Source organism: Amblyomma mixtum, chromosome 4, assembly GCF_055824585.1.
Source record: "Amblyomma mixtum isolate Tamu chromosome 4, ASM5582458v1, whole genome shotgun sequence".
Lineage (NCBI taxonomy): Eukaryota > Metazoa > Arthropoda > Arachnida > Ixodida > Ixodidae > Amblyomma > Amblyomma mixtum.
The window spans coordinates 70,762,144-70,833,559 of NC_143015.1; the positions used below are offsets into that span (position 1 = coordinate 70,762,144).

The following is a 71,416-nucleotide window of genomic DNA, read 5'->3' on the forward strand; positions in this document are numbered from 1 at the left end:
GGGTTCGATCCCGGCCGCGGCGGTCGACTTTTTTATGTGGCGGAAATTCTTGCGGCCCGTGTGCTGTGCGGTGTCCATGCGCGTTAAAGAACCCCAGGCCGTCGAATTTTCCGGGGACCTATACTACGGCATCCCTCATACCTTAGTCGCTTTGGAACGCTAAACCCTATACACCAAACCAAACCAACCATCACGTTGCCCCGTGTCCTATAGTCAGTTTCAATGGTACTTTTTTAATTGCCAAATGCCTAATAGCGGCAACAGCTCTTGATTGCGAAGACGCCTACAGGCCATGGTTAAGCAAGTTTTCTTCACTCGCTATGACCTCAGAAACAAGAAAGGAGCCCTTACTATTCAAACCACTAGACCAGCGCTCTTTTTTTTATGCATGGGGACCGTCAGCGTCAATGGGCGTTACGACGAGTTCGTGCTGCCAGCCTAGTGTGGGCTGTGGTTGCGTCGTAAGGGGTCGAAATAGCCAGGCTTAATAGCGAGAATAGCGGCTATGAAAGTGATCAGCACCTAATGAGCAGCATTCAGTATATCTGCTGAACAGACCCTTCAGCGCCTATTAACCGAGTTCCGAAACATCTTTGAAAAGAAACGACCTTATGGCATCTATATCTCTTGACTTCTCTCCCGAGATTTTTTTTCTTGCGAACGCAGCTCTTACGCGCCCCTTCGCGCGCTTAGCAGCTTCGCCGCTGTTGGTGTAACCGAGCAAAGAAATAAATAATTGAAAATAAACATTGCCGCAGCTGGGACTCCAGCCCGCGCTGCAGCGAACGAACCAACTTGGCTGGCCACGGCATGAGAGCAGCAGGCTTTCGCCACAGCCAATCACGCCTCGTGTTAAACTGTAGCACACACTCGCGCAGTGCATTTCACGTCCTAGTCTTCACCTAATACTGCTGTTGGACTAGAATACACAATCTCGCGCGCTGTGGATTGCATATCGTCGTGTTCATCAACTAATGCTGCTGTCAAACTAATATCGTTGCCGGCCGTGCCTACGAACCAGCAAAGTAAAACAATGAGCCTACGGTGAATGGCACCACTATGCTATCACCGGAGCCGATATAGCATCCTTTTAAACTGTAGCACATACTTGCGCAGTGCATTTCAAATCGTAGTCTTCTTCATGTAATACTGGTGTCGGACTATACACATTCTTGCACACTGTCCATTGCACTTCGTGGTATTCGTCAACTAATATTACTATAGAATATCGTCGCCACACGGGCCGACGACCCAGCAAAACATCACAATGAGCCAACAGAGCCTGAAACAGCAGCAGATCTGCTGCTGTTTCAGGCTCTGTTGGCTCATTGTGATGTTTTGCTGGGTCGTCGGCCCGTGTGGCGACGATATTCTATAGTAATATTAGTTGACGAATACCACGAAGTGCAATGGACAGTGTGCAAGAATGTGTATAGTCCGACACCAGTATTACATGAAGAAGACTACGATTTGAAATGCACCCTTAGCGAAAAAGAGGATGTGCTAAAAATGCATTTCAAACGTATTGTATTAATTTCATATTTATTTCGCATTTTTTTGTCCCTATGCTTAAACTGCAATACGAATGCTTTGTAAGTATACTAGGAATAATATTTTAAACGTTCTTAAAAATACGTGAAAAGTACATTTTTGCCCGCTTAGCATATTTATAATGCATTAAAAATATAATAAAAATATACATTAGAAATATACTAAAAATATACATTTAATACATTAAAAATATGTTTACTCGGGCTTAAAAGAAGTCTTCTGGGCGGCTCCATGGAATGACACAGGTTAATTATTCAACTGCAGAACAAATCGTACACGGGCATTAATCAACAAGAGTCTGATATTATAAGGTCACGTGATTGAATGGGAACGGCAGATACCTACACACAGCACACCAAGACGACAGCGACACGGCAAACAACAAATCCTACGACAAGCGCTATACTTGGCTTGCCGTATATATACCCAGAGAAAGCGACGCACCATTTTGCACGGTGATGACTTTTTTTGCGCAAATACTGTGGGCTGCCAAATTATCGCAGAAGTACCCTACTGGTCGCGTTCGAATCTGGGCTTAATGGAAAACGGAATTGCTAGTTGAGACTTGCGTCAGGCACAGGTCAGGAGTCGAACTGCCAACCAACAGATACATGGGTGTGTAAGGGAGCCGGTCTGCCCTGCCAGACGGGGTCCTTTCCGCTGGCTTATTCGGACCCAGAAGTACCCAAGGCGCTTTTGCTGGTATAATGCTATCACGTTCTCACACGGAAATGTTCGAATGACATTGAGTGGAATGACATTCGGACTCGACGGACTGCCGCGGTGCTGCACGACACTTTCAAAACGCATTCGAAAGCCTCAGCTCGTTTTCAGCGTACAGCGACGACGACGACGGCGGTCACACTAGTCCGACAACGACAGTATATATCACGCTCAACAACAGCATGTGATTATAGTGAAATATCTAGTTTACTATAATATGATTCTAGAGGGACACGTTTTTCAGGCCAACGACACCGACGAATCCGGTCGGCGGACGGTCAGCCTTGTCGGCGGCTGAGCGAGAGCACGGTGATGAGGCGGCGGTGTGTATATGCTCGCGCTTCTAAATGAGCGAAACGAACGGCTATATTTCACGTGTGCACACCTGAACACTCACCAGCGATAAGCGCTTGCCAAATCAAGTTCAGTCGACGACGGCTCTGTTCCCTTCCGCGACGACTAGGCCCAGCGAGTTCGCAGGGTTAGATCTGTGATTTCGGCGGTTGTGAAGAGCGAATCACAAGCTTTAGCGAATGCAAATGGTCACCAGTTGTAGTTTTGGCAACAGTGACCTGAAATCAACTATTGCTTACATCGCAGGGCACGCATACGATGAACGGGAATCGCCGGTGTGACCCAGACTGCCGAGCCGTGCTTTACGGCCAGCAGCAGTCGTCGCCGTCGCTAGCTTGTGGATAACAGTCGCCAGACATACTTCTGGATAAAGTAGTTTAAAAAAAAGTACTGGTAACGTCGGAGAAAGCCGGGACAAGAAGCGAGAAGCGCCAGTCCTGCGCGATGCCAACAACCCGGCTTTCTCAGGCGTGCGATCGCATCATCGCTTCCCACACATTGTCGCACTGCGTAAACAAGCACGAGTACAACCAGTAAAAAAGAAAACAGATTGTTTAATAGAACGAAAGCGCAGATTGCGTTTTATGTTATGTAAACAAGCGATGTAAACAACAGTATGAGTGCAGTCGTCCTCATCGGCGCACTCCCGGGACAATTTCATGCTGACGCGGTTAATATTCATTGGCGTAATATTATCTTCAAGCACTCCCTTAGACAGAACACGTGTAGCATCGTTAGATGACATTCGATTGGAAGGCATTCGAAGCGCCCGTGTAGCAGGGGTATAAGTGGCGATCACCTTCCTGCTAGAAGTTACCATAAACGAAAGGATGACAAGAAAGGGAAAGTTTTCACTCTTCGCTGAAACGTCATTTCGATCCCTAGATTGTTCCACGGTAGCTTGAAGTGTAATGCAAATATGTTTACGCGGACAACCCATTTGTTAGAATTTAAATATACTTCAGACGGATTAATTGCGTATTTACGAAAGTACACTTTAAATAGATGGCCAGCACCAAAATACGATCCCGAAACTCGATTTTGAGCATTAGATTGTTCAACGACAGCTGGTAGGGCGCGGCAAACATGCTAATGCGGACTGCCAATTTGCTAGAATTTCAGTGTTATTTGGACGAATTAATTGCGTATTTACGGAAGTACACTTCAAATACATTGACGACACGCAAATGCCATTTCCCGAAACGCGATTTCGAGCACTCGACTGTTCAACGGCAGCTAGAAGTGTGCAAAGAAAGGACTGCCCGTTTGTTAGAATTGAAGTATATTTCGGATGAATTAATTTCATATTTACGAAAGTTCACTTTTAATACATTGACAAGATGCTAAAACTGCATACATACACGTTTACAAGGGCTGCCCGTTTTCTAGAATTGAAGTATACTTTCGATGAATTAATTTCATATTTCCGAAAATACACTTTTAATACACTGACAAGATACTAAAACTGCATACATATTTTTTCACGTATATGAAAAGTGCTCGAAGTATGCTTTAAGTGAGGTATTTCTGGCACATTTTAAAAATATATTTCGAATACCAAGCATGAAATTTCAGGAACGTATTTCCTACATATTTTTAGTGTATTCAAGAATACAAAATATGTTTAAAATACAATTTAAATAGCCCACCGTATATTCCAAACGTATTAGTTTTTGCTAAGGGCGAGCTCCGCTCAGATTTCGCGTTAACGAGTATCGTAATGTTCCTTTGAATTTTTAGCGGCATATTTTGTTCCAGTTCAGTGCCGAATGCGCGCACATCACTGCATTCAAAATTACATCTTTGCTATCGCTATTCTCAGAACGATATAAACCCATACTATTCGCCGACACACGTGATCCTCTGTCTTGAACGCCCTTTACTTTGCTAGGCCCAGACTGCTAGATTTTTTATTGTTTTTACCTTCTAGCCTGGCAAGCGATTTCCCGCGCTGAGATCGCTTTTTTCGGTTTCCACTGGCGTCGATCTGTTCCCGATTTCTGTTCATTTTGTTTGCCTTTTTCATAAACTGCTAATCTTCTCGACGACTCTCCAGGTCTCCCTGTGGATCCTTCTGGTGGAGAACTTTTCCGGGATGAGTGAAAAAGGTCGTAGAATAATACCTCTCGGCCCATGCATAACTCGTGGGATTGATGTCGGGTATCTCGAGACTTCTTAAAAGAGAGAGACTGTTTTCTTAGGCAGGGTTATGCGCTTTTTGCTGTGCGCGCAGGTCTAGGAAGCCTCACAGATTCACGACGGGCGACAAGAATACTAGGAAACCTCATGTGCCATCCTAAAAGTGGTTTGGGTTTCACTGCATACAATGCCACAGTTTTGACATACCACGCAGGATAAGCTGTAATATTTTACTCCTGCCTCTTAATGCACTAAGCACGGTTTCCCCACGTTGCCATAGTAAGTAAAATATATTTTGTTTCGAGAACAAAAATAGAGAGTGCAAAAATAAAGATGATCTCTTTACTGCGAAAGGAAAACAGCTTGGCGTCGGTTTTCATATTGCTGCTGGGTAAGAGGTAGAGCCTCGAGCTACGAGTCGCCTACTTTGGCTGCGTTTCTAGTGTACTTGAACTTCACACTGTTGATGTTTTGTGTAATTCAGTCAACTTTCAATAAAAGGTTTCGCACAGCCGTCTTCAGGACTCAAAACACGATGTTGATGAGTATTAGGGCAAATCGACAATCAGGCGTCGTAGCTTCTTTTTCTTTAGTTCGATTAACTCCGCGAGTTCTGCACTGGGCTAACTGCACAGGGCTCGAGATCGTCTCTTCGAAATTCCGGTACAAATGACAGGCGACAGCTTGATTTAAAACCTTGGTGGAAACAGTGTGCCCTACTCTGGGCGCCCGGTAACTTGAAAGTGCTCACCGGCATTGATATCGGGATCCGGAATGCTCCCTTGAGAACACAAAGATCACAAGAGGCGTAGGGATCAATTGCAACTTCTCCATACATTGTCAGTCTGTTTACAGCGGAAGAGAACAGTATCTGTTAGTGACATCAAAAACACGCGATTATTCAGCCTCGGCTTTCTTTGGCTAAATACAAGTATACAGGAACATTCCTAATAATAAATAAAGTCAATAAATCTGTTGTACGCACATACATGTATATTTGCAGGCCCTTAAAAGGACACTGAAAACAACACTATCAAAATTTTTTTTGTTAGTATAATCCGATACTTCGGTATTTTGTGGCTTTGTTGGCGCTTGTCCAGAAGCATAAGGTGCATTTATTGCTAAGAGATTTTATTCGAATTTGAAAAACTTTTTCCCGCCGCTACGATTCAAACTCGGGGCTCTCTGATGACAAAGCAGAAGAAGACGGACATAAAGAGGCCGAGACAGAAACGAGTACTCCGAGACTGCTGGCCGCAAGCACTGCGCTTCTGCCTAGCAGCACCCGAAATAAAGCCCACCGCCGGCGGACGTAGAAGCCCTCTATGATCAGCTGTCGTCGCTGCGTTGAAGTTTGCGCCAGCGTTACGATGTACCCCGTTCCCGATTCCGACAACGATGCTCTCGCAAAAAATTGCGGCCTGCATTCAGCAACCCCAATCTCACAGAGCATGTGATGGTTTTGAGGGCTGAAGAGGAGGGTCTGACAAGAAAGTCCTAGCGCCGAGGAGTCGGCTGCATCGCTGTCTCCGCCGAACCACCGTCAGGACTTATATGTAGCAATTGGTAAGTGCGGACAAATCTAAAGTTTGTAATAATAGTGCCCATGGGGCCGGTTATGCAGCCCCACGCGTTGGTACATGGACGAAGCGCCGAGAGTTGCGTTTGATAACGTAGACACGCGTTGAATTTTGGCTATGCACAGCTGTTTTTTCTTGTCGTAGTTGCATGCCATTGCACGAACTTCGTCCGAGGAGCACTTAGAGAGGCACTTGGAGGCCATCTACTGCTCCGCCCTTGTAAATCAAGGCGCATAACGAAACCATGTGGGCACGCAAAACGCATAGCCGCGAAGCACACCAAAACATACCGAAACTCGGCCGCCAATTGCAGGTTTACTTTTACCTCCAACAGCCACGCTGTATTTTTCCCGTAATCATCGTGTGAGAAAACTGCACTAGTGGTTTCAAAACAAATACTTTTAAGTTCAATATCGATGAAACCAGTAACAACCTACACCTTTGCAAGCCTCAAAGATCTGGGGTGTCTTTCCTCCTATTTCATCATCACGCTTGTACTTGTGCGATTGGGCTGTGGCGGCCATACTTATATTTAAGTTCTTGCTCTTTTGTGCCTTACAAAAACATTGTTTTCGGAAGCAGTGGCGTTTTTCAGTTTAGGAACCGCTATTCTATCGGTACAAGTTAACTTAAATTTGTCCTCAGTCTCTCTTCAATAGCGGTCACAGCTGAGGTCGAGTCTTAATTACACAAGTAAGGCCGGGGATGTCATGCCGAATTTGAAGCTGCGTGTAACCTTAACTTCAAATAAACAGTGCCGTGCCTAATCATGGATTACATGCAGTTGCTAATGACGTTCTGTACCTTCCTTATTCAGTCAACCGCTATTCACTACAATGATGAAACGGCAATCAAGATTTCCTTATAGGTTCCTGTTTGTCGCACTGCCATCCAATGTTGCAGTTACGCTTCCCAATCTGTGGTCAATATCCGCTGACCGTGCCGGACACTGGCGGGGTCAAAATTCGAATGACGTGATTTATCCAACGCGACAGCACCATTTTCTTGCCCTTCAGACTTGTAACGCCTCTATAGGCGTGTCTTCACGTATGCCGGTGGCGTCACTAGTTGGTGCAACGAACGAAAAGAGTTGTCAAGGTTTCATGGCGACCAATAAGTGCCTGTATGAGTGAAAGAGAAAATGAAAAGCAGGTAAAACGAAAGGAAACTTCTTATTTTTAACTTCCATTTCGCGTCCTTTCGGAGCTATGCCCGCACTCCTTTCACGGCACGTCGGGCTTATTAGCACCGGCCCTAAGATACGCTGAAGTTGCTTTACTGGCAGCGCGAGCGAATCCTCCCAAGAGAGTAAGGTGCAGATTTTGGGGACTTGGGTGTGAGGTGAGGAAATACTTGATCTGACTTCACAGCCATGAGGTTTTTTGTTTTTTTTTTACGCGAGAAATGTACCGATTCTTCTTATCTGGGGGTAGTGTCTGTGCGTACTGCGTCCCTGAAAACGAATGTGTTCGCTGCGAAGTCCTCTAGCGCCATCATCTGCAAAACAGTTAAGGGTCTTTCGCGTCAGCGCATTTGATAGTTACGCATCTGTCCTAGTTACGCATAGTTACGCATCTGTAAGCAAAATGCGTCGCTAGTTTACGTTCCAGGATTTAGGCTGTAATTTATCGGGTAGCTTCTAGCAATAACAATTTGCTCGAAGAAAAAAATGCTACGCGTTCGTAAAAATTTTACCGTACACAAAAAATAAAGAAACACCGCCCGACCAAAAAGTTAATATAGTTGCTGGAAAGAAAGATTTTCTCCTTGCCACAACGGCACTCTCTAGGTGTCTACAGGAATTAGTTTTGAAACGGTGTTTAGTGAAAACATCTAAAGATCGGTAAACTTTTGGCAAAGTTCGCAGTACCAAGTGCATGAAGGTCAATGTGCTTACTAGCATTTGATCACAATTTTATTTTACTCGATGTATATTTAAAATCACTGTGGTTACAACACTGCCAGTGGAGGAGGCTTGTAGTGCTGCAGAGAATTGTCGTGTAGCAATAAACATGCCTTCAGCTCACACGCACAAAATAGCATCACCTTTTTTTCTGGAAATTTTGAACATTGGAATACTGTCATGTATGGTGATCAAAATATTCAAGGTAATGGTCCATTCTTCTTATATCTAGCGAAATCTTCATTTTAAAATGTTTCCAAAGATCTTAGCGTACAGTGAAGGCTGCCTTAGAAAAGCAATGAGGAAGCATTTTCACAATAGCAAATCCGTTAATAGAAAAAAATATACAGAACTCCCAACAGGTGATTTGCTGGTATATTGATTGTCATGGGGATATCTTATATTATGCGAAAAAACTGCGTTCATAAACAGTTTACCTTTAGAAATTGTTTTTGCCCATAATTCCTTGGTATAATGAGCAGTTAAAACTAAACGACACACAGAGTGTCAATCCTCGATTATATTTCTCGGCGAACGGCCGCTGACTGCACCCGGTGACCACTTGTAAGAATACCGGGCGTACATTGTCGGGTTGTTCCGTCCAATTCTATGTAATTGTTCGACCAAAATGAACTGCACCTAAAATTTCTGTGAAGACGTCCTTCAGGACATATTCCTCGAGATCATCATGCGTCTCATTTTCCTTTTCCTTTACACCGAACACCAGAAGATTATGACGCCTGCTGCGGTCCTCCAAATCGGTAAGCTTAAGTTCTAATCCCTGAACCTTCTTCTCTATGCTACGAGCTAATGAACACACTTCGGAAATAGCTGAAGCCGAGTGTTCATACGTTTTAAGCCGCGATTCAATGTCGTCTATCCTATTTTTTTATTTTTTTCTGTCCCTGTAGAAGTTCGCCCAATGGTTGCTCAGTTGATGGGCCCGGGTTAGGCTCGACATCCCCACAAAGCATAAGCAATGAGAAAACGAAATTGGAGGCAACGGTACAGATTGTGCAGCTCTTCAGAGCTTCATTTATCTCTCAATGCAAATGACATTTTCGCAGAGACGAAAACGTGGCGCGGGATTGAGTGCCTTTCTATTGAGGTCCTTACCGACACGAACCACTGCTCCGCAAAGTCCTCGTGGAATTCGCCGAAAAAGAGCCTACCGATTTGCATAAACACTAGCTAAACTTCAGTGCCGCCACTGAGCCAGAGTATAAGCCACTCGAAGGCTGGGCTAATCTAAATAAATATTTCGCATTTGTGGTATCACGGCATTTATCGTGCATTTGGTTCATGTTCTCGTGGTGTCACAGAGACCAACTATACCTTGATCGCCGTTCTGTCACTAGAGGCTAGCTTGCACACGGTACCCCAGCTTACGCAGAAGAAAAAAATGCCTAAAATTTATTCACTTTTCTGGGGACTACCTGGGTTACATTATTGGGGTTACCCGGGTTGCTTGATTTCAGTGATTGACAGATAATGGATGGGATGCACTTTAACAGCGACATTTTGTTTCAAGAACAAAAATAGAAAGTGCAAAAATAACGATCATCGCTTTACTGCGAAGGGAAAAAAGCTTGGCGTCGGTTTCTGATATTTCTGCTTTGTAGGAGGTAGAGCCTGGGGTTACGCGTTGCCTATTTTGGCTGTGTTTCAAATTGTTTGAGTTATTTGAGCTTTAGGCTGTTTATGTTTTGTGTTATTCAGTCAACTTTCATTACAAGATTTCGCACAGGCGGCTTTAGGACTGAAAACATGATGTTCGTGAGTGCCAGGGCAAATCGGGAACCAGGCGTAGTAGTCTTTTGTCTTTAGTTACACTAACTACGTGAGTTCGGCATGCATTATTGACAGCTGCATAGGTTCAAGATCGTCTCATCGAAATTCCTGTGCAAATTACAGGCGGCAGCATGATTTAAAACCTCGGTGGAGATATTGTGGCCTACTATGGGCGCCCGGTAACTTGATCGGGCGTACGGGCATTGATATCGGGATCCGGAATGCTCCCTTGAGAACACAGAGATCACAAGAAGTGTAAAGATTAACGGTAACTGCTCCTTACATTGTCAGTCAGTTTACAACGGAGGAGAACAGTATCTGTTAGTGACATCAAAAATTCGCGATTATGCACCCTTGGCTTTCTTGCACTAACTACAAGTTTAGAGGTACGTTCGTAATAAGTAATCAAGTCGATAAATGTTTTTTACACAGATGTCTTGGCAGGCCCTTAAAAGGACACTGAGGACAACGCTATCAAATATTCTTATTACTCAAATCCTATAGGTCGGCATTTCGTGGCTTTGTTGCCACTTGTCCGGCAGCGAAAGGTTCATTTATTGCTAAAAGATTTGATCAGAAGTTGAAAAACTTTTTTCCGCCGCTACTATTAAGACTCGGGACTCTGATGACGAAATGGGTTAAGAGTGACATAAAGAGGCGGAAACGGAAACGAGGACTCCGTGACTGCTGGCGGCGAGCACTGCGCTCCAGTCTAGCAACATCCGAAATAAAAACCACTGGCGGCGGTCGTAGAATTCCGATTCCGACAACTTAGTTTTCTCAAAGAAATGCAGCCTGCACTCAGCAACCTCAACCCCACACAGCGTGCGATGCTTTTGTGGGCTCAGGCGGCAGGTCATACAGCGACCAAGAGTTGGCAGTCCCACCGTCACGATTGATGTGCATGTGCGGGCTAATATAAATTCGGAAATAATCGTCCTCCTGGGGCTCGTTACGCGGCCCTGCGCGTTGGTACGCTGGTGAAGCGAAACACGCCGATTGGTGCGTTTGTTAACGTAAAGGCGCGCTGAACATTGGCTATACGCAGCTTTTTTTTTTTTTGTTTAAGTTGCATTTCGTTGCACGAACTTCGTCCGCGGAGCACTTAGAGAGGCGCTTGGAGGTCTTCTGCTGCACTGCCATTGTAAACCGAGGCGCATAACGAAACCATGTGGGCACGCAGAGCGCATAGTCGCAAAGCACCCCAAAACACACCGATACTCAGCTGGCCGCCCCTTGCAGGTATACTTTGACTTCCAACATGCATGCTGTCTTTTTTCCTTTCAAAACAAAACTTATTTGCTTCAGTATCGATCAAACACGTAAACTTCATGCACGTTTGGCAGCCTCAGAAATCTGTGGTTTCTTTTCTCCTATTTCAACATCACTCTTGTACTTGCGAGATTGGCCTCTGGTGGCGATACCTGTATTTTAGTTCTTGCTGTTTTCTACGTTACAATAGCTTTGTTTTCAGATAGAGTGGTGTTCCTATTTTCAGAAACCGGTATTCTACCAGTCAACTTCAATTTTTCTCTTCAGAGGGCCTTTAATAGAAATCACGGCTGAGCTCGCGACTCAATTACTAAAGTAAGGCTGTGTCACCGGACCGCCCAAACACACTTGGCGGAAGTTTTTGACTTGTTAGTTGGTTAGGGGTGTTATGATAAGTCCTCAGAAAGCACATACGGAGAAGGAAAAAATGCTGTGGCTAACAACCTTCACTTTTTCACTGTAGAATAGGAGGGATAGCCGGCTCAGCACCTGACGAATGCCAGCTCCTGTGGCGTTAAAGAAAGCAGTGCTCAGCTCTGGGCTTAGTCTTCTCCTGATGTCACGTGCAATAATATGGAGCGTTCGTAGCGAGCCTGAGTTTAGTGCCAAACACTACTTCGCGAGGTCCAACTGGCTCCCCGAGTTTTGTGAACCTTGACCTTGATGGTGGCCTCAGCCAAACCTAGCATAGCAGCCGCTGATGCAGAAATTAAATAAGTATAACCGCGTCTGGGTTTCGAACCCATGGCGGCGCAGACAGATCAGCTTCGCTGGCTACTGCACGAAACCACTATGGAATCGCCGCAGCCGATAACGCCTCGTGTTAAACGGCGACACACTCCAGAGCTGTGCATTGCACATCGTTGTCCTCATCAACTAACACTACTGTCGAACTAATATCTTCGCCAGATGTCTCGACAACCCAGCAAAAGCAAAACCATGAGCCAACCAGGCTAAAGAGATACTTTCGCACGTCTGACCGGTTTAACTACGTTAAAACCCTACAACTTTTTTTTGTCAGCCAACGTGCTCCTCCGCTGTTTTTTTGTCTGGGTGGCCGGGGATGTCATTGCAAACTTAGGGCTTCATGCAACCTTAGTTTGCAATAAACAGCGACTTGCCTACTCATTCATTACCTGCTGTTGCTAATGATGTTCTGCAGCTCCCTTATTCAGTGAAAAGCTGTTCACTAAAACGATGAAACAGCACTCAAAACTTCCTCACAGGTTCTTTCTTGTTTATCGCGCTGCCATCCAATCGGCGGTCAATATCCGCTGACCGTGCCCGACATTGGCGGGTTCAGCATGCGGATGACGTGATTTCTCCAGCGCGGCAGCGCCATTTCGTTTCGGTTCAGACTTGTAATGCCTCTATAGGCGTGTCTTCACGAAGGCAGGATGCCTCAGTAGTTGGTGCAACGAACGCAAACAGTTGTCAAGGTTTCATGGCCACCAGTATCTGCGAGAGAAAAAGACAGAGAATGAGAGAGAGAGAGAAAGAGAAATTGGTACAATGAGAGGAAAGTTTCTGTTTTTAATGTCTATTTTACGTCCTGGCGGAGATACGCATGCACTACTGACGCAGCACGTCGGGATTATTAGCAGCGGTCCTAAGATATGCGGAAGTTGCTCTGCTGGCAGCAAAGCAAAATATATAAGAAAATTTGTGCAAGCAAAATTCACCGCTTGGTTCTAGGATTTAGGCTTTGATGTATAGGATGTGTCGCTCGCCAGAACGACATTTTCCAAGTGTCTATAGCCATTAGTTGTAAAACGGTGTTTAGTTTATAAAAACGTTATCCCGCCATCTGAACAAAGGTTGACTTGTGGCTAAGTTCGCAGTACCAAGTGCATGTAGGTGATTGTGCTTATTCTCGTTTGAGGAGGAGTTTACTTTACTCGACGTTTATTTCAAATATCACTGTGGTTAAAACACTACCAACGGACAAGGCTTGTACTGCTTAGAATGGTTGTTTTGTAGGCCAGTTGGTGATCCATACTTCAGGAAATGCTTCGGCGCGGCAGAAAGGGACAAGACGTAGAAAACATCACACACCACACAGCGCTCAGTGGTGTGTTTTCTCCGTCTTGTCCTTGTCTGCCGAGCCAAAGCATTTCTTGAAGCTAGTACTGCTGTAGCGAGCTGTCGTGACAATAAATATGCCTTAGGCTAACATGCATAAAATAGCATCATGTCTTTTTTTCTGGATAGACAGCTGAAACTAAGTGAGAGACAAAGAGTCAATCGTCTTGAACTTTTTGCATCGAACGACCGCTGACTACATTCGGCGACTACAAGAACACTTGTAGGACTAACTTCATAGTACTGTATGACGCGTTCTTTTGCAGTGCAGCTTTTCAGAGCTTCATTTACCTCTCACTGCAAATACCTTTTTCACACAGACGAAAAAGTGGCATGGGATTGAGTGCCTTTCCATTCATGTCGATACCAAAACATGCCACTGCTCCGCAAAACTCTCGTGAAATTTTGCGGGAAGGGTGCGTGCGGATTTCTTAAACATGAGCTAAACTTCAGTGGCTCCTTTGCTAAAGAAGCCAGAGTATCAGTCGTTCGTGACGTGGAGGCAATGGATGGCTAGGTCAATCGGTAAATGTTATAGTGTTGGTATCACGACGTTTATCAAGTAGTTGGTTGATGTTCTCGTGATGCCACAAAGACCAGCAATACCTTGACGCCGTTCTATGGCATCACGCTAGCGTGGCCACGATGCCCGCAGCCTACGAATATCAAAAGAAATGCAGATAGTTTATTCCCTTTTTGGGGGACTTCCACCAGCGAGCAGTTGCTTCGATTGATCGGTTTGATCTGAAACAAAGAACTTCCCGGGTTCAGTGGTTAGGGCGCACGCCTACTAAGCCGGAATACCCTGGTTCGAACCCAGCCGCGGCGGTCGCGATTCGATGGAAGCGAAATGCAAGAGTCGGCCATGTGCTGTTGCATGTCAGTGCACGTTAAAGATCCCCAGGTGGTCGAAATTATTCCGGAGACCTCCACTGCGGCACCTCTTTCTCTCTTTCTTCTTTTACTCCCACCTTCCTCCCTTCCCTTACGGCGCGGTTCAGGTGTCCGCCGAGATGTGTGAGACAGATACTGCGCCATTTCTTTCCCTCAAAAATCAATTTACCAATTTTATCCCGAGTTAACTGACTTCTTTGGTTCCCATACGGCTGTCGCAAATATTCTTAAACGGAATGCAGCTTAAAGGTGTTATCTTCACATGTCATATTTGTAATTTTCGGCTTTTTTAATGATAATGTTCGTGTTGACTATTGAATGGGATGCACTTCAATAGCATCGTGGAACCCTCGCACGGACTTCCCGTGGGACCGCGTCCGAAAAAACGCGAACACCGGTGCCCGTTCGCACACCGCTTGCGAAAACAAACGGTCGTATGCGCGACGCAATACGTAGACTGGGCGCACTCGTGAAGAATTGAACCGCCAGACGGGTGCGGGGTCTAAACTTGGGACCGAACTGCAGCGCGGCACGACCTCAAAATCCCCCCCCCCCCTTTTACTGTAGAGACCGGGGCACGGCGTGCGTTCGCTCGTCTCCAGAAACAAATGGTTTCGTCGTTGAGAAAGGAGTTCACGGATGGTGCGACGGCGGCGTGTACGGGTCAGGCGAGAGTATTCATGCTTGCACAAAGTCAAGCTGACCTTAACCGTCGCCGAGAGCGCGAAGGGAGGTGATGTCGTCAGAAGGAAAATCAGCCTTCCTGCTTCGAGTGGTCGAGCACAGCATACACGGGCGGACAGGACCGGTATTCCGGTCCTCGAGGGCAGTGTCTGTTACAGCCGGGGTAAAAAACTGCAAAGGATGTTTACTACATTCGAATCCGTGCGAAAGCACGGATTTCTGCTGCGTACAAGACGGCGATGAGCGGGCAGCTGTGAGGCGGGACGGAGCGCTTGCACTAGGCCAGCTACGAACAAACAACGGAACAGACAACCGGCGATTTTGCTCGGAGCTGGTACCAATCGGGTTGCTCCTTACGCTCTAATAACGCAACAGTTATTTTGGCCCATGGCGCAGCGCACGGTGTGAGAAAAGACGTCACGTCCGGCGATTTTCCTGCGGTAGAGTTTGAGCACTTCTTTCAGTAGTAATACGACCGGTCGCAGGTAGAAACTGCGCGCTCGTGTTGTCCGTGAGCAATTTTCTCTGTTCCTTCTTTCTTTTGGTGCGCACATACTGATTAATTCCCCTCTATTTGGCATTCGGCATTCCGTTTTCAACTTCAGTGCGCCCGAATATTTTGTGTTGGCAGATCTCCCAATACTAGCACTGAGCCTGCTTGCCCGGCAGTGCACTAAAAGCCCAGGTCAAACATTAAGTGCATTCGACACAAAAGAACATGCGCTGAGTGTGTTTTGATATCTTTTGTGAGCCTAGCCCAACGTTACTCTTGGTGTTATAAAACACTAAAGATTCGCGACCTTTCCGTGCGCCCGAAAAAAGCGGGAAGCTTTCGGCAAGAGTTCATTAGAACTCGCCGTTTGTGCGATTACATCTGTAAGTGGTGCGTTTTTGTCTCCACTGCTGCGACAGTGTGTAGAATGCTGAATTAATGCTTCATTTTACAATTGTGCTGCTGTCAATCCGTACGGATCCGCTTTCTGTAACAGATGCACTAATTTCAGTGAGATAAGCGGTTACTCTTCGGTGAATGCAGTGCGTAGACATGTTTTTCTTTTATTTATTCATTTATTTCACAAAAAAAAAGCACTTATAAAAACCGACAGGGCATTCTGTCATACGCAGGAGCCTCCGCGATTCTTGCCACGAGTCCGGCATTAACTTGCTGGCGCAGTGGCTGAGCCAATGGGACAATAAAATTAGGCAGCAAACGCTTTAATGCGCCACAAGGTGAGCCCTCCATTTTCTTTCAATTTTACAACCAGTGCTGTGCCACCTCCACTGAGCATCAGGTTTACATATGGAAGGTGCTTGGTCATAGGTAGTCAACTTGCACGCAGCGCACGAAGCAGCTGAAGCATGAAGCTAATGCTGTACATGGGCCTTAAGGAGGTGAACATTGTGGCCAAGGCTCTTGATATCCTCTGACTGTTTGGAAGTTTGTCAGGTGCATAAAACTCCCGAGCCACCGTCTCAGGATGCGACAGCTCATTTTTATTCATTATTAATGCAGCTTTCGCTTTCAGACCACAATTAAACAAAGCCTGGCGGCACAGTGAATAAAGGGCTGAGCTGTCACAGATGCAGCAAATTATAATTTGGAAAGTAGGCCTGCTGGTCTGAAACTGGGAACCTTTCGCAACTACGTCCGGATCCAGTGCTATTTTCTTCTTCTGCAAGAACATGGCGTTGCCTTTTGTCCGGGACATTCGCATATGGCTGCCTATTTTATGTAGGTGGCGAGGAATAAGGCCGCGTTTTAGAGCACCCTGCACTGTATTATGCCTCCTTTTCACTCCCTTTTTCGACTGTAGTTGATTTCTGAACAAGTTGAAGAAGTTAGAGTTAGAGAACAGGTTTCTAGGGAAGTTTAAATGAACGGAATTTGAGGGATGTTACGCGGCAGCATTAACTTTCCTGGACCACTCAAAGGCGATATAGGAGAAAGATTGACTCTTGTCAACTTGCGAGGTGGATGTCGATGTTACGTTTGTACTGACCCATTGTATGATCTTTCTTGTTGCTGTGTGTTCTCAAACTGGGCGAAGAATTTCCGCCGTCGCAAGTGGTGTGAGACTTTAGAAGGAGTTATAACAAAAGTATTATGTTGCAACGGTATTACGCGCAAAGCGTCATTAATGAATGAATTAATGAAAGTTATCACAAATAATGGGTGCAGTTGAAACAGTTTAATTGAAATTTAATTTATTTATTTATTAAAAATTTTATTTGATTTTATTTTTCTACCTTAATGTTTTTCACAGAAGTTTGGCGAATATTTGTTACAGAAGTGAAACTAGAATCATCAGCCTGCAGTAAAAGCACATTTCCAGAAATTTTTTCGTGGTTTTCAAGTAGTCAATTGTTTTAGTGACAGCGAAGAAAACGAAAAAGGCAATATATCCCCGCTGCATGACAGTAAAGTAGCGATGTGCAAATAGTGCACCAGAGCGCATAGATCAAGACCAGAAGAAGGAGCTAGAGCTGTGATGTGGCACCAGTGTCCTCAGAAGGGCCCAGCTGACATCCGTTCGAAGCTGCCGCGGTCGAAAGCCTGCAAGCTTGCGGGAAGGAAGTTAGAACATCGTTCCCGACTGTACGGAATAGACTGCGGGAATGCCTTTTGTGAAGAAAGGAAAAATCTTCAGATTACTCAATGCGGCATGAGAAATAACCTACTGCATGAAATAGGGCGTTCCGTTACTTCATGCCGTAAGCACTGCACTTAATGGAGAGACCACAACGGGGGCCTAATAGCCCGAGCAGCACAGGTAATCGGCCCGATATTGAAAACGCATTGGAAAATGCCGGTCCTACAAAGGACCAGAGTGAGACCATTCATTTGTAATATTGGGCCGATTAGCTGTGCTGCTTGGTGGTTTCTGCATCTACTTCAAACGCTGCAAGTGCGAGGTTCGATGCGTGCTACCGCTACGTACCCACCGGTTTCTCACTGAGTTCAAGCTTTTGCACTACATAGTTCTCGGCTTGTTCCGAATATGTGCTTTGAAAATAAATCTTTCACCCCACCTAGTGCATACATACCACGTTATCTGTGGCGCTTTTTAACCAAAGGCGCCTTCACGCTATTGCTGTGAAATTATCATCGTGATCATTTGTGCCGCAAATAACTTCTAGCCGTTATCTTAATTAACGGAGCTCTCAGATAGGACAAAGTAGCTTTTACATAGGTGTTCCTTTGCTAACCAGGTGAGCTTAGACATGCTTGGTTAGGTGGATTTCCATGAAAGGTCATGCACCATATCGCTGCCTATACAAGAACTATTTCGTTCAAAAGGGTCCGGCGTCCACAAATGTGCACCAGGGGCCGTATTCTATAAGCTGTTCATTTTCCGTTGTTCATTTCACGTTGATTCGACCCTCTCTCAGTAGTCAGATATAGAAGCAGCGTTTAAGCGCCTGTGTCACGCGACCCGGCCATTGGGTTGTTGGCGACCGGACCTTACCATAGGCTGAAACTGATTCAGTATGCAGCCAATGGTGAGGTGCATAGCAGCGCTCTGTCAACAGCAGGCGGCCAGAGCTGACCACTGGCCGCAATTGCCTGCAATATGCAGCCAATGGTGAGGTCCGGACGCCAACCATCCAATGACCGGGTCGCTTCCCACCGACGCCTGAAAGCCGCCGTTATATCTGAGGGACCAATGACAGAGGACCGAATGAACGCAAAATGGACGACAAAAAACTGACAGCTTATAGAATGCGGCACCAGTATGCAAGATACACCTACATACAAAGCATAGGTTCCCTCACTTTCCCACCGACGCTTGAAAGCCGCCGTTATATCTGAAGGACCAATGACAGAGGACCGAATGAATGCAAAATGGACGACAAAAAACTGACAGCTTATAGAATGCGGCACCAGTATGCAAGATACACCTACATACAAAGCATCGGTTGGCGCTGCCTGTGGCGGCTATGTTGCTGGCACTGCGTGTTGCTTCTTTCCTCTTGTGCCTATTTAGCGTCATATAAGTGTTGGACGTCTTTTTTTGGTACTTGTTTAGTCGTTGTGTGGTTTTTTTTTTCTTTTTAAGGTCGAAGTTTTGCACTTTTGTGTTTTGTACTGTGCCTCTCCTGCTTGGACCATACTTTGTCCGCAGTATGTGATAAATAAAAATAAAATAAAAATAAATAGGTTCCCTCACTTTTGACAGGTTTGCCTGGGCAAGGGGTCGGACGGACAGAAGTATAGACATCAAAGAGATTACTCGGGTAACCGGACACCACACATGTGAGACCACACATGAAGGAAAACTACTAACGCGACCACGTACTGCATTTATTGCATTAAAACTTAGAGGGACACTGAGGATTTGCCTTAAGGGTGTAACGCGACAGTGTTGACGGCTATTTTCTGCTTTATTTCATGATTAATACCCCTAATTACGCACATTCATCAGCATATATCACTAGATATACTAGACACCGAAAGGCACTCAAGGCCTCCTAGGGACAAGCCGAACGAACGTGCCTCGTTTGGGCTTCCTCCATGGAACCCATGCGACGTGATTTTCTTTTCCGGTCTGTCGGCGCGGGTGGTCTACGTTCAGTCCATCTTTATATGCGTCAAATTCTTGCCAGTTTTATGTTTTTTCGTTACACTTCACAGCCGATGCTTCGCCCATTTTTGCAGAAAGATTTAGTTGACGCTTTGCCCATACTGATTGTGTACTCAAAGTTCTCTGACCGTCCTTGTTTATGGGAGTTTATGTAAGAGGCATATTTTACTGTGCGTTTTCTCGAAGTGCATTTTTAAACAGAGTTCCTATTTTAAATGTAACGAAAACTTTTCCACAACGACTTCATTTATTTTCCGCTACTATTTCCCGCATAATTTACTGTGGATTGCCTAGGAACGATGTCCTCACGCGGTTGTAAAAAAAAAATGTTACTTTCGCTGTGCACTGACACTTTCTTCTACAAGTTATAGCCGGAAACATTGCCCCTGAAGACTTGGCTTCAGAAAAAGGCAAATTTTTGTCACCTGTGGATTTCCCAATCAGTGATATTACTTAAACAACTGAACATTGCTTCATCTATTTTAAGGACGCCATTTTTTTCTGGGATCTCTTGCAACGAACCTAGAAAAAGCGAATTCATTTGACTTCTCATATCATACGATACCTCAGTGGAGCGCAATATGTTGATTTCCTTACGGAAAACTACAATCATAGACCGGCTCTCTAAATCAGTTGTTTCGACCAAATCTCACTCCTTCCAAATGACTGTTCATCTGAGGGAAGTGTACCAACAGGCCAACCTTAAACCGGAGTGGCACTCCCCCTGGGTTATAAGCTCATCCTTTCCACCTGTCTGGTGCTGTGTTGCTCTGTCTTTTTGGAGTTTTCCCAAAGCTCTGTAAACAGTTCATGTAAACAGAACATAATTCAAGTGTTGGAAATACGATTCTGAGAAAAACACCTAAGTGGCATAGGGATTGCATGTCAGACACCCATCCCAAGGTTCATAGGTTCGGCTCTTAATCAATTACCGGAATTTTCTTTTGACCGTAAATAATTTACACTGCATTATCTTTTTGAAATACATTTCAGTCATGTTAAAATCTTCATAATCACAATTCAACGTAAGTTGTAATCATTTTCATTCCACAGCTCAAATTGCGACGTCAAATCCATCTCTACCAGTCTTCAAATACTCTCACAACGCGCACAGCTTTTCCCGTGAACGCCGGCTCCAAAGCTGCCACGTTGAAAACCCCACCAGCGTACTTTCAACACTGCCCACTCCAATCTTCCTGACTTTTCGTCGTTGCCGGTTACTGATTTCTTCCGCCGACTCGCCGGCGTAATTGGTTTCTGTCCTAGCTCTGCACCAACTTTTGGTTACTTCTCCTTCTCGAGACAAGACAAAGATTGTGCGGCAGCAACCGGGGGCGTAAAACCCTTATATGCCGGATATGCCGATGCCATGACTGCGAGTTTGCAACATTCAAAAAGCTTTTAAAAATATTTAGGGACACTTCGGCTCTCTAAAGAGCTGCAAGGCGAAAGCCTTTCCTGGTGCACTGTTTGGCATTGACTGCGAGACTGTTTGTGCTGTACTAGTGATTTATTTGACTGCGCACTTTGACTACACATTACAACTGCACACTTTGACTGCCGACTTTGACTGCTTCTTTAGCACGACTCTCTCTCTCTGCTTCGATGAGTTCGGTTGTACCCACGGCTCTGCTCGACGTAATGAGGTATGTAAAGTGGTCACCCACGGACGCTATATGCCCCCTGTCGGAGCGGACGACAATTATTTTATTAGTTGTCGTCTGCTCCAAAAGGTGGCGCCAGGCATCCGGGGGTGACCTCATTACTTCGAATCCGCGCACTCTGACGTCATAACCATTTCGACCAACCGAAAAGCGTGACACCTCTGCTGACAACCTTCTGTCGACAACGATGTGGCATTAAACGCTTTCGACTTAAAATATACGACGAGTAATGACGTCGCACCAGTATCCTCAGAAGGACACGGCCGACATCCGTTCGAAAGTATACCGTGGTCGAAATATGGCAGTTCTGTGGAATTTAACTTACAACGGTGTTTTGTTGCGTAAGTTGTGTGGCGTTCAGATGCACGAGCGTGTTTTTAAAGAAGGAAACCAAACACCAAAAATGCTCTTTGAAGGTTCTGCCTACTGTTCGCTTGTAGTTTGTCAACGTTATCGATTACTAACTGCCAAGCTTGATTGCGTAATCATCGACGTTTCATTGGTTCCTCACAAAGCGCGGCAAATGGAGACAGTTTGACATATCAGACGGGATGTAGAAACAGTACACGTAGATTACTCTTTATTTACGGCGAATTAACAAGATCTAAACTGCCGGAAGAAACACGTGGGTGAACGTCAGGATATGCAAGTGCTTCGAAGTCGCGTCAGTGTAATCGGAGAGATACGGCCAACATCCGCTCAGAGCTGCCGCGGCCGAAGGGTGGAAACGCTGTGCAGAAGAAAGGCGGCTTGTTTTCTTTTACCACAAGAGAGGACTGCATCCTGGGCGAAGCTCGAGATAGAAGGGGCCGCATACCGCATAAGTAACGTCACTTTGGTTCTGGCGTTGCAGCGCTTTGAAGATAAAGGGTTCTTTGGTCCTGGTGACGGCTGTGATCCTGATCTGCGCCGTCGGCATGGGTGAGAAACTGCCACTGCGTAAAAGCTAACCACTCGTAAACTGTGCATAGGTTACAGGTGGTTAAAAGGTGGTAATGCGACTGTAGTCCTACACTGACAACGAGTCGATTTTAAGTAAAGCTTGCCTAGACTAGTTGATTCATGATTGAAGTTGTAATGAGCACGGCACGACAAACGAGGACAAACTTAGAACGCTGCTCCAGTCGTTTGTGTTCTACTATTGCTCTCGTTCGCCGCGCCCTGTTGATTACATCTTCGAGTCATTCTTCGGTTCGGGCGTGAGGTCAGTGAAAGATGGTCAGTGACCGCTTAAAGGGGATCAGAAAGGAGCTCTGATAAAGTTGCGGTATGCCTGGGGTGTTAAAGGACGTCGCTTCTCAAATAATGTCCAGTATGAATTTTTTTTATTATGCTTTGTAGAAGCTGAGTTATTTGTAGTCAAAATTTGAATTTCATCGTCTTCGCTCAACTCCCCGTTCCTCTAGTCACATTTTGCACGCTGGAAGGTTGGCGCTCCTCCGGCGGCCCCACCCCCGTTTGCGGAGCTTCCTTACCCTCCGTGGCTACGCCGCTTATTAGCCGCGGCCACAGTAGCTGCCTGACATGTGAAAGAATGCAACCAATAACCATCTCTGAACTGGTACGCGCGGATGAGAGCGACGGAGGAGGGTACGAGCATAAAAAAGTGGATAGAAAGAGCTCGCCAACTTTCTCGCGTGATTTTGAGTTCTCTGCTCAGTGCATATATGTATTATTTGGCTGAGGTGTTCATGACGACAAAATGCATAATTGAACGAGTTTTTGTACTTTCCTCGTAGGGTGTTTCAGAGCCCCTTTAATCGGCAAGGCTCGATATCAGCCCACTCAACACCAGTATCGTTTCTTTACCCAATCCATGTCTTAGTGCAATACGCATTGTCTTGTCTTCAAAACATCAAAGAGATCAGCAGGCTTCAGGTAATCCTGTACCCCGCTTCCTCCGCTATAGTGCAAAGACATCTCCCTTCTTTCAGTGTCAGATCTAATCTTCGTAGGCTTTTTATAGCAATGGACTGGTTTTGGCGTCAAGCTAGACCCGCGTAATGTTCTTAATGCGGTGCAATTCTCTCCGAGTGGTCCTCACAGAGGCCCAAGCGCTGTTCAGGTTCTCCGACATTCCCCACCCGTGCGGCTCCAACGAGGAATGGAAGCAGTGTGCCAGCGTCAACTGTGCTGACGTCACGTGCTGGCAGCGCACCATAGACCCCGCCTGCACCACCGACTGCAACTACAGCTGCCTTTGCTCCGAAGGATTCTATAGGAATGGTGAACATAACTGCGTCACGCTGGATCAGTGCCCACATGCACCAGGCCGTGCAGGTATATTGCACCACAAGATATGAACGTATATGAAGAAAGCTTTTTAACCTTTCGCACTCCATCCTGTAATATGTGAGCAATATGGCTGCAATATGTCTGCACATACATGCAGCCGATACGAACGAATCAGCTGGTGATCAATAAGTTCGACTGTTCATGATTGGTCCACTGTTCTGTTAAGCCATCTCGCCAAATCATGATAGCTAAAGTGGCATGCGCGTAGCAGTAGCGAACACTTCTTACGTCCGAGCTGTTTTCACCGTACGGCTCTTTATTCACTGCCGCTCTATTAACAGTTTAAATCAGAAGGCCTGAGTGGGCTGCATGTGTTAGCTTTTTGAGGCCTACGGACCTTGCCATGATCATGAGTTCCTCGAAGAGCAACCGTTGCACTCTTCAAGGGACTCTCAGGACAAAATGAAGCTGGTGTGTATCGGTGAATTATCGCGCACAGTCATGCTGTACGAAAAATCCAACCTGCGTTTGGTGAATTCATGGGTTTCATAAACTAAATTAAAGAAATGAAAAATAAAATTAAGGAAAGGAACAGAAATAAAAATGAAATAAAAATGAAAATAAGAAAAGAATCAAAAGTAAGAGAATATAGAATAAAAAATACGAAAAAAAACACACAGTGCGCCAGGAAAGGCTTTCGCCTTGCAGCACTTTAGAGAGCCAAAGTGTCCACGAATTTTTTTTTTTTTGCAGAGTTCCTTTATCCCTGTCTACAAGCAACAAAGTCGTTCCAGTACTACACAGGTAACCAACGTTGGCTCTCAGTACATGAAGCCTATACGCGCAACTCCTGCTTCAATTGCAACCCCAATTGGTAATCTCAAGTTATCAACTTGCTCTGGCATATAAGACATCGATACTAAAAACCTTAATGCCGTGAACATTTCTAGTGTCACCTTATCTCACATATTCGAGTAATTACTGTCTGCTGGCGAAACCAAGTAAGACTGAAAACTGGTACAACGAATTTAAATTTTTGGAACTGGCGATATAAACAAAATTAATGACAATACCTCACCTTTTGAACATGCCTCTCGTGCAAACGTCTTCAGCACACTGTCCCATCGCGTTTTCCCTGAAGCACCATAATTTCTTTTTCACAAACCAAAATGGTTTCAAGAATGGACGCCAATAAGTACGCAGACTAAAAAACTGTGTTTGTTTTTGTTTAACTTACACGAGAATTATCGTGGTATCTGGGTGTTTTTAGACTACTATAAAGATCTCGATCGCGTTTCACACTAGTGCTTTATTGCTAAACTGTAGTCTTCTCACTCGCATTCTTTACAATTTTTAAGGTTAAGTAACTGTCTCTGATTTCCAAAAGAGCGCACCGTCGTCGACCAGTACTAATAGCTCCAACTTACGAACCGTCCTGGGGCACGGCGGTGTCTTGGGTCCATTGCTGTTTGTAATCTAGATCCATTGTCTGCAATCTTACATTACTTCAGCCATACGACTTTTCGCAGACGACTTCATAACATACTAGAAAATTCGCTTACCCTCAGACCACTATGAACTTCAGAAATGCTTAGATTGTGACAAACGATTCATAATGCCGATTAATTTTATTCAGGGCAAAAGCATTTCTCAACGAGAAAGAGTTTACAAACGCAATATTTTTCAAATATTGTACGATTTCCCTATAACAATCAGTATATCATCAGATGTGCCCTCGGCAAGCTTTCATTGTTTTGCAATTACCGCGTTTGCGACCGTCAGAAGCGTTCCCCATTGGTTTTATATGCCAGACATTGGAAAAATTTTATGACTTTGCTATACATCGGAAGAATTAACCTTCAATATTTTCATAACAGTGCGTTACAATATTTCACTATTCTGAATTTTTTCCCAAGAAAGCTGGACTTGCGTAAACTATCAATTCCGACTTCTAAATGGCAACGTAAGGTTTCCCCTCATGCGAGTATCATGGCGTATATGTTACCTCATCCTTTCCTGGACGACTCACACGCCACCGCCAAAGCATTACGAACTCTGTGCTATCTAAAACGCAATTTTCTAGACCCCGCCCTAGTCACTCGAAAACTGGCATATCAGAAATTTGTTTGCCCTTAACTTGAGTTCGATGCACCCATCTAGTCATCCCACCGGGCTTATTTAATACACTCACTCGAGTCCATTCAGGACCGCTTGGCACGTTTTATGCTGACAAAATATGGCCAACAATCTGGTGTCACTAACTTCGAGCTCTCGTTATCACTCCGACCGTGTATCACCTTCTAAAGTCCCACTGCTCTATGTAGTCTAAAACAAATGCACAGACAGCGTCCTACTATTCTTTGTACCATGCTAAATCCTACATCCCATCCATTCATCACAGCTTCAAGCATTTATTCGTCCGAACTATGCTTTTATTTTCAAGCCTTACGCGAGCCATAAGCTACTGGAATGGTCTTCTTTATCTCATTCCTACCATTCATGACCCAGCAGACATCAAGACCAAGCAATCTCTTGATTTCGTGATTTTTTTGCAGTGTGCTAGACACTTATGAAATACTCCTTTTAAACAACTCGAATAATGAATCCTTGTGTATTATTCTTCTCAACTCCATAGTTTCTATCCTTGAACTTGATATAATTTTAAATCACTTGTGCAATTTTGTAACCACTCTTTTCGTGAACTGCATATTTATTGCTAGCATAATGTTGCATGAGCCGCTATTTTCTGTCCTTCCCTTTCAGTGCACGCGCACCTTGCACAATGCTCCGTTTTGAAGCGTGTAAGTACATAAATAAAATAACTGGATAAATCAATTTCAGAGGTCATCTTCAGTGAAAAAGAAGCTTTGGTTGGTTTCGTGGGGTTTAACGTCCCAAAGCGACTGAGGCTATGAGAGACGCCGTAGTGAAGGGCTCCGGAAATTTCGACCACCTGGGGTTCTTTAACGTGCACTGACATCGAACAGTACACGGGCCTCCAGAATTTCTCCTCCAAAGAAATTCTAGCCGCCGCTGCCGGGATCGAACCCGCGTCTTTTGGGTCAGCAGCCGAGCACCATAGCCACTGAGCCACCGCGGCGGCTAAAAAGAAGCTTTGACAAGCTAGAGAACGTCCAAATAAAGCACACGCAGCACCGGGTGGTTCCGCAAGAAAACTGTAGTGACGTCAAGACAGTCTTCTGCAACATGGATACTTGAGGCTAGGCTGCACTATATATTCACTTCAATACTTTTGATGAGGGAGCAATTTTTCTCTTTACTTCCCTTCCTTGTATCTTATGCCGGGAATAGAAATTTCATTTTCTAATCCAACTTCCCAGCAGTCGAAATATTAAAATACCTACAAATAGCCATGCACTGAATTTTACGTGGGCCCAAAAAAAGATTGATTGGTGGTGGCCGTGAAAAACTTTATTATTGGCCGACTCCTTATAGTTCACAATGTCATAGGTGGGCTCGCTCCTTGTCGTGGTTGGTGGGTGGCCAGTAGCCCGTGTCTGGCGGCCACCTTCTCCGCCCACTGCACCAGCCTCATTTGCGAGGCCGGGTCGGAACTAGAGGCCACTACCCCCAACCCCTACGAGTCCGCGAGGGCCCATTGGGCCGGTGGCTTCAGTTGTCGGCAGGTGAACATAACCGGGTCGAATGTGGCTCTCGGGGCACCACACAGGGAACATTGGGGGTGTGAGAATAAGGAAAGAAAAGCGCAAGTAGCGCAGGGGAGGAAACGATGCGAGCCTGGAGTTATCACCAGGTCGTCTGTTGTTGTTTTGTCAGCGTTGTGTGGCCGGGAGGTAAAGTAGACGTTCTGCGCGGTAGTGTAGCGTTATGTCATGATATGTGATCAGCCGGTCTCTCGCGCTGCCTGGGTATTCGGTACACGCCGCTCGGTTTACGTACGCTCGGGCCGCGGAATGGACCACTTCGTTACCGGGATTGCCCGAATGGGTCGATACCCAGACTATTTGGATGAGGCAATGTAGTTTGGGGGTGGAGATTAGTATTTTATAGGCGGCAGAATGTATCTGCACACAGATAAAGTTTTGAATTGAGATTTTGGAATCGCTCGGGATAAGAGTGGCAGTGGAAGACGATATTCCTAGCGCGATGGCTGCTTCTTCGGCTTCTATCGAGAGGTGTTTGCCCTTACTAAGCCTGATGTCATGTGTTTCACGTTGTTGAAGAGTACGCAGCCTGTCTATCGAAATCTGATTTCTTCTTGTTAACGAGACGCGGCGAACGCAGCTAGACATTTTGACATCGGCCGGAAGGCGGAAATCAAATATATCATGGTTCCGTGACTGCGAATAAGATCTATCCAAACCGCGGGCGGGAAAGCATGAGTGAAGGCCAAGAAAAACAAACGCAGTGACGTGGCACAAGTGTTCATAGAAAAATACGGCCAACATCCGGTTGTTTTCTTTTACCCCGACCGAGGGCTGCGTCCCGAGTAAGATTCGAGATCGAAAAGCCGACCGCGGTAAGAGTAGCGTCGCTTGTGGACCTGCGTTTAAGCGAAAACCGTTAAGCTCTAACGATGGAGTGCTCCTTGGTCCTGCTGACGGCTGTGATCGTGGTCTGCACCGGCGAATGGGGTGAGGAAATGCAACTGTGCAAAAGCTTGGTAGCCGTCATATGTGCAGTGTTGTCCATCTTTAATGCGAAGACTTTCTAGACTTTTCCCCACCAACCACTGGATTCTTTTACGGTGAAACTGCACACAAAGCTTGACTATAGTGGTAACTTTTGTCTCGCAGAAAGTTTGACAGCGGTATTAACGGTATTAACTTGTTTCAGTCTCCCATGATGCAAGCCCAGAATCGTCTGCGCCGAGTTCGAGGAACCGAAAGCCGCCAACGCAGGGTTTCCGCCGAAGGGCAGCGGTGGCACCATCTCTTATCTGCAGAAGAAACGGCTACAATGCTAAAGGAGCCAAGGTGGTGGGTGGTGAAAACTTTTAATTACTGAAATAGAGTTTGGGAGCCAAAGAGTTGCCCCGCTACATGGTCGGCGCGCAGGTCCTTTGATGGCACCACCACCGCCTTTCGAGGAAACCCTGCATTGGCGGCTTATCTTTCCTCGAACTTAGCTCAGACGAATAAAGGTTTTCACCATGCGCTGCCTAATCGGGTAAGTACCGTTGTCAAGCTTACTACGTGGCAAAGGTTACCGTAATGCGCATGCTTCGTGCGCAGTTTCACCGCTAAAAATTTTTACAAGTCTTTGTGATAAACGTGCACTGTGTGCGCGGATTTTCTGTGTTTAAGCCGGAAAGTGAGCGGCACTGGGGTAGTATGCTGACGAGTTGGGTTGCTCCTTCGACTCAAGATGGCTGATTTGATTTGGTTTATTAGTGTTTAACGTCCCAAAGCGACTCAGGCTATGAGAGAAGCCTTAGTGAAGAGCTCCGGAAATTTCGACCACATGGGGTTCTTTAAAGGGCACTGATATGGCACAGTACACGGGCCTGTGGAATTTTGCCTCCACCAAAATTCAACCGCCGCGGTCGGGATCTAACCCGCGTCTTCCGGGTCAGCAGCCGAGTGCCGTGACCACTGACCCACCGCGGCAGGGTCGAGATGGCTTAATAATGCTCAAGATGGGTTTCATGGCCGAGGCTTAATAATCTTGCTTTATTTCGTACTCCTGATCAGCTCATTAAATTCCCGTCTTGATTGGCAAATGAAATATGCAGCATTAGTTCTGCATGAGGGTGTGTTTCCGTGCACGCTGTTAATATTGTTAACCCACTGTATATAACTCAACAATTTCAGCATACTGATTATGAGGCCTGCAAATGAATAGGTAGCATATTATTTCTGACTGCCGACAATTCTTTAACGCGAATGGATATTTCAGCGCTAAGGCGTTGTATGTTACTAGCCATATATTTATCATTAGCGCGATAGCGTTCAAGGCCCCGTTACCCCGAAAATCCGGTTTTGGCATAATTGACGTTGTAAGAGAAAAATCACGAGCATGACTCTAGCAGGTGCTGCCCAGAGATCAACCTAAAAGGCAGGTGCGCCACCTAGGTCGCGTAATCTTGCAGTGCCATCACAACTTTCCCACTGGATAGTGAGAAAACTGCCAATCGCGGCAGGTGGCAGTTAATCACAACTTTTTGGTCCATTCTGACATAAGTGAAACAGCGCGAAAGAAGCAGCCCGAAGGCGAAACGAAGAAGGGACAGGAAAGAGCGCAGAACTTCTTCTCAGCGACCCAATCAAGATGTTGGCTGCAACATGCTACACTCAACCCGTCGTAAAAGAGTCGCCCTTGCCTCCACAGCTCTGAACGTAGAATTCTACTTATCCTCTTTGCGTGGCGAAAAGAAGGCCGGACTGCGCCGAAGAGGACGTCGAGGTCACAGGGAACCAATCCCTTCTTCGACATTTGCCGAGCAGCGGTGTTGCATCGGTCTACCCAGTTCGAGTCGGCGAGTTGGGCCGCATACTCTGCCGCTTGTTGGGTGAGTTCCGCGATGCGGATTTTGAGTTGCCGATTATGTTTCTGCCGGCGCCATCGGCGGACGAGGCTGTGCCGGGCCTCCCAGTGGTGAAGGAGGTGGTTTTCCACCGCCGGGTTCGCCTCTGAGAGCTGAACGTGGTGTTCGGTATCTTTGAGTTGGCAGATGAGGTGTTGTGACCAGGTAGTGTAACCTTGATCCGCTATACACGTACTCAACGTTTACAGCTCTCCCAAACTTCCAAACGTCGCATTTGCAGACTTATTCAGTCAGGCGTTAAAGATGGCGAACAGGGACTCCCTCATAATCGTTGGGGACTTTAATGCTCCCAGCCCCTTATGGAGATATATACGTGAAAAAAAAACGAGGACGCAAGCTGGCGGAACTTGCATCAATGTTGGGCCTTACTCCTCACACGGACCCTGCACAACCCACTCGCATTGGGAACTCCGTGGCATGCGACACGTGCCCAGATCTCACCTTTACCAAAAATATTAAATATGCAGAATGGCACAACACCGAGGAAACCCTGGGGAGCGACCAGTGCATTCCTGCGACTACAATCAGCACCAAAACCGTTACAAGACCTCACACTAAAGCAACCCTTCCTGACTGGACCGAATTCAGATCCAAATACACTAACCTGCCAGGGCGGCAGGGTGGCTGCGCTGCCTATCCAGTGTCCGGAAAGCACTCGACGTTACAGTAGCCAAGCCACGTCTATAATTGCCAAAATACACGACACCTTTCGCTGAGTAACCAGTTTCAACAGTAGTTCAACCGCAGCTAACTTTAAAGCGAAGTCAAAACCGCGCTTCGCGTGAGCCGGAGACCAGATTTGCTACTTCTGCGCATGCGCGAAACCGAGCAACATCACGCGCAGCGCACGTGGCCGGCGACTCTGTAATAAAAAAAAAGAATAAAAAGTAAGCACAGAAACGAGAATAAAAAGAAATGAAAGAAACAAAAAAATCACAGTTAAAAATATATAAAAGACAAACAGTGCGCCAGGAAAAATTCATATCTCGGAGGTTAGACCTGGCGTAGTATTGCTTACGCAATAAAGCCATGACATCGAAAAAGAAAATCAAAATGTCTCTTTGGGGAGAGGAAATGCCGTAACTGCCTGGAATATCTCGGTGAGCACCCGAAAGGCGCCATAAGGGAAGGGATAAAGAAGGAAGAGAAAGAAGGAAGGAAGAAAGAGGTGCCGTAGAGGAGGTCGGAATAATTTTGACCAACTAAGGATCCTTAACGTGCACTAATATCGCACAATACACGGGCGCCTTTTGCGTTTCGCCTTCATCAAAAACGCGACCGCCGCGCTCGGGTTTGAACCCGGGTGGTGGTGGCGGTGAAAAACTCAAAGGGAAATACTCAAAGGGAGTTTGGGGGTGAGAAAACCCCGCAGCATAGTTGGTATCCTTAGTCCGGGACACCAAACGACGAGGCTCCGTCTCACGCCCGCTTTACTAGAGCCCTTTGGGACTCCAGCGTAGAGCAGTTGAGGAGGGCAGTCTCCCATGCCTCTCGGGTGGGAATGGAGGAAGGAGGGGATTCTGAGTATATGCCCACAGCATGTGAAAGATATCGCAGATCTTTCCACAGTGCGGGCAGCGCCCACCTGTGTTTTGCTATGGCAGGACAGAGAAGAGTTCCTGTCTGCAGGCGCCGCAGAGTTAGCTCCTCCGCCTTACTCAGCCCCTTGGCAGGTGCCGGGTAGAGGCGGTGGCAGTCGCAATAATGAATTAAGATTTCGCTGAACCGTAGAAGCGGTTTATGAACTTCTGAACAAGGAGAGCCAGCATGAGGAGCCCTGTGTGTGAGCGCTCGGGCGGCCGCATCAGCGGCCTCATTGCCTCGCAGACCCTGGTGGCCAGAAACCCAGATTACGTTTGTGCGAGTTGGATCGGCGGGAGCCCGTCTTAGAATTTGGGAGGCAAGAGGTGATATTTCTCCCCCAAGATAATGTTCACAGGCCCGGCGATAGTCTGTGAAAACCGTTCTCGATTTTGGAAAGACGGCAGCGAGAGCTACTGCAACTTCATCCGCTCGTGTTGAATTTGGGGCCCGAAAAGACAACCCATCGACATTCATTCCCCGGTGGACTACGGTAGCCATGCATAATCCCGCGGGCGACGGCCCTGTGATATACACGTAGTAGACTACCTCTTTAGGTCCATATTTCCTCTCAAGCATGCGAACCCGCGCTTGTCGTCGGCCTTCATGTGAAGCCATGTCCATGTTACTCGGGAGAGGAGCGACCCAGAGCATGTGACACCACAGCACCGGGATGTTCTCCGTCCCCTCTGGTATGAATGTATGTTCGATGTGTAAGCGGTTTAGCAGGCGGCATCCAGGAAGCGTCTATGCTAGCCGCGTATATTGGTTCACGAGGTGGGCCTCCCGCAACTCCTGATAGGAATTTACCACCCCCAACGCCTTCAGTCTGGAGTTGAAGGTAGTCACCGGGAGGTCCAGTGCTCGCTTTGTTGCCTTCCTGATGATGGCGTCAATGCGTTCGTCTTCTTGTTTGGTGGTGCGTAGGTACGGCGCGGCGTAGAGGATCCGGCTGGTCACGAAGGAATGGGCGAGCCGTACTGCGTCCCTGCCCCGCAGAACACCCCGCTTGTTGGAAACGCCGTGGATCATGCGCCCTACCTGTTCACCTATGCGCTTGAGTTTCGCTATAGTAGTTTCGCTATAGTGTGTCTTTTCTATCTGTGTCCCTGTCTTTTGCGCTGTTTTAAAGAATCATGGTTCACCAACTAACCTGCACGTCTACCCTTGTAAGCTATAGTAGAGTCCGGCCTAAGCTTGTTAGTGATGAACAGACCCAAGAACAGGAGCTCTCCCACTTCTCTGATGGGACCGCCCGACAGAGATATGTGTAGAGACGTGTTGTCCTTAAGATTTGTCCTGACGTGTAGAAGCTCTGATTTGGAGGGAGCACATTGAAGACCACAATCTGCAGCACATGCATCGACTATGGAGGCGGCCTGCTGAAGGTGGTCCGCCATCCCTCCAAGGCTCCACTCGGTTGTCCACATTGTAATATCGTCTGCGTAGAGCACGTGTTTTATGCCCTCCACCTGAGCCAGTTGGCCTGGCAGGGGCATCATGGCGATGTTGAAAAGGAGCGGTGATAACACCGCCCTCTGTGGTGTACCTCGTGTACCCAGACAGTACGGGCCGTATTCCTCGTCCTCGATCCGCAGGAGTGCCAGGCGCGCAGAGAGGAAGTCTCTGACATAGCCGAAGACCTTCGCTCCGCAGTTAGTGGTGTTCGAGTTAGACAGTATGGTATCATGTTTAACATTGTCAAACGCCCCCTTAGGATCGAGAGCGAGAACGGCGTTGTCATTTTGTTGCATGGCTGTGGGTCGTATTATAGTTGTCCGTGTGTAGTTGGAGTAGGACATCCTGCGCAGACACGTGCGGGCGGAACCCGAAGAAAGTGCCTGCAAAGAGGACCTTACCCTCAATGCATGGAGAGAGGCGATCCCCTACCATCGTCTCCATGAGCTTTCCCAGACATGAGGTCAATGAGATGGGTCTCAAGTTGTCCGCAGTCACGGTGTTACCTGCTTTGGGGATGAACGGTACAAGAGATGTTTTCCATTCAAAAGGGTGTGGACACCGATCTCAGATCTGATTTTTGTATTGTAGCAAATGGAGGTATGTAGAGTCCGAGAGGTTCGCCAACAGTTTCACTGTTATGCGACTTCGATCCTGTGCCCCACCTCGGCGCATTTTAGCCAGCGTCACCTTAAGGTCATGCAACGCAAAAGGTGCGTCTAACTCCCGATTTGGCTTACCGGAGTACGTGTTCTCGGGCCCAACCGGGTCATTTGTGCAGCAGAGATACCTGTCACACAAAGTGTCCGCAAGTTGCGCCGTCGTATCTTGGTACACGTGCAGAGCGCGCCGGAGCTGTTTTTGCGTCTCCCCTTTCGTTTGAGAACGGTCGATGAGGCTGCTTAAGAGACGCCAAGTCCCCTTAGAGCTCATGTGACGTGCTACCGAGTTGCAGCGTTCTATCCAATTGGTGTCTGTGAGCTGTGCGGCATATGCCGCAGCCTGCTCGTAAAGACACGTCCCCAGAGGCTGCAGAGGAAGCCGCCATTGCACTTGCTATCACCCGCACGGAAGCCCGGTACATTTTAAGTGAATCTAAAACTGCGATACTAAATTTTGCTCGAGGCCGAGTTCATGTCCCTGCTTTTGGCATACTGGACTCGCCCGATGCACCCCCGCCCCGACATGTGGAACTGATATGGGTGCCTGCGCACTCCGGGAATCCCAGAAACAAGGCTGCCAACCTTTTAGCCCGAGGTTCTTTAAACCGGGCTCAGGTGGCCTCGGATAGGCGATTCACGAAGGAGCGCATGCACACATTCAGTGAGCTGACCCAGGCATACAGAGCCTCACGCCAGCTCTACACCCCGCCCCACGCCTCCCTAGATAACAAACACGCAACACTCTGGCGCAGACTACAGACACACACTCTCCCCTCACCCCTTAACCTAGCCCACTATCATCCATCCTTTCCCACTCCCGCATGTGCCCTATGCTCAGAATCCTTCGCTTCTTCCCTCCACGTCATTTCCCTCTGCCCGGCGGACCCTCCCCCGCGGGACCTAGAGAACCTCAAGACCTAGGAGGACTGGGAGACCCTGCGGCGCTCGGAGGACCCGGCCATGCAGACCATCGCCACCGGCCGTGCTGCCAGTGTTATGGACCTCAGGAACATAAGCACTTTAAAGCACGAGCTGATGGGCGAGTTGGTCATGCATTGTTTAATTGAAGCAGCGCAAGGCCGACGGCCAAAGAAGAGAGCTGAGAAAGAAAGAAAGAAAGAAAGAAAGAAGGAGAGGAAGAAAGGAAGAAAGAAAGAAAGAAAGAAAGGAAAAAAGAAAGAGAGAAAGAAAGAAAGAAGGAAAGAAAGAAAGGAAGAAAGGAAGAAAGAAAGAAAGGAAGAAAGAAGGAAAGAAAGAAAGGAAGGAAGAAAGAAAGAAATAAAGAAAGAAAGAAAGGAAGAAAGAAGGAAAGGAAGAAAGAAAGAAAGAAAGAAGGAAAGAAAGGAAGAAAGAAAGAAAGGAAGAAAGAAAGAACGAAAGAAAGAAAGGAACAGACAGACATCACAGCGCTGTGTTGTCCGTTTCTTTCTTTCTCTGCTCTCTTCTTTGCCCTTCGGCCTTGCGCTGCTTCAATCAAACAAACACTTGAGTGCAGTGGGGTCGTGCGGAAATCCTGGGGCGTGCCCCGAATTCCTGTTGAAATAAAGTTTTCTCTCTCTCCGTAAGTTGTGCAACGCGAGGTCTAAACTTGCGATTCGTCTTCTGCTTCTTCCACAGTTTTGTTAAGCTCCAGAGCGCCTCCCACAGATACAGGAGGTGATTGTCCACTGCGGGGACCTCGTCAGTGGTTTTAAGTGTTTGCGTGTGTTGTTTCTGTATGTTGGTGACCTGTGTTGCCCATTCCGCACAGCCGTCGGAAAGATGTCATGAGTTCTAAATAGCTGCCAATTGGTTATTTTGGCCTAGCTGTCCCCATTTACTGAAGACTGCCTTCGCCAAAAGCGTGATGCGGAGAAGGCAGTGGTGGTGGTGGTGGTGGTGAAAACATTTATTAAGAAAGGACAGGACGTATGCTTGGATCAGCCCGTAAAGGACCGATCGCTACAAACACTAGGTGGAGGACCCTAGTATGGGACCCCAGTGGCGGTGGCCGCCGCCCGGGCGCGCCGGACTAAGGCTTGTTGGGCCTGTAAGTCGTGGCAGTCGAGCAATATCGCCTCCCAGTCCTCCCGGGTTGGGTTGCGGATGGGGGGAATAGCCGGGTTGGAGGGGCAGGCCCACACCATGTGATAGGTGTCAGAAGACACCGCACTGCAGTGCGGGCAGCTGCCGTTACAGGAGGGGTCAAAATGCTTTAGTCTGCCGGGCACAGTAATGTATTGATGAGAAGGCGGAGAAGGAGCCGCTCATCCGCCTTCTTCAGGCCTTTACATGGGCTTGGGTAAAGGCGATGACTGTTTTGATAGTAGGCTGTAATTTCTTTAAATGTATACACCGGATTAAAATCGGGCTCCTGATCGGGTGGGGAGGAGAAAACCGCCCGGTGAGAGAGCGCGCGGGTGGCTGCGTCTGCTGCCTCGTTTCCTGCCAACCCCTGATGAGCAGGGGCCCATATAAGGTACCGGTGTGCGGGGTCCGTATCCCGTATGCAATTTTGGTATATTCGATAGGCTAGGAAGGGAGTGCAGCCTTGTTCGACGTTCCGACAGGCCCATCGCGAGTCGGTGATTATGTATTTTGAATCGGAATGTGAGGCCGCGAGAGCAATCGCGATCTCTTCTGCTTGTGTTGCACTTCTGGCTCTTAAGGTGAGGCCGTTAACTCTGTTGCTGTTGTGAACTACCGCGAACGTGTACCATCCCCCGTGGTGAGGACCGGAGGCATTCACGTAGTATACACCTGTTTTGTTGCCATAATGTCGGGCTAGCGCTTCCGCTCGTGCCAGGCGCCGACCATTATGGTCTTCGTATGACATGTTTGCTGGAAGAGGCCGCACATGGAGGGCACGTCTCCACAGTTCTGGGATGCGAAACCTGTCTTCCATTGGAGGGGTGTGTTGGATATGGAGTCGAGCAAGAAGGCGGCGACCCTACTCCGTTAGCGACAAGCGCGTGTACTGGTTTGTAAGGTGCGCCTCCCAAAGCTACCGGAAAGTATTCACCACCCTAAGAGCCATAAACCGGCTGTTTGAAGTAGTGACGGGGAGGTCAAGGGCACGCTTAATAATTTTGCGAAGGATGACCTCAAGCGCATCCTCCTCTTGCTTCCGTAGGTGGAGATAAGGAGTCGAATAGAGAATTCGACTGGTTACAGAGGCGTTTGCCAGCCGCAAGGCATCCTCACTTCGTAACCCCCCGCGTTTGTTAGTAACCCGGCGGACCATACGGCCAACCTGGTCCCCCACCTTTCGGGGTTTGGCCAATGTAGTGTCTGGCCGTCTGTGATTTTGGATGTATAGTCCTAGTACCCGTATCTCGTCACTTTCGCTTATGGGACCACTCTCAACAGAAATAGAGATTTTAGTTGCGCACTTCTGTGAAGGCCGGAGGTGCACAAATTCCGATTTTTGAGGGGAACATTGAAGACCGCAGCGGCGGGCGTAGCGGTCTACTATCGTCGCCGCTGTTTGCAGGCTGGTTTCAATGTATCCTGTGCTGCTCTGCGTGGCCCATATGGTTATGTCATCGGCGTACAGGGCGTACTGCACGCCGGCGACACCATCCAGCTGTGCCGGCAGGTGCATCATAGTGGGGAAAGTACCGCCCCTTGGGGGGGTTCCCCGCGTGCCGAGTAGGTGAGGACCATGCTCTCTGTCTTGGATGCGGATGTAGGATTGACGATCCCTTAAAAATTGGCATATGTATCTGAATGTGTTGAAGCCACAGTGGGTATGACTTAGGTAAGTGAGTATGATCCCGTGTGTTACATTGTCAAATGCCCCTTTGAGATCCAAGGCGAGTACTACCCGGTCATTATGGGGGCATTCGAGGGGGTCAAGGACTTCCCGATTAAGTTGCAGGAGGACATCCTGTGCGGATCTGTGTGGGCGGAATCCGAACATGGTGCTCGGAAAGACATGTTTGTGTTCAAGATATGCAGATAACCGATCCCGCACCATCGTCTCCATGAGTTTGCCCACACAAGAGGTGAGAGAGATGGGGCGGAGGTTATCTGTGTCAACTGGTTTGCCTGTTTTAGGGATGAAAGTGACCAGAGCCGTTTTCCAGTCTATTGGCAGGGGGGTGTCCCCGCGCCAAATTGCATTGATGTAGGCGAGGAGGGACTGGTATGCCAAGTCGGGCAGGTTCGTCAAAAGCTTGACGGTGACCTTATTTCTTCCCGGCGAAGTTCCCCGTTTGATTTTGGCGAGGGCCGCCCGCGGATCATGGAGCTGCAGGGAAAGGTTGATCCAGCTCCGTGTTCTCCTTGCCTGCATAAGTGTACGCAGATCCACGGGGGTCTTGGGCTGTACACAGATACTGGTCCCGAAGTTTCTGTGCCAGTTTAGTTCTGTTGCCAGGGAAAGCATGCATGGCTCGCTGCAAATGTTTTTGTGTTTCTGTTCGTGTTTGGGTTGGGTCGATTAGGGCTCGAAAGAAACGCCACGTGTTGCCGCTGGACATTTGTCGCGCTGCCGTGTCATCTATCCACTCAGTTGGAGTCGGCGAGATGGGCCGCGTATTCTGCCGCTTTCTGGGTAAGCTCGGCAATTCGAGCTTTAAGCTTTCTGTTATGTTTCTGGCGCCGCCAAAGGTGGACGAGGCTGCGACGGGCTTCCCAGAGGTGTAGAAGGTGGTTATCCACGTCCGTGACCGCCTCTGAGAGCTGGATCTGAGTATCATGCGAGCAAAGGTGTGTCAGCAGCTGTTGGGACCATGCCGGGTATCCTTGCTCCGAAATGGGTGTATTATCAAGTGTGTGAAAATTTTGCCTGAATTTCGTCCAATCTGGGATACGGGCTTGTGTTCTGAGACGCTTGAGGGGTCGTGTGCGTAGTGTAGTGTTAAGGATGCAGTGGTCGCTACCGAGGGTCTCCTCGGTGTTGAGCCAGTCTGCGTGTCATATGTTGCGAGTGAAGGTTAAGTCCGGACACGTATCCCGTGTCACAGAATTCCCTAGCCGTGTTGGGTGGACGGGGTCCGTGTGGAGGGTGAGGCCCAACGTGGACTCAAGTTCCGCCAGTTTACGTCCACGCGACTCCTCCTTGCGATACCCCCACAGCTGACTGGGGGCGTTAAAGTCGCCCACAATCAGCAGGGGATCGCGACCCGCTACTCAGCGCGCGGCTAAAGAGGTCCGAAAAAGTCACTCGCTTAAGTTTGGAAGAGCAGTACACGTTGAGTATATGCAACGGCGACGGCACACAGTGCATCGTCTCCGCCAACTTTTGGCTGGAGCCACGAAATTTCGCCCGGAACCCCTTCAATACAGCTGCGTCTGTCTTTGTGAACCTGACAGCCACCTGGGGATATCACTCGCACCCAGGTGAGCCTACATTTAGACCTTTTAGGGCCGATCCTCACGCGTATCGTGGCAACGGTGCTAGGTCTGACGCCTACGCCGGAGCCCGGCCGTGAGTGAGTCGCCCACCCGCAGCAAGATGGCTTCAGAAAATGCTGTACAACTTGGCTACGACCCGGACACCATGGCCTGGTCCGAGGTTCCGGCAACTCCAACGCCTGACAACACGGATTCTGCGCCGATCGAAAATATGAAGCTTTTCAAGCTCGTCGAATGCCGCTCCCGCAAGCGGAACGCTAAAACGGATGCCGATGTGCCAGGACGGTCAAAACGGCAGAACGCTGCTACGCGCGCTGCAGCGCTTCATGGCGGGCCCCAATCTAAGACCGGTCCCTCATGGAAACCAAAGCCGCTTCCGCGGCTTCATCCCGAAGACACAGTCATCATCCTGAAGCCCCGGGTGGCCGTCGCTCTCAGGGATGTGTATCAACATGGCGAGCTGGGAGCAGCGTTCGCGGCCTACCTGGGCGCCCTGGCCGCAACATCCATCAGCCTGCTCCCCACATGGGAGCAAAACCTGATCGTCGCATGCACCCGAGAGCCAGACGTCGCGGACAAGCTTCTGCGGGAATTCGAACTGACAACATCGAAGGGCTCGCTCTCCATGTACGGGCAGCTGAAACTCACTGGCGACGTGTGCCGCGGCGTCATCACCATGGCCAAGCACGAGACCAGTGAGTCGCTCCAAAACAAGATCCAGTGGCGTGCTGGAGAGCTTGCCGATATCCGCAAGCTTGGAAAATCAGACGTCGCGGCGCTCACCTTTGTGGGCAAAGTGGTGCCGCGCTATGTTCACTATAATTCAGAGGTGACCCTTGTGCGGCCACACAAAAACCATCCCGGCCTGCGTGCTTTGCGGCACTGCGGGCCACTGTGCGGACACATGCCCCTGCCCGGACGAAAAGTGCGGCCTCTGTGGCCAAATGGAGACACCGTCGACGGGGTCAAGAAACCTCATCAATGCACTCCATCCTGTGCAGTCTGTGGGCAAGCCCACGCTACCAACTCCCCAGACTGCACGGAAAAATTCCGGAAGCCCAAGGTGCCCGGCCCCAAAGCCAAACGCACAGAGCTCCGAGGAAACCAGCGACCTGGCAAGCCGCTAAGTCACCCAAATTCAGGTGCCAGTGCCGGAATGCCGCGTGGTGCTCTCGGCACCGACCACAAAGTGCCGTCGGCTTTGCAATCGTCGGTCAAGTCAGCGCCCGGAAAGAAGACGCCGCCTCCACCGCCCAGTGGCAGGGGCATTGGCCACTTCCCGGCCCTCAAGACAAATGGCACTACCGGCGCCTGGGCATCAGCGCCTCAACACGGCAAACAACAGGTGAGCAGCTGGGCTGAGATCGCCTCCTCCTCCTCCCATCCCCCCTCCCCCCCCCCTAGTTAACGCCTCCGCACTAGATGCGGAATACAACAAACAGATAGACGTGCTCCGGGCACAGAATGAGCTTTTGCACACCAAAATTCAAAATTTAGAATCAAAATCGCCGTCCGCCGTTCCGAGCCCACCGAACTCGGACGCAATGGAAAGCGACGCGGAGATCTCGCCTGTCCTCGTGACAGCTATCTCCGCGATGGAGGAACGCTTAACCTCTACGATCTATTACGATCGAGAGCGATCTATTACGATCTATGATCGAGACCGCCATGGACCAGATCTTGACCAAGGTCAAATCTGCCATCCCCGCAGTGGTCTCAAAACACATCTTGGACAACCCCCGCTTCCTCCGTCGGACAGGGCCCATTAGGGACGTATCCCGTCCTTCAAAATTCAACCGTCTCATTATTGATTCGGACAATGAGGACAGTTGCCCCGCTCCTTCCGTCATCACCCCCTTGATGGCACAAGTAGCTGGCTCTGGAGCAGCCAGTACGTCCTCCTCCCCCCTAAAAATTTTAAATCATGGCGAGACACCTTAATCAAAGGAGTTCCGCCATCTCTAATTCGGCCGTGTCCACTTCAATAACACAATGGAACTGTAGAGGCTTTAAAGACCGCACTAAGCGGTCCAATTTCCGCTTCTACCTTGAAACCTTCGAGTCCCTACCAGCCGTGGTTGCCCTCAAGGAGCCAGGCCTGGGCGCCACACTCTAAAATTACACGACGTTCCAACAGGATCCCGCGTCTTGTCTTCTCGTTCACAAAGCCTACACAGCCAACTCAGTAGATCTCGATCTCCAGCTCGAGTATTCTTATGTAAAAGGCAGTGGTCGCTGCCCAGGGCATCCCCCAGGTTCTCCCAGGTGGCGTTTCTAGTGTTCCTAACCAGAGATAAGTCAGGACACGTGTCACGAGTGACCGAGTTGCGCACACGTGTGGGGCAAGCCGGATACGTGAGCAACGTAAGACGAAGAGTGGAGATGAGCTCCGCCAGCTTGCGTCCCCTGGCTTTCTCAAGTGATAGCACCAGTGAAGACTGCGTACGTTGAAATCCCCGATTACCACCAGGGGTTCCTTCTCAGCCAATTTGATTGCACGATAGAAAATTTAGCTCAAAGTAACACGCGGCTTTCCCACTGCCCGGCGGACCCTCCCCCGCGGGACCTAGAGTACCTCAAGAGCTGGGAGGACTGGGAGACCCTGCTGCGCTCGGAGGACCCGGCCGTGCAGACCATCGCCACCGGCCGGGGTGCCAGTGTTATGGACCTTAGGAACATAAACACTTGAGTGCAGTGGGGTCGTGCGGGGACCTTGGGGCGTGCCCCGAATTCCTCTTGCAATAAAGTTTTTTCCGCTCTCTCTCTCTCTTACTCTGGCTCAGTAGACGAGCGCTGTAACCACTCAGCCACCGGGAGAGAGAGAGAGAGAGAAAACTTTATTTACAAAGGAATTCGGGGCACGCCCCAGAGTACCCGCACGACCCCACTGCACTCAAGTGTTTATGTTCCTGAGGTCCATAACACTGGCAGCACGGCCGGTGGCGATGGTCTGCACGGCCGGGTCCTCCGAGTGCAGCAGGGTCTCCCAGTCCTCCCAGGTCTTGAGGTTCTCTAGGTCCCGCGGGGGAGGGTCCGCCGGATAGAGGGAAAGGATGTGGAGGGAAGAAGCGAAGGGTTCTGGGCATAGGGCGCAAGCAGGAGTGGGGAAGGAGGGATGATAGTGGGTTGGGGTAAGGGGCGAGGGGAGAGTATGTGTTTGTAATCTGCGCCAGAGTGTTGCGTGTCTGTTATCTAGGGAGGGGTGGGGCGGGGGGTAGAGCTGGCGAGAGGCTCTGTATGCCTGGGTCAGCTCACTGAATGAGTGCATGCGATCCTTCGAGAATCCCCGATCCGAGGCCACCTGAGCCCGGTTTAAAGAACCTCGGGCTAAAAGGTTGGCGGCCTCGATTCCGGGATTCCCGGAGTGCGCAGGCATCCATATCAGCTCCACTTGGCGGGGCGGGGGTGCATCGGGCGAGTCCAGTATGCCAAAAGCAGGGACATGAACTCGGCCTCGAGCAAAATTTAGAATCGCAGTTTTAGAGTCAGTTAAAATATACCGGGCTTCCGTGCGGGTTATAGCAAGTGCAATGGCGGCTTCCTCTACAGCCTCTGGGGACGTATCTGGAGGGAGAGGTAGTGTGAGGAGGGTGGATGAAGAGGAGTCCACCGCAGCTGCTGTCGCTTCATCACCCGTGCAGGCAGCGTCCACCCATACGGCGTCCGGCTGGGGGCCGTACGCTCGATGGAGTGCCTTCGCACGGGCTCTGCGGCGCTGCTCATGGTGGGACGGGTGCATATTCCTCGGGAGCGGCCTGATGAGAAGCTCTCGGTGAAGGGATCGTGGGATGGCGAGAAGGGTTGGGTCGTTCGCCGGTATTTTGATTCCCAGGGAGTCCAGTATATACCGACCTGTGGAAGTTTTTGTGAGCCTGATGTATTGGGCCTGTCGGTGGGCCTCCACCAGTTCCCCGATCGTGTTGTGGAGGCCCAGGCCTAGTAATCTGTCTGTGGGTGTGTTGAGGGGAAGATGAAGTGCTACCTTGAATGCCTTGCGAATCAAAGCATCCAAAGCGTTTATGTCATGTTTGGATAGTTGTAAGTATGGGGTAGTGTACAGTACACGGCTGAGGACAAAGGCATGAATGAGGCGACATAGGTCGCGCTCCTTCATGCCTCTATGATGTCCCGAAACCCTGCGAATGAGGTGCGATATCGCGCCTGCAACCTGCTTGAGTTTCTTGAGGGTAGTGGTGTTTTTGCCATCGTTCTGGATGTGCAAGCCCAATACACGGAGGGTGCCAACCTCAGGTACCGGGTAACCATTCAATTCAATGGCAATGGGGGAGCGGGGACAGCGGTGGTTCTTAGGCCGGATGAGGAGCAGTTCGGACTTCTCTGGGGAGCAAGACAGTCCGATGGTGCGTGCGTAATTTTGGGTGAGGGTGGCTGCTTCCTCTAAGTTGTTCTCTATGTCGCCGTCACTGCCGTGGGTGGTCCACAGGGTGATATCGTCGGCATAAAGAGTGTGCTTGAGGTGGGGAATAGTTGCCAATTTCCGGGCGAGGGGTATGAGGGTTATGTTAAAGAGAAAGGGGGAAAGGACGGACCCTTGAGGGGTGCCGATACTCTGAAGTGTGTAGGAGGTGGAAGACAGAGGCCCGAAGTGTATCTCAGCCGTGCGGTGAGTCAGGAATGCTTGAATGTAGGCATACGTGCGCACACCCACATTCAATGGGGATAGAGCAGTCATGATCGCCTGATGTTCAATGCGATCAAAAGCTTTGGAGAGATCCAAAGCTAAGACTGCCTTGGTGTGACCTGGAAGAAGCGGGTCAAAAAGGTCGTGTGTGAGTTGCAGCATGGCATCCTGTGCGGATAGATCAGGGCGGAATCCCACCATGCTATGCGGGTAGAGATTGTTGTCCGCCATGTGACTTGTGAGTCTCGCTAACACAACATGCTCGAGGAGCTTCCCGAGGCATGAGGTTAGCGAAATCGGGCGAAGGTTTTGAATGGTGAGTGGTTTGTTGGGTTTTGGTATAAATATTACCTTCGCGTGGCGCCAGGACTGCGGGAGGTTACCCTCCCTCCAGCACTGGTTGAAGTATTTCGTAATGTGGGTGATCGATTGGTCATCCAGAATACGGAGCATGGAGTTTGTGATTTGGTCTGCACCAGGTGCGGAGTTGGCGCGGAAAGTCAGGAGGGCCGCTCTGACTTCCGTCTCCGTGATGTCGGTGTCGAGTGTTGGATTTTCTTGTCCTGTGTAGTGCGGTAGAGGTATGGGGCCGCCTGGAGATGTGTACATGGTTTGAAGTGTGTCTAGAAGGGTGTCGGGATCGTCAATGTGTTCATGTGTGAGGCGTGTCACGTGGTGCTGTGCTGCTGATTTGGTGCGCGTGGGGTCAATGAGGTGTCGGAGGAGTTGCCATGCACGTTTGCTGGACAGGTTTCCGGCGATGCCGTCACATATCTGTCCCCAGTTGGATCGACAGAGCTCCTCAGAGTGCTGTTGGATTTGTGTCTGCAGCGCGGCCAGCCGCTTTTTAAGCGTTCTGTTGTGTTTGTTGCCTTTCCAGCGTTCCAGGATGCTGTGATAAGCCTCCCAGAGGTGGGCTAGGCGTGTGTCAAGGGTCGGTGTTTCGGTTGTAGTTTCAATGTGTCGCGTGTTGTGGTGAACGTCATGCTTGAGTGATTGCACCCATGCACCGATGTCTGCGATGGGAGTGTCTGGGAGGGCGGTGCTTGCAGCGCGAAAGGCATCCCAGTTAATGAGTTCGTGTGTCATATTTGCGTGACGGGGTGGTTTGTATGGGACAGTGATTTGTATAATGTAATGATCACTGCCCAGTGTATGTTGTGTTCTGTTCCAGGTAACGCCGCGGATACAGCGGCTCAGCGTCAGGTCCGGACTGGTGTCCATGCTTACGCTGTTGCCGATCCGCGTAGGCGTCTGAAACGTGTTGTGCACAGTGAGTTGGAGGGTCTGCAGGAGCAGCCAGAGCCTGCGACCTCGATGTGTCGTGGTTGTGTATCCCCAGTCAGTATGCTGACTGTTGAAGTCCCCACCGATGAGTAGGGGATGTTTCCCTGCTAGATGGTGTAGCTTTCGCAGAAGTGATTCTAGCGGGGCCATCGGCAGGGACGGGGGGTGGTATATGTTTGCTATAAATATAGAAGGAAGTGAATGTGTGTGATGTATAATTTCCGTGATCACGCAGGGCGTCTCAGACGTAATGTGATGAGATTTGTAGGTGAGGCTGCGGTGGATGAGTGTGGACGCCCTGGGTGTGTTAGTGGTATCCGAGTGTGTAGATGTGTAGCTGGGGAGGGTTGCTCGGTGTGCAGTCTCCTGGAGAATAAGTATGTGGGGCGTGGGTGTGATGGTGGGAAGGAGAAGTTGCAGAGGTGCGCGCTTTGCCCGGAAGCCGCGGCAGTTCCAAGTTATAATGGGGAGATAATTAGTGTTCCCCCCCGCCATATTGGATGGTGGGGGGATTGAGGAGGGTATTAAGACGGGTGTCAATTGGTATGTGTGGCTCAGGGAAGGTGTTTTGTGCTTGTGGAGGTAGGATGGAGGGAGTGGAGGGGGTTTGAAGTTGGGTGAAGCGATGGGTAAGATTATGCTCCAAGAGCTCCATCATCTTGGTAAGCATAGCGTCCATGCGCTGCTCAAGTTTTTCGGTGAGGGCGGCGGCAAGGTGATTGAATCTGGCCTCGAGGCGGGCGTCTAGCTCCTTTAGTTTATGGTCAAATTTTGCTTCGAGTGCTGCTAATTTAGCGTCTATTTCTGTGGGCACGGGAGGGGGTGTGGCGTCTGTGGTGCGCTGTTTCTTTGCAGGAGGGGTGCTCGAAGTGTCTGTGGATGATGAGCTTGAATAATGACAGGGGGTGCGGGTTGAGGGAGCATGGAGGGGGCGGGGGTGCTTAGGAGAGAGGAAAGGCGGCTTACCTCGTCACGCAAGGCCTTGAGTTCCTGGTCTCTCGGGTCTGCCTGGGAGGACTGGGGTGGTGGGGGTTGACGGGTGGTTTTGCCGGAAACTCGCTCTACCCAGGTGAGACGCGTGGCGTTCTTGCTGCCATTCTGCCGGCTTGTAGAAGGCGACCGGGAAGCCGTCGAGCTGCGTCTGCTGGCTGTGCCCGGTTGATCGCAGCGGGAAAGCCGCGATGTACCCGGAGGAGAGTGAGCGTTCTTCGGGGACGCTAGTTTGCGGCCCCGTCCCTTGCAGTTCCCGGTGCCGGTCATATGAGGGCCTCCGCAGAGAATGCAGCTGGGGGTGCATGAGGGCACATCTTCCTTTGGGTGGGACAGCCCACAGCGGGGGCACTTATGGGATCTTGGGTGGACACACACGTCTGCCCGGTGACCAGGGACGCGGCAGTTAGTGCAGGCGTCTATATGCCCTCGATAGGGTGTGCACCTGTGGAGGGCTCCTCCATAAAGGACGGCGCGTGGGACAGGTCCAGCTCGGAAAGTGATTAGAATGGAACGCGTGGAGCCCATTCGGCGGGCGTCCACGATGAGGGCGTCTGGGTTGCCGGTGATCAGGTCTTGCAGGAGCTCTGTCGGGGACTCATTCCAGTAAGCATTGGAGATGACTCCGCGTACCGCTCCATCCGGCGGGGCTATGTAAGCTGCGACGGCGAAGTCCTTGCCTTGGTTTTTGATGCTGGTTACGCTAACCAGGGCAAGCGCGTCAGCTTTTATGGGCGTGCTTACGGTGCACGTATTGTTTACGGGGTGTACCCTGATTTGGGTACGCGTTGGTTCGTGTAGCTGGGACGCCGCTTGAAGGATGGCTTCCCGTAGTTGTCGGGGTGGAAGCAGGTCCAGCTGCAGCCCGCCTCGTGATCTGAACACGACCTTGTAGTCTGCAGCAGGAAGCGGCGGCTGCTGCCGCGAGCGCTGCGCAGCTGTGCGCGTTGCTTGTAGGTGCGCTGACTTGTCAAGGCGCGCAGACTTGGGGGCACCGGTAGCAGAGGCTGCGGCCTCCTGGCTTCGGGATGGTGAAAGGACGTCCTTGGAGCGGGCAGGCACACTAAGAATGTGCGTCCAGTCCCTTGGGTAGTAGTCGTGGGGGTTAAGAACCTCTCCCTGCACCTGCACCTCCATGATGGTGTTGGCGGCGGAAGCGTCCGACGCAGTAGGCCTAGCTCCCAGCGGAGCGAGGCCTAGCTCAGGCGAAGAGGTCACAAAGAAAGGGCCGTGGGTGCCCGAAAAATGGCTTAGGCGGGCCAAAAATTGATGGCGTGCGGCACTCACATTCGTAGATCAGTGGATGGTGAAATTTGGGCCGATGATGATGGCGATTGGCGAATTCCGCTGTCTTTGTGCGGAGCCGATGTGGGGTGCGTCTGTACTACTCGGCCCCCTAGCGGCATCTCGCCACCGGGACCCAATTCCCGTTTAGCACTTGGTAACAGTAAACCGCCGTTTCTTACCTCTCTCACTCTCAAGATCTCAAGGGATGTGCTGTCTCTTGAAGCTCGAATCCAGTCGGAAATAAAAGTAATATCTGATGTTTCCCGAACAGAGACTGCATATATGTTAACAATTTGATGCAACAACTCGGCAAGAAGACTAATCATAGCAGTGAGGGCCATTATTTTTTAAAGATGTTTAGCTTAAGTTACAAAACATTAAATGTGGTTTGCATGATCTGAGCGCCGACAACGATGGTGTGCAGGCGCGGATTTTTGTGGAACCGGCTCTTCTTATAATATGCTTCTACGGCTGTAGAATTCTTTTTTGTGTGAGAGTGGCATTTGTTAAAAATTGGCTGTGTTTTGACCAATGGCCATCCCGAGTAGAGTTGCGGAAGCACCGGCGCGGCAATCGCAGCGGCGGAGGCATCTCAGGGGCCACATTGACTGCCTAAAGTCCGTAGAGGCGGAGTGTTTTCCGAATCACTTTGACTGCCTCTGTGGCACTGGTGACGTCAGCACAGAAGGACTTCACACATAATTAATGATTAATTACTAAATAATCGCAAATTACTAATCAATGGCTAATTATTGATTAATGGCTAAATATATTTGCTAATTAATGACCCTCAAGCTTCGCCTTTAGGAGTGGAACGCGACAGCGTGTTGTAGTGCTGCCAGGGAGTACACGGAACGCCCCCACCCGTTCGGCGCGATGCCTTGCCCTTTGAACTCAACGCTTTTTAAGGCGGAAGCCTTTAATGTCTTATCGTTGTAAGCAGCAGTTGTCGACAGAAAATGTCACGCTTTTCAATTGGTGGAAACGGTCGTAACGTCACAGTGCGCGAATTTCAAACGGGGCGAATTGTACTTTGGCTAGTAACCATGCAACCAATTGAAGTGATCGTATAGTGATGCTCCAAGTAAGTGGGACTGAGCTTAGTTAATTGCTTAATTACCCAATTAGCCTAATTAACTTTACAAGTCAGGCCATATAAATAAATAAAACCGATTAAGAAATTGGTCGAGCTCAGGAATCGAACCCCGGTCTTCGGCGTGAGAGACGAGTATGCTATCCACTCCGCCATGCCAGCTCGGTGGTTTGGAATGAACAAAGGCGCGTATTCACGGTGTCTTCACTCACTCTCATCCTCCCCCATTCCCTTCCGGCGAGGTTTAGGTATCCACCGATAAATGAGAGACAAATACATTTCCTTTCCTCAAAAACCAATTTACCGACGAGCGAGGCGTAGAACCTAATGGGCGATGGCGTTCTATGGACTCCTTGGCAGCGTTGCAAGACGCTGTGGCGTTCCATTCTTAGGGGCGAAGCTTAACATCTTAATCACACATCAGTGACCACACTTTAGGTCAAAAAAAGTGCCCCCCTGAACTTTGTGACACAGTTACTGCGTAATTTCCTTTCCTGAAATACAATTTTAATTTTCTTCATTACGGCTCCTCTTTATCTATCTTCTTTCACTCCCACTTCCTCCCTTCCTCTACGGTGCGGTTCAGGTGTCCACCGAGATGACAGAGAATTACTGCGCCATTTCCTTTCCTCAAAAAGCGTTGCGTTCAAAGGGCAAGGCATCGCGCCGAACGGGTGGTGGCGTTCCGTGGACACTCCCTGGCAGCGCTACAACGCGCTGTCGCGTTCCACTCCTAAAGGCGAAGCTTAAGCGTCATTAATTAGCAGTTAATTAGTATTCAGGCATAAATCAGTAATTAACCATTAATTAGTGATTTTTCATCACTTAGTAATTAGTGCTCAATTACATGTGACGCCACCAGTGCCACAGAGACAGCGAAGGTGGTGCGGAAAACGCTTCCGCCTCTACCCACTTTAGACAGTCAAAGTGCCCCCTGAATTTTTGAGGAAAGGAAAAGGCGCCGTAATTCTTTGTCATCTCGGTGAACGCCTCAACCACACCGTACAGGAAGGGAGGAAGTGGGAGTGAAAGAAGAAAGAGAAAGAGGGGCCGTAATGAAGAAAATGAAAATTTTTTCAGGCAAGGAAATTATGCAGTAACTGTCTCACATGTCTCGGTGAAGAAGTGTGAGTGAAAGAAAAGGGTGGTGGTGAAAATATTTTAATCAAATGGTTTAGGAGGTTGTAGCCGTGGTTGGAGCTCTCAGTCCGGAACCCCATTGGCGTAGGCTGCTGTCCGGGCTCTTTCGATGAGTTGCTTTTGACTCTTTCCGTCCGAGCTGGACAGAGCTGCCTCCCACCCCTCCTGCGTTGGCTGGTTATTAACAGTGATCGCCTGATTTCGTTGGCAGGCCCATACCATATGGTACAGGTCCGCCTTCTCCCCGCAGAATTTGCATTGTGAGTCAAATGACTCCGGGTCTATGGCATGTAGTCTTCGTGGGTTGTTGTAAGTGTTGGTCTGTAGCTTTCGGAGGTGTTGTTCCTCCCCTTTATCTAGTGTCTTAGCCGGCGGAGGGTAGACCCGACGGGATAATCTTAAGTGCTGAAGTATGTCATTGTAAGTTAGTAGTGGGGTAGGAGGTTCCACGGCATCCGCACTGGGTGCCCGGGGGAGAAATGCTCGGGCTGAGGCATGTGCGCTCTCGTTCCCTGGGATGCCCTGGTGACCTGGTACCCATATTAAGTGTTTGTGTGTGGGTTGGTAGCCACGGATGTAGCTATCTTGCAGGATTTTAGCTGCTAGCGGTGCGACCCTGCCCCTGAGGTAATTGCGATACGCTGTCTGTGAATCTGTGAGAATGTATATTGAGCTAGTGTGTGTTGCAGCTAGAGCAATCGCCACTTCTTCCGCAGCCAGTATGTCCTGGCTAGCCAGTACTAGTCCGTCGACTGTTGTATTTTGGTGCACTACCGCGACGGCCGTCATTCCCTGCTCGGGACCCGCAGCATCGACATAGAACACGCCCTCGCGCCCGCCGTAGTGTCTTTTCATGGCTTCGGCTCGTGCTTGTCGTCTTGACTGGTGAAAATCAGGGTGCATATTCCTGGGTAGTGGAGCTGCCTTGAGTTGTCCTCTCCATGAGGCTGGGATGTCGGTTTTGGTGTCTAGCTGTCGGGGGCAATTGATGTTTAAATCACTCAGGACTTGTCGGCCAGTTCGAGTTGTGGAGAGCCGTACCACCTGCGCCGTAAGGTGTGCCTCTATCAGCTCATCGATCGTGTTGTGCACACCCAGTCGCAAGAGCCGGTCCGTCGATGTCGCAAGAGGGAGTCCCAGGGCCTTCTTGTAGGCAGTTCTGATTATGATGTCGAGGTTTTTTATGTCACGCTTCTTAAGGCGGAGGTAGGGCGCTACGTAGACGACGCGGCTTACAACGAAAGCCTGCACCAGTCGCAGAGTATCGTCTTCTCGCATCCCCGATTTGCGCGTCGTTATCCTGGCGATCATCCTGGCGACTTGCTCGCTCACGAGCCGTAGTTTCTGGAGGGCAAGAAGGTTGTTGCCGTTGTTATTTATGTACAGACCCAGTATCTTCATGGTCTGAACTTCCTTGATGGGTGAGTTGTCTACGCGGATATTGATGGTGTCTTGATTCTTGCGTTGACGGAAGACTATCAGTTCGGATTTTTCGGGTGAGCACGTTAGTCCACACGCCCGGGCATAATTTTGAACTGTTGTCGCCGCGGTTTGTAGTTGTTCTTCAATCATTCCCATACTTCCCGTGGTTGTCCAGATGGTTATATCATCAGCGTACAGGGCGTGGCGTATGCCCTGTACCTGATTGAGAAGAGGTGGGAGATTTAGGAGTGCAATGTTGAAGAGAAGTGGGGATAGTACTGCCCCTTGCGGAGTGCCTCTCGTGCCCATCTTCACTTGCGTTGTGTGTTTTGAGCCGGTGCTGATGTTGACGGTTCTGTCCGTAAGGAAATCGCAGATGTACGAGTAGGCTCGCTGTCCGCAGTTCATGCTGTGGAGGTTGTTGAGGATTGTGGAGTGTTTGACATTGTCAAACGCTCCCTTGAGGTCAAGTGTTAGAAGCGCTCGGTTACTGTTTGTGCGTGCGGGATCAATGACTTCACGTTTGATTTGCAGAAGCACATCATGGGTGGACAAGTGTGCCCGAAATCCAAACATCGTGTGTGGCAGTAGCTCATTGTCCTCAAGATAATTGGAGAGACGGGTGTGGACTGCCTTTTCCATGAGTTTGCCTGCACACGACGTGAGGGATATGGGGCGCAGGTTTTCAATGCTGATTTTCTTGCCGGGTTTGGGAATAAAGTGTACATTGGCTGTTTTCCATGCTTGTGGAATGGTGCCGGTACGCCAACATTCGTTTATGTAATCCGTGAGTTGCTGCAGAGCCTCCGTGCCGAGGTTGGCCAGAAGTCCGACAGTAATTTTGTCTTGTCCCGGGGCTGTGCCTCGGCGCATATCTGCTAGTGCTGCAATGATTTCCTCTGAAGTTAAATCTCTGTCTAGGTCTTCGTTCGGTTCCCCACGGTACTCCTTATTGTAGGGTTGTGGGTCTCGCGCGGTGCAGATATAGCGACGCGTGAGTTCATCCACGAGTTCATGATCCGTGCCTTGAAAGCTGTGAAGGGCTCGATGAAAATTTCTGTGTTGTTCACTCTTCGCTTTCGGAGGGTCAATTAGGCATCGCAGAAGGTTCCATGTAGCCTTGGTGTCTAGGCGGCCTTTGAGGGATTCGCACTTCGTTAGCCAATTGGTGCGAGCGAGGTCCCATGCGTATTGGTCTGCTTGAATAGTAAGCTTGGCTATTCGAAGTCTTAGTTTCCGATTGTGTCTTTGTTTTTTCCACCGTTTTATAAGACTACGTCTTGCTTCCCAAAGGTGTAGGAGGTGGTTGTCAACAGCTGGGTGGTCCTCCGTGGTGGCAAGAGACTTTGTGAGCTTTTCTTTAAGGTCGAGAATGGAAGCCGCCCAATCTTCGTAGCTGGTTATTTGTTCGGATGTGGTTAGTTTGGTGTCCTTTCTGAATGTCTCCCAGTCTGTAATTCTGGCTTGCCCTCGTGGTTTGCTGTGCTTGTTGCTTTCGAAGATGGTCTGCAGCACGTAGTGATCGCTGCCTAGGGTCTCTCCTGTATTGAGCCACTCATAGTTGCGGGCATTGCGGACGAGCGTGAGGTCGGGAGAAGTATCCCGCGTTACGCTGGTGCCGACTCGCGTCGGGTGCTGCGGGTCCGTGAGTAGGGTCAGGGCCATGTCAGCGATGGCGGATGCTAGTTTTCTGCCTTTCGTGTCTTCCCTGGGGTATCCCCATAGGGGGCTAGAAGCATTAAAGTCGCCAACTATAGCTAGGGGAGCTTTTTGGGCTTCTCTTAGGGCTTTAAGAAAGATCACGTCGAAGGCTACGCGGTGCTGTTTGGGGCGACTATATATATTGAGTATATAGGTGCCCTTGCTGTTTCTGTGCTGTGGCAGTATTTTTATGAAGGTATATTCAATGTCGCTGTCTAGATTAAGGTCTACAGTAATTGCCGTGCATGATTTGTGGACCAAGATGCATGTCGAGGGATTTGTTTGATGTGTTGAGTATCCTCTGATCTTAGCCTTGAAAGAAAAGGGACCATAATGAAGAAAATGAAAATTGGTTGGGTTTGTTGGGGTTTAACGTCCCGACGCGACTCAGGCTATGAGGGACGCCCTGGTGAAGGGCTCCGGAAATTTCGACCACCTACAGACCTGGAGTTCTTTAAGTGCACTGCAATCGCACAGTACACGCGCCTCTAGAATTTCGCCTTCATCGAAATTCCGCCGCCGCAGCCGGGATCGAACCCGCGTCTTTCGGGTCAGCAGCCGAGCGCCGTAACCACTGAGCCACCGCGGCGGGGTAGAAAATGAAAATCGTATTTGAGCAAAGGAAATTACGCAGTAACTGTCTCGCCCTCGCTCCTCGCGCATGCGCAGTTGGGGCTCTCCGGGGCTCCGCGAAATCGCTCGCACCTAGCGTATTCTTGCTTCCGCGATCCCATCGATCCAATACAAGCACGCACAGAAACCCAACGCCAATTGCATAGGGCCTTGCACAACTTTACAGGGACGACAAAACAACTAGCGCACACGCTCAGGGATCGATACCTGTGCACCACTAAGGACCCCCTGCAGGCGGCGTACTCGTATGCAGGCGAAGAGAATACGGAGCTGAACAAGCCTTTCCAGCTCCACGACCTCCGGGCGGCCTTACGCAAGATGAAGCGGGGCACTGCACCCGGGCGCGACAAGGTGACGGTCAAGCTCTTGGCGAACCTTCCCGACGCACCCTACGCCGCGCTCCTCAAATACATCAATAGCATTTGGGACGGAGAGACTCCTCTCCCTCTCGATTGGAAATCGGCTCTTGTGACCTTCATTCCGAAGGCCGGCAAACCTATTGATGTGGAGAACCTTCGCCCCATTTCCCTCACGTCTTGTGTCGGCAAGCTGATGGAAACGATGGTGCGCGACAGACTCTCCGATTTTCTCGAAACACTTTCGCGGACACCATGTTCGGTTTTCGCCCTCACAAGTCAGCACAGGATACACTTCTGCAGCTTCACCACGACATCTTAGATCCTGTCGAATGTCCCCACAACGACAAGGTGGTCCTGGCCTTGGATCTTAAAGGCGCATTCGACAACGTCAAACACGAAGTAATCCTGGACCACCTCAGAAACACCAACTGTGGCCACAAAACATTCAACTACATAAAACAATTTCTTACAGGCCGTCAAGCCTACATACGCATACAAGATGCGGAACATGGGCCATACACCCTCGGCTCGAGGGGAACACCTCAAGGCGCGGTCCTGTCTCCCCTCTTCTTCAATTTGGCAATGCTTCATCTTCCCTTCAAATTGTCTTCTTTGCTCCGGATACATCACGCTCTTTATGCGGATGACATTACAATCTGGGCCACGCAAGGTAACCTGGGCCACATAGAATCCTGCCTGCAAGCAGCGGCGACCCTAGTCGACGACTACGCGGCCTACTGCGGACTCCAGTGCGCCCCATCTAAATCAAAATTTGTGGACATACGTCCCTCCCCTTGGGACACAACTCCGCTTCGCATCAGTCTCCCCTCGGGACCGATCAGGGAGTCCAAGGAGATCCGCGTCCTTGGTCTCTTCATACACCATCAACGCAGGGTCGACACTACACTAGCCAAACTTCGCACGGTGGGAGACCAGGTGGACCACATGGTCCGTCGGGTCTCCAACAAGCGGCGCAGATTACGAAGCAAGGATGCACTGCGGCTTGCCCATGCTTTCGTAACGAGTAGAATCCTCTACTCAACCCCCTACTTGCACCTGCGCAACACGATGATGAGCAACTGGAGGTCATCCATCGGAAAGTCATCAAGCGGCCTCTCGACCTCCCGGTCGCCACGTCCAACCAGCGATTTCTGGCCTTGGGCGTGGTAAACACATGCCGGGGGCTTCGAGAAGCCTACTTAGTCAACCAATACACGCGTCTAGCACAGACCACGTCCGGTCGCCGCCTCTTGGACCGGCTACACATCAAACATGGCTACCATATTGAGGAAAGGGAGAGAGTGCCCTGGAGACGCGCCCTCCGGGTCCGACCCCTTCCCCGCAACATGTCCAGAGAAGAACATAGCTGTCGTCGCCACGCGCGCGCGGAAGCGTTGGCGCGATACTATGGTAACCAACAACATGTGTATTACGTGGACGTTGCCGACCCACACCACGGAGTGTGGTACACGGCCGCAGTCGTACACAACACAAACACATCTAACGGGCTCACTTTCAAAGCCTACAACGCAACACACGCGGAGGAGATTGCCATTGCTCTGGCTCTCACTAACCCCCAAGTCGAAACATATCATCACCGACTCGCAAGAGGCCTGTCGGAACTACGAGTTGGGCTGGGCTCCCCCGCTGGCCTGGCACATACTGGAATATAGCTGCGGATTCGAAGATCCAACTCCACATAACCTGATTTGGGCCCCCGGTCACCAGGGACTCCATGGAAACGATCAGGCCGATCAGGCCGTCCGCGCACTCTCTCCCCGGGCTATCTCCCTGTCCTTGGAAGCCTATTCCCAATCAGACAATGTGGCCCTTACATTCAAACACATCGTCGATTACTACAAGGAGGAGCACCGCCGCTACCCGGCCCCTTGTAACGGACTGAATCGCGCTGACGAGCGCCTCCTCATCAAAATTCTCACTAACACTGTACTGTGCCCGGCGGTACTTAAACATTTCAACACATCCTTTGATGGCACGTGCCAGTTCTGTGGGGAAGTGGCTGATACGTTCCACATGGTTTGGGCGTGTCAATCAAGCCCCTCTATCCCCCCCAACCCCAACCCCGCCAGAGAAGACTGGGAGGCGGCCCTGCTCGGCTGTCAGGACCTAAAGACCCAAAAGGCCTTGGTCACCGGACGCGGGCGGCGTTGCTTGCCAATGGAGCCCCGGAATAGGGACGCCATCTAGTATTGTTAGGGGAAAGGGACAATAGGTCCTACCTCAATCACCTCTCTATAAAACTTTAATGCACGATACATGTTTTTCACCACCACCACCGCAACAAAACACGAGCCTCCGCTTTCGCCTTCTATGCCGCTCGCGTTGCTGCGCTACCTTGTCGAACAGCAGGCCGCCTTGCCTCTTTGGTTGGAGCTTTCATCTGGGATGGTTCCCGCTAGCTGTTGTTGCTCTACTGGCTGAGCACAGCTCGCCGAGCGTCCACCCCGGGGCGACACTCAGGCCCGCAGGCCGAGTGACCCCTCGTCTTCTACTGTGCCGCCGCCGGTTTTCAGCTCAGCCTAGAGGCTGACCTCCCTGGCGTCGAGCTCGCCATGTCAGCTTTGCGCGTAGGCGAGTTGGTCACCTGCGTGCAACTCAGCCCCGACGGCCAGAGGCGCAGCGCAGACCGCACGTGGAGGACGTTGGGCGCGAGTTCGCTCCCCTCCTAGGTCCGCGACTTCGAGTGGAAGCAACGTTGGGGCGTCCTTCCGACTTCCGACACTAGAGCGCCTAGCAGCTTGGGGCATTGTGCCCATCGAAGGGTGTCCCCACTGTGGTCCGACCCAGACGGCGCACCACGTTTTCTTAGACTGCACTGCCCGGTCGCCCGGGTTGTGTGGCGCTTTGGCGCATGTTTTCTGTCCCCGCTGCCCCCGGGGTTCGGCGTCAGCGTGGCTTGTTTTCGCGCCTAGCTGCTTCGTGCGTGTTTTTGACGCCACCGCTACCTCGCTGTAGCCCGCATGCAGCCGGCGCGCGCAATGTACCCGGGATTTTCACTCGGGACGACGGATCTTAGACGTTAAATGGACTGATACCACCCATAATCGATTACTGAAGGTGTTCGGCACCCGTTCCCACAATTTTTCGTGCAACTCCGACCATGTTTGCGCGAAAAGGACTCTACCGCTCCGAGCCAGGCGTGGAACGCTAGGCCCCGCTGGCCCCGCGTTGCACTTAGCACAACAAGCGCCCCCGACGCTGCGGCCACCGGTTAGGCCTACGGCCACCGGCGCGTCTAGACTCACCTCGCCTCCGTATTGACCTGAGCAATGATGCTTTACAGCGTAGTAGGCGAAGAAATCAATCCCAAAGACTTCGGTAATGAGCCCCGTTGGTCGAGAGCAATCCCAGCCCGCAATGTGGTCTTCCCTACCCTAGGCACTTCGAACCCGCCTCTGAAGAAGGCCTCCCAAGCTCACCCACCCGCCGGCGCAGCCACGTCGGCAACGCCCCAGTAAAAGCAAGACAATTTCTCCAAAACTTAAGCGTCATGCTCCGCTGCCAAAACTCCCGGCTACGGATCTGATTGGTTTATTGGTTTATTGGTATTTAACGTCCCAAAGCAACTCAAGCTATGAGGGACGCCGTAGTGAAGGGCTCCGGAAATTTCGACCACCTGGGGCTTTTAACATGTACTGACATCGCACAGTACACGGGCCTCTAGAATTTCGCCTTCATCGAAATTCGGCCGCCGCAGCCGGGATCGACGGCCGAATGTGAAAGTAACTTTCCGACCTGGTGGCGGATTGGATCTTAGACAATGTAACGGCGGCGCGCTGCTGCCTATTGTGTGCGCGGCTGTGAAGCTCAACTACCATGACGCCCGGCATCGTGACCGACTCAGAGTTAACCCGTACAATAACTCATACACAATCAGCACCCCTGACGAGGTGCGGGACAAAAACTACGTGCAGCTGCAGGCGCTCCAACTCAATGACAAGCAATTCCCGGTAAAGGCTTACATCGCCGCGCCCAACGATGCCGTACGTGGAATTCTCTACAACGCAATCTACAACCAAACCCAAGAATACATATTCAACTACCTCGTCGCATTAAACCGTAGACGATCCTCAGAATAGCAGACGCGCGCCTTTGGGCCGCACTAAATCAATCCTGGTCACCTTCGTCAAAACAAAGAATGTTTTCAAGCAGCTGAACTTCTACGCAGCCGTCTATAACTGCCGCCGCTTCAAAGCCAGGGTAGAGGCCTGTTTCAACTGCTGGATACCGGGCCACCGACGAGACGTCTGCCCGCAAGCTGTCAGCAACCGATGTCAACGATGCGGCGACACCCATCCGGCAACCTCAATTCTCACGTGGGACTCCAAATGCATCCTGTGCGGTGGCTCCCACTTCACGGGGGTCCAAAAAATGCACAGTCCGGTTCGACCGGACTGGCAAGCTGAAATCCAACACCACTGCTACAACCACCACAGACACTCCCGCAGGGTCTTCACCCACCGACAGCACGGCTCGGCAGTCCCGGTCATTACGCAGCCGGCTTCGGACCAACTCCAGAACCGGTTCCAGGTCCGTCTCACGGAAAAGCCAGCACAGGAGCCGGTCCGCCTCCTTGCCGCCACTACCGGGACCAGAAGCCCGGCCCATGGATAAGTTGGTGAGCTGGAGACCGGGACCTCCCTCGCTCGCTAAAGAGAATGAAGAGCTCAGAGCACAACTCCGACAGCACAGTTTAGAAATTGCAGAGCTCCGGCAACAATTACAGCTACTTCTCAGGAGAAAACAGCTCCAAAAGAATTCGGTCCCCCCCTCCCCCAGCCCAGTACAAACTATCACACCCAAGCCACTCACTCCTTCCCCTGCCTCCACCTCATCCTCGCGCGCTGCGTCATCTAGTCGCAACCCCCCACTTAAGCGCAAGGCGCAAGCTGAGAATGACCCCCCCCCCCCCCCCCCCAACTCGGTTGGCACAGCTGCGCTCCCTCAGCTAACCTCGATAATTGAAAGACTCGAACTAAACATGAACGCCCTACGCACTGATACCGCAGAATGGATGGCAAACATAGCAGGCCGGCAACGTAAAGGCGCACATGAAGCCTCTATGGCTCACATCCAGCCCCACATACCAGGACCATTCATCACCCAGCCAAACAGCCCAAATCTCATAGTCCCGTCAGTCGCGCCCCCAACATGGCTGCACAACGTAGCCGCATTCGAGTGTGGCAGTGGAATTTCCGGAGCTTCAGAACAAAGCGCAACAACCTGCAACTTCACCTTCAAAACTTCTCAGCAGACGAGATGCCTACCGTTATAGCATTGCAAGAAACTCACTGTAATGTTAAACTTCGAAACTACGCAGTTCATGAGTCACCCAGCGTGCTGCTACGAACACGAGTAGCCACACTGGTTTACCGCAACTTTCCCGCAATTGAGCACGCTTTAGAGCTCGATGACATAGGCGGCCTCCTAGTAGAACTCTTACCCCGCGCACGCAGGGGCAGCAGCCTCTTCATACTAAATATATATAGCCCGCCAAAAGGCCTTCCGGCACCTCTCATTGCAGTAATGCGCAAGGCACTCATGATCAGTGCGAACCACCCCATTCTGATAATTGGCGACTTTAACGCCAACCACACCAGTTGGAGCTACCCGAGAAACTGTCGTAAAGGCACCTCAGTTTGGACTTTCATCCAGAATGAAGGCTTATCCCTGCTCAACGACACAGACCTACCAACAAGGATCGGAACACAACACTAGCCCGGACATAACCCTCTCACAACACCTCCCCAATAATCATTCCACATACACGCAGCACTCGTTCGGTAGTGGTCACTGTATACTCAGCACTGAACTGAACCTCACAACCTTAGCCCAGATTAGAAAACGATCCTGGAGGTGCTGAACTAAGACAAGTTCCATCATATCCGACGAGACGTCCCAGACATCATTACAGATATGGACAACTGGACACAAACCCCCCCAAAGGACGTGGCTTGGACCCCATCCAAAATCCCTGACGCCCCAAATGCAAAGACGGCAGATAGTCGCCCACTACATCTTTGGGAAGCGCATGCCAGCCTTCAAAAAAGGTGGCTCGCTCACAAACACAATCGGCCACTCAAGCGGCGCATAGCCGCGCTCGTAAAGGGGATTGAAGCACATGCAAGCCAACTGGCACACCAGCAATGGGGCTAGCTGTTCGATCGTATGAGCGTCAACCTTGGCCTCAAAGACACGTGGAAATTTCTTCGTTGCCTGCTCGAACCAGGAGGCTCAAACGCAATGCAGAGAAAAAATATCAACCGCTTACTACACAAGGTCCCCCTACAGGATGACGTCTTGTTAGACGCCCTTAAAGCACAATACATTGCCTCAACTCCACCTACCCCGCTCCCTACTTACACCGGTGGCCATAATCATACACTATAGGAGGACATTTCCACATCGGAAGTTAAAGCCGCCATGCAGAAACTATGCACCACTTCGGCCCCGGGCGCAGACAAAGTTAACAAGATGCTCAGGAATCTCGACGACTGCTCCATGCAGGCTATAACAGACCTGTTCAACAAGTGCTGGCAAGACAGAGCGCTACCAGCCCAATGGACGCACGCCAGCATAACCTTTATTCCGAAACCAGGTAAACCTCTACATCTGAAAAACCTACGCCCAATCTCTCTCACATCCTGCCTAGGAAAACTGTTCGAACATGTGGTCCTGGATCGCCTAAAGAACGATATGGACGATCACAACCTATTCCCCCACATGGTGATTGGCTTCCGCTGTCATCTGTCCACACAGGATGTTATGCTCCAGATTTCGGAAGAGGCCCTCCGCCTCCGAAATGCAAAACGTACGCTAGCAACACTAGCTTTGGACCTAACCAAAGAATTTGACAACGTCGGCCACTCCGCCATCCTAGAAGCGCTCTCGAGACTGCAAACCGGTCCGCGCACCTTCAAATACATTTCAGCCTTTCTAAGGCACCGCACAGCAGATATCTGGTTCGGGTATCTCTCCTCTCCTCTCCAAGCTTCACACTCGGCAGCAGAGGCACCCCGCAAGGGTCAGTCCTCTCGCCGCTGCTCTTCAGCATAACACTTATTCGGATGGCCAAGGCGTTAAACGCAGTACCTAATCTCTCGCACTCCTTCCATGCCGACGACATTGCACTGTGGACAGCCAGAGGAAATGCGGGAACCATAGAAGAAACATTGCAGGCCGGTGCCGACCTGGTGGCAGCGCATGCTGCAACCGTCGGCCTGGCCTGCTCCCCTACCAAATCCAGGTTACTCAATCTTCGACCACCTAGATGTAGGATGGACCTAGGCTCCCCGCCTCCAATAAATGTCACGTTGGACGGCATCCCCATCCCAGAAGTGGAGAAGGTCCAAATCCTAGGAATTCTACTCCAGAGCAACGGCAAGAACACCGCCACGATCACCAAACTCACAAACACCGTCCATCAGACCATGCGGCTCATACAATGAATTGCCAGCCGGCACAGCGGCATGACAGACATGACCTCCGTCGCCTAGTTCAAGCATTCGTCGTCAGCCGCATAGTATACTCTCTCCCATATCTCTTCCTCACGAGAGCAGAAGAAGAGAAAATCAACACCCTCATTCGCCAGGCGTACAAGACCGCACTCCATCTCCCTCGACACACCTCCAACGAAGGGCTGTTACTCATGGGCATACATAACACATTAGCCAAACTTACAGAAGCTCACCGTACGGCACACCTTGAACGCCTCTCCTCCACCCCCACAGGCCGCAGCATCATTAAAAACCTAGGTCTTAAATCAACCAACACTCTTCAACCTACATACCCCACCCCGGGGTCACTCAAAAGCTTCTAACAGTGCATCCACTCCCAAAAAATATGCACCCAGTCCACCACCAAGCTCGACGCGCAGCAAGAGCCCACGCACTACACAAGCGGTATAAGCAACACACGGAGGCTGTCTACGTAGATGCCGCGGCATACACCACTCAGCCGGCCTTTGCCATTAGCGCAGTCGGCCACAATCTTTCACCTCTAGCAGCTGTATCGTTCCTAACGCACACCTCGCTAGAAGTCGAATGAATGAAATGAATGAAGAACTTTATTGTCACAAGGGTTCTCTCAGCGTAGGTGGAGCCCTCAGTCCAGGGCCCCAGTGGCATTTGCAGTCTTGCTAGCCCTGTCGATCAGCTTGAGCTGCTCTTCAGGCTTCCAGCTGGATAGCGCAGCGTGCCACTGCTCCGGTGTTGGTGTGTTGTTTATCGGCGCTGCCTGCATTTTATGACAGCCCCATGTAACGTGGTAAAGCCTTGGGTGTTCACCGCATAGCGGGCATTTGTTGTCATATGTGGAAGGATATATTTTTTGCTTAGTAAACTCAGATTGGGGTATGTATTAGTCTGCAGTTGTCTCCAGGCAACCGACTGCTCTCTACTAAGGTTTTTGTGGGGAGCGGGGTAGGTCCTCCTGAGGACTCGTTGGTGTTCTAAGATGGCTCCATACCGTCTAGTGAATGCGTCCTGTTCCCCTTCGGTGCGCGCCTCCCGGTTGGCGTATGCTTGGGCGTTGGCGTCCGCACGTTGGTTCTCTTTGACAGCCTCAATGCCTGGTGTCCACGTGATGAAGCGTCTATTAAAGGCTTCTGTACCTTCTGCACGACTCTTGCAACTCTGTAATGATGTGTGCATGGGGCTCGTCACCCTGCTGGGTGTGGCGAGTGCAATTGCTGCTTCCTCAGCCTCGAGGTTGTTGTTGGTTTTTATCGCAGCGTAGTTGAGTTCCCTGAGCTGGTGATCCACCACGCTGGCTACCGAACCGTATCAGTGTCTGTATGTGGCTGCGTCAACGTATATACATACCTCTTTTGCCCCGGTGAAGCTTCTTTCGTGGAATTCAGATCTTGCCTTTCTTCTCTCCTTATGTATATCTGGATTCATGTTTTTCGGAATCGGACTGATCTCAATGACCTTCCTGATTTCATTTGGTGCGCTCGCTGTGTTGCTGATTTCTTTTAAAGCGTCCCTCATGCCCAGCAACCGCAGCGTGTTTCTGCCCGTTTTGGACAGCATCAGTCTTTCAGATGCAGGCATTGGTGCAGCAAGTCGAGCATATATCCGTTTCTCCGACCACAAAGCTTCCTTCATGACAATCAAGAACTGTTAGTGGAGTGTTTCTTAAAGAAAGAACATGCGTGAAAAATAACGAGTCGTCAGCAATTGTACATACATGTCTTGCTCGAATTATTTGCCTCAATCTATCGAGAAGCCGAAATAGCTACTGAGCTGCGCTCAAATTTCGCATTAGGAAGTAACGTAATCGTCGACAATTTTTTGATTCACAAATGAAATATGCAGCATTAGTTCTCCATGAGGGTGTGTTTGTGTGCACGTGGCTAATATTGTCAACTCAATGTATTTAACTCAACTGTGTAAGATTAGTGTGTATCAGGAGTGCAGATGAAAATAGCGCATATTTTCGTCCACTGCCGGAAACTCTTTAACATGAATGGAATTGCCAGCTCTAAGGCGTTTGGAATCATATTTGCTAGCGCTTAGTGAACATACGGGAGATGAACACAAATACACAGGACAGACGCTAGTCTTCAACTGCTGTTTATTCGAAAAACAATCAATATAAGAAATCTCAAAAATGCCGAACTCACACACGCGCAGTAGCAACGCCACTGCGCCTCGCTGCGCACTGCAAACGCTGTTTTATCGAACGGCATCCTGGCGACCCTGACCCTGTACCTTGCGCACCAATCTTTCCAGAAACAATCATTCTAGGCACAATGAAAACCGAATCGGAACGTGAAATTTTTGAAGCTAGGTGCATTGAAAATGAAGGTTCGAAATGCGTCAGCACCCCGTCTGTCAATCTTTCACAAAAAGAAATGTTCCTGAAGCGTGGCGTTGCTACGTGAGTTCGGCATTTTTGAGATGTCTTATATTGATTGTTTTTCGAATAAACGACAGTTTAAGACTAGCGTCTGTCGTGTGTATTTGTGTTCTTGTCCCGTGTGTTCACTAAGCGCTAGCAAATATAATTCCAAACACTTTCCATCTATCCCCAGTTTCCGTCTTACTAAGGTGTTGTGCGTTAGTAGCCGCATATTTACTACTACCGCAATAGAATTCAAGGCCCCGTTGCCCAGAAAATCCGACTTCGGCACTGTCGGCGCTGCGAGCAAAAAATCACGAGCATGACGGTGGCAGGTGATCCCCAGAGAGTAACCTAGGAGGCAGGTGGACAACCTTGGTCACGTGACCTTACGGCGTCATCACAACCTGCCCGCTGTGGCAGGTGGCAGTAAAATTAATCATTGGTCGCTGGAGGCGAGCAACCTGGGTCGCGCAAGGCCCTCCGCTGGGAGCACCTGCCATCGCAAGGAAGTGGCGCATCGCTTAACCGCTGCACCACTGAACCAGGAGAGGTATGAGGACTCCGAGGGATCGATGAATGTGAAGCAGAGAATGACATATGGGAATTAACCCATTATCGCCTCATAACCTTAAGGCGGAGCTTAAGTGTCGCCTACAATTTTTTTTTCTCTTAAGCCGAAGGTACACGCAGCTTTTGCCCAACAGTGCTGCTCTTGAAGAGTGCGGCCTTGGGCTACGTGGTACGGCGTTCTTTAAACATAAAAAATCTGCGCAAAGTACGGGACACTAAAGAAGCGACCTGGATGAGCACATACTAGCAGCTGGTTTATTGCGCCAACGCTTCTTTTCTTCGTCAACAACAAAATATATGCGCACCAAAGCACCAAGTGCGCAATCACCTTTTCGAGCTAGAAATTCCAGTTTCTTGCTCTATAAGCGGATGAAAACTTCCCTTATAGAGTGGCCATTGCGAAATGTCGCTATCGGCGAGGCTAAAATAATTTTGCGTTCTTATCGCTCCCTCGCATCATCCATAATATTTGTTAACCCGAAAAGCGGAGTACAGGTTTTGCCGTCATGCCTGCAGGACTTGCCATGCTTAGATAGTTTAGATAGACGCTGCCCGCATCTAAGCATACCAACGCATACCAACGCATCTAAGGCGTTGGTATGCTTTGCTAATTGGTTAATATTACAGCGGCTCGTCTGGCTGACATATCCCTGATCACAGCTGAGAGGCATCTCACAGATCACATTCTTTCCGCAAGACACAAGCTTGAGCGCCAAACATAACCTTCTTTTGTTTTTCTTTCTTGATTAGTGAGCATAAACGAGACAGCTTGCAGGGCGTAGAATTCAGATCGTAGATTCGGCAGCATCCTTCAGGCTCTGCGAAACCTTGTGAACATAAGGTATCACCTTGGACTCCCGCTTCTTGCGTGTGTCCACCAACAAAGCCTTTAAACTGGGCGTAAAGAGTTCGACAAAGATTCAGTGACAGCGTGAAGAAGAACGGGCGGAAAAATGGCTGAGGCTTAGCTAAGGTTAAGCCTAGTCAGATGCGAAGCATATTGATGGCTAGGCTTGGTAATACATGGCTTTCCTTGGTTGAATACTTGGTCATTTTAATACAACCACTAGAAGTGTAGCAAGGATTGCCGTGGCAGCTATATACGGGATCATCGGTGAATTCAATGCAGAGTGTACAACCGCTGCCCCAGCACCGGCTACAACAGCATTCTTGGCACCCATGGAAAGTACATTGGAAATACCCTTAGTTATTCCACCACCGCCACCATTCCCTATAGACTGTATTGATGTACCCCCAGCAGCAGCAGGCAGCGCCTCTGATGTGGAGCCTCCACCGCCGCGGCCGACCGCGCGAGCCGGCAGCCCATCTCTCCTCTGCTGTGACGTCATGTTGTCACGTGGTGTCACGTGGTAGCTCCACCGCCGCGCTCGACGGGCTGTAGTGTAGCTCTAGTAATATGCTTCGCATAAAAACCAGCAGACCGTAGGTAATTCTTGACCTTTTGCATCCAGGATTTGCAAAGTGCAGATCTAAATAATGAAGACACGAGCCGCCCTTATACAAATTCGAATGCCAGCGATTAAAGGTAAGAAGTGCCTTTTCATTCCTAGGCACGTACTCCCAAAAGAGGTGGACCGGCTCTTCAAACTTTTTTAAATCTAATAATTTCAAGAAACAGTTCTCTGGAAGTTCAACGGTAAATTAAGCTGGTCAAGGGAGGCGCTAAAACCTATTGCGTTCCAACACTCTATTTTTCGTTAAGGTTAATATTTAAAAAGATTTGTAATCTTTGGACACATCTGAACGCGAATTATATCTACGAAACCAAGCAGTCGCCTTCAGCTAAAAAAGCCTCTAAGAAAACAAGAACTACACCTTTTCGTATTTATTTTCCTTGTCCGGTACAGGCACTGTTTTTAAGATTAAAGAATGTGGTTCTTGGTCAACATTTTCATTGCCTTTGTTTTTCGCTGCTTGTGAGCGTTCTCGTTTTTTCCCGCTGATTTTGCGGCTGCCGACAAGCGAGAAAAACGTAGTCGTCCGTACGAGAAATTAGGATTTTGACATTATTTTTTCTTTTCGTAGGCTTACTCATTCACCCCATAAGCATTTGATGGGACGCCACAGTGAGCATTCACCACCACCTGTCGGTCTGCCCAACATTAAGATCAACCAGAATCAGCACATCGCATCAAAGAACCTCCGTGGACGGCACATCATGCGGAGTAGTTTGGACAGAAGGACCTGATGAGTGCAGCCTTTTTTGCTTCATTAGCTCTTAAAATCAGCCCCAAATTATGTAATGCATCCCAAATACGTCTTAGTGCAATACACATTGAAGAGAAGTTTATTGGACCCATAATTCACACAAAGGGACCACAGTCCCTCACAAAGACAAAAACAACAATGCAGCGACTAGTGTCGCTCGGTACAAACAAGCTATGAAAAGTACAAGACGGCGACTACTATCGCCGTTCACACAAAATCATTCACAGCACAATATACACTTCGTTTCAAACTTCCTATCAGGAGGCTTCTCGTAGTCTGACGCCACGCTTCTTACTCTGTCTGGAGGAGGGAGTCATCCTAACATGCATTAGGTATCGTCCTTCTCGATCTTAGTACCACATACAATCATCGTAACGTTTTTGGACGTTAACAGGCTTTGGCGGCTCGCTGGCTTATGCGAGCTTTTTCATGGTGGAAAAATGTTTTCCCAGGTGCCCCCGCCGAAGCGCTGTCAATATCCAGGTTCCCTCCCGTTCCACGGAGATGCCGCGCCAACGAGGAATGGAAGGAGTGTGTAAGCGGAACCTGTGCCGAGAGCACGTGCGACAGGCCCGTCATAGGGCCCGTGTGCACGGCCGACTGCCGCTACGGCTGCTATTGCTCCAAGGGATTTTACCGAAACAGCGCAGGGAACTGCGTCACGATGAATCAGTGCCCTCCTGGACCAGTTAGAAAAGGTACGTCGCAGCTCTCCATACGACTGGATTAGAGTCAATTAGTTTGCATAGTTTAATACCTATAGCAGGTGTCTTAATTAAATGTAACCAATCTAAAAAAACTGCGTGTGTACAAGGCAGGTGAGAAGAAGTGCCGTTGGGAGTTCCATGGCTTAGTCTGCTGCATTTGTTTGTTTTTGATAGTTTGTTAACTAGTGAAGAGTAAGTAGCTCACGTTTTAAAAAATGACTTTGGGAAAAAAGTGTCAATTCCGAAGTTGTGTATCGTGTTAAAAAACAGCGCACTGAATTTTTAGCAACAAAGCACCATGCGCGTAGTTTTCTTAGCGGCATAAAAAGAAATCCATCCAACCAGTTAGCACTTTCTGGCGCATATCTCTAGCCATTGCCAAGGCAAAGTTGCATCAGGGACAGAGCTCCGAAGAATATCATTCTTTCTTTTTTTTCTGAAAGCTAGCGCTGAGGCGCTGTAGTAGGGCCGCTACAAGGAGTAGGTTTTTGTATCCGCAATCCTCAAAATATATGGCAACTTCGTATTATATAACAGTATAAATATATCGCAATATGTCATACTGTCTTTCGAATTTTTCGAAACTTTCGAACTCGAAACTTTTCAGCGTGTCCTGGACTAACACTGGCAAGTGGCCGCCAAACTTTTCAAGAGAAGGCAGAGCTTAAGCGTCATAGGAAAGACATCGGGAGTTGAAATAACACACGCTAGCACTCCACGCTGGGCGTCAGTGAAGCTCCCGTAATCATCTTATGCATGTAGAGGATCTGTTCTGTCATGCCGATATTTATGCCGCAAGCACCTTCACTTTCTAGTGGGTAGCACGCTATAATCTCTACACACTGAATGAAGTGTGCAGAGTCATCGAAAAATTCTTACGGGGTAAAGCATAACGAAAAAAAATGTATTGCTGCGTAACCTGCCTAGCCAGAAAGCTGGTATTTGTTTCATCGGATGGAACACCCATTGAAGCCCACTCTCATTTCCGTTATATTCAACTCCTCTGCTTCATCGCGCAGAAGTAACTTTTTTCTTGACCCCCGTATCCTCTAAGTTGTTGCGGTCCCTGACTCCATAACAAGTTATAACCTCTGTTCGCCTACGGTTGGGGAAAGTACTCAAGCATGTAATGTGCATTTATATCGAGACGCTCAAGGAAGCTAGACATTGCGATTCGTGGCCAGTGCTTTTTATGTGCAACAAGTTAGGGGAAATGTTAGTAGACTATCGGAACCAGAATTATATTCACGGGGTGACATTATGCATACAGGTGTCGTGGTCGACCCCTGTACGCTTCTGCTCTCTGTGCAGGCAAGCCTCATCCGGCATGCGGTCTCAACCAAGTCTGGAAGACGTGCGTCAGCCACTCGTGCGCTGAGACCACCTGCGAGAAGCGGACCATCGGGTCATCCTGTACTTTAGACTGCGCGAGTGGGTGCTTCTGCTCTCCTGGCTTTTTCCGCAACGCCCAGGGAAACTGCGTCACCGAGGACCAGTGCCCAGCGCCAGGGGCACCACTGTTCCTATACCGGCCATCGGTGAGGATTGCGCGAGGGCCAGTATGAACCAGTGCTGGAAGCTTGACCGTTTTTCTGTAATCAGCGCGTCGACAGTGTACACTTCAACTGCAGTTGCGTCCTATATGCGGAACACGTATCCAGTCTGACCACCTACGTTATGAGGCTTCCAGTAGAGTCAAATGTTGTACCCAACATCACCCGTAGTCACCACGTTTGAGCGCTCTTTTCAGAGACGCTTCTCCATATGTGCCATATGGCAGCACCACCTAGAAGAAGAAGTAGACCCGCACAACATCCTCTTTCAGGTGCCCACGTCAATAGTGTGAGCAGGCACTGTCAAATGGGCAGGATCCATAGGGCTCAAGCCTGCTCGCTGCACGACATGAAAGACGGTCACGTGCTCGTCCATATCGCTTGCCAGAATTCTTATATACGTGCCGAGGCCTTGTAAATCTAGGCGGTGTTGACCTAGCTCGGTAAAAAAGACCGTACTAAAAGCTTTCTGCTTCTAACTTTCACGCTCTTACTCAGTTCTCAAACTGCCCACACACATATGCAGATATAGAACACTGCCTTACATAGTGCCACTCGGCTTTCCAGTCTCCCGCCTATCCTCCCCACCTCCTTTAACATGGCCCATCTGGCTCGCCACCCTGGGACCCGAACATGAAACGCGCCCTCGTCACCTTGGCCCAGCACCTTTTAAACGCCTACTTTAAAGGCTATTTTAGTAAACGTGTTACACCAACACCACCCACATTTCCAACATGCATGCCACAGATAAATGATTTACAGGGATATTAAATAAACATAGCTAATTTTCCATGCAGACTGAAACTTCTAGAAAGCCGACAGGTGTGTATCAATAGAGGTTTAAAAATGCATCTTGCCTTGTTGCAGCGAGGAGTTTCTAGTTTCATTCCAACTCAAACATAGGCTTCTAGTTTTCATGCTCGATACCTCTGTGGTGTAGCCGTTTGGAGCTTATGAAACAACCCTCCCGTTAATTATTTTTACGCCTAAAACGCCGCGGGGCTTTGCGAAAGCAAGACAGAACTGAATACCCACTCGTAAAATTCAAGAAATGCATTTTTTTTTGTTCCTGCCACAAATGGGAGCATTAGTGCCAGTCCTCGTTACTAGTGGAGTTTTTTAACACGTTTTCTTCGGTAACATTCGGATGTGTGTCTGGCGGCTCTGTTTGGAGACTTGCAACTGCGCCGATGGGAAGGAATTCAGTCATCAGCGAGCTACTCTAAGAGCATGAGAGCTATTTATGAAGTGTTCGGGAGTAATGTATTATGAAAGGCAAGCTCCTATCAAAGTTTTCTTTTTTTTGCCGACAAACCATACACTTATGAAATGATATCACGATGTTGTCTTGCTCGTTTGCAAAAATACAGTCCTTTCCTCTCTGGCTAATTTGCAGCTCTCAAGCCGGGAATGGAAGGGCACTAATTACACATTTTGTTACTACATCACACCCCTTTATCACTTTAAATACTTTAATTGGGAATAATACATGAAAGATATGTGCAGGCATAAGCAGACATGTATGGAAAAATATTATCGATTAAATATGAATGCTTGCAGTTCACAGTTCGCACGCGCTATATACAGCTTTCACGGTATACTGAGTATATATTCATGATCTCTTTACGAGCTCATCACTATAAACTTTCAGTGTGCGTCCTGTGAGTCCTGATGTGCGGTCCTTTGTACCCTGTCCTCCTGCGTAACTGATCTCCCCTTTATCTCTAGCCGCCCCAGTGACTCAGTGGTTATGGCTCTCGGCTGCTGACCCGAAAGACGCGGGTTCGATCCCGGCCGCGACGGCTCAATTTCGAAGAAGGCGAAATTCTAGAGGCCAGTGTAGTGTGCGATATCAGTGCACGTTGAAGAACCCCAGGTGGTCGAAATGTCCGGAGCCCTTAACTACGGGGTCCCTCATAGCCTGAGTCACTTCGCGATGTTAAACCCCCATGAACGAAATCAAACCCATTTCCCACTCACCCTTTTTCTATTCCTCTGTTCCCCTACCCAAGTGTAGTACCGCATGTATTGGGCGCCATCCAGTTAACCTCATTGCCTTTGTGTTTTTCTTTTCCTCTCTCGCTGTTTACGCGCCTGATATGTGGTCTACCGTACTGTCGTTACTGAGGACTAGAGCCTACCGTGATCTCAGCTACTTGGCTTTTTATCCATAGGAAACAATCTCCACCCTGTGGAGGCTGAAAGCGTGCTGTGGTGCACTGTATTTGTGTGCGACGACGACTGGACACGGGTCTTTGCTAGGCGCGAAGCGCGAATCTGTGGTGGTTCATGCCCTTCGCGCTCCACGTCAGTCACAAGCTGCTTCTGTCTAAAAGTCATCGGTGAGAATAACTAAAATGTTGTTTTAAGGCGAAAGCCTTTAATGCCTCATCGTTGTGGACAGAAGGTTCTCAGCGGAGGTTTCACGCTTTTTCTACGCAGACCAGAAAAGAAATCTTTGTGCACGATGGGATTCGAACCACCATCCTTTCGTTCCGCAGCCGAGCGTGCTAATGGCTACGCTACTTCCTGCCAACCCATATGTAGCTCTCCTTGTCAAGGACGCTGGAGAGTGTTTGCAGAAAGGTGTCGAATCAGATGGCTGCCTCCCAAACGCCCTCCAGTGTCGTCAGCCTTCAAGATTCACAAACAATTCTGCACTTAATTAACATCTTAACCGCACGTCAGTGACACAAGCAGCAACACCGCTCAAAAGGCTTTCGCCTCACCGCACTTTATGTTTACATAGCCCCCCCCCCCCCTTGTATTTTTTCACTATTTTCTTTGCAGTATACTTCTGAAAACAAAATGTCGAGAAGTTGCCGCTAAATTAAAAGCATGAGAAATGAAAATGTTATGAAAACTATCGGTAAGGCTTATCGATACAAACAAGCTATTACATTTAAATAGT

General features: G+C 49.5%; 2 protein-coding genes and 1 pseudogene across 4 annotated transcripts; 1 reads left to right on the forward strand and 2 right to left on the reverse strand.

Annotated features, from left to right (window-relative positions):
* Positions 1 to 12,564: 12,564 nt before the first annotated feature.
* On the reverse strand, positions 12,565 to 47,317 carry LOC149346885 (uncharacterized). 2 transcript variants are annotated; one of them, XM_089586740.1, is made up of 3 exons: positions 45,921 to 47,317; positions 14,088 to 14,139; positions 12,565 to 12,771 (listed from the first exon to the last, which is right to left on the reverse strand). In XM_089586740.1, the coding sequence occupies exons 1-3, from the start codon at positions 47,079 to 47,081 to the stop codon at positions 12,716 to 12,718; spliced, it is 1,269 nt and encodes a 422-aa protein (XP_089442866.1). In that variant the 5' UTR covers positions 47,082 to 47,317; the 3' UTR covers positions 12,565 to 12,715. The 2 variants fall into 2 exon arrangements, with proteins under 2 accessions (XP_089442866.1, XP_089442867.1); XM_089586741.1 differs by lacking the exon at positions 14,088 to 14,139.
* Positions 21,961 to 23,851, forward strand: LOC149346886 (ixochymostatin-like). Of its 2 annotated transcripts, none has more exons than XM_089586750.1 (2): positions 21,961 to 22,141; positions 23,255 to 23,851. In XM_089586750.1, exons 1-2 carry the CDS (start codon positions 22,138 to 22,140, stop codon positions 23,521 to 23,523), a joined length of 273 nt encoding a protein of 90 aa, XP_089442876.1. In that variant the 5' UTR covers positions 21,961 to 22,137; the 3' UTR covers positions 23,524 to 23,851. The 2 variants fall into 2 exon arrangements, with proteins under 2 accessions (XP_089442876.1, XP_089442877.1); XM_089586751.1 differs by having other exon boundaries at positions 23,267 to 23,851.
* Positions 30,886 to 34,050, reverse strand: LOC149346887 (uncharacterized; annotated as a pseudogene).
* Positions 47,318 to 71,416: the final 24,099 nt, after the last annotated feature.

What these genes read in the sequence shown, in the direction of transcription:
- LOC149346885 (XM_089586740.1), bottom strand. Translation starts at nt 47,081, where the DNA reads ATGGAGGTGCAGGTGCAGGGAGAGGTTCTTAACCCCCACGACTACTAC. An exon ending in TCAAGGCCTTGCGTGACGAG is followed by an intron (nt 14,140 to 45,920) that starts GTAAGCCGCCTT and finishes TCTTTGTTTCAG; the next exon opens with ATCAAACCGATCAATCGAAG. An exon ending in GGTGGAAGTCCCCCAAAAAG is followed by an intron (nt 12,772 to 14,087) that starts GGAATAAACTAT and finishes TTTCTCTCGCAG; the next exon opens with ATACTGGTGGCCATGAAACC.